Raw genomic sequence first — 67,705 nt, forward strand, 5'->3', positions numbered from 1 at the left:
CATGCGCGGACACGTCCACGGAGAGGAGGAGCTCCGACAGCTGGGAGGTGTGGGGCTCAGCCTCCACCAACAGGAACAGCAACAGCGACGGCGGGGAGGGCGGGGAGGGCGCCAAGAAGGCGGTGCCGCCGGCTGTGCCCGCTGACGACGGCTGGGACAACCAGAACTGGTAGGGCCGCCGCAGCCCCGTCCCCAGCGCCCGGGGTGACTTCGTGTTTGCACTCTGCCCTCGTTCTCCTTCCATTTGACCCAAGAATCAGCGACTGCAGTGTGAGGACAGCGTCTCGGGAGGCAGGACTCCAGGGAGACTCACCTGTCCACCTTGGGAGTCCCGGTGCGTGGGGCGGCTTGCTCTCCATCCCGTGCAGGGGCTGTCCCATCCCACACTCCCTGGGCATTCTTGGACTCCAGCAGGGGCCCGGCGTGGCTTACTGGGAGGTGGCTGCGGCACGGACCCTCGCAACTGCGTTCCGGTGGCTGGTTCGACACGTTATCTCCGGGGTCAGGGACCAACCACGTGCCGTGCTGTCGGCGATGAGGAGCCGCATCTCGTGGGATGTTTAACTCTGGGTTTGCTCTAGTTCTTTCTCTTTGAAGAAAGTGACTGGTAAAGATGGAAATGCTGAAGGCGACACTGGCGCTCACACTGCCACCGACCGCCCTCACCTCCAAGTCCACGCCTGCCTGGGCCCGTGCTGTCAAATCCATGTCATTACCCTCAGTGGCTTCCCTGCATCAGCCTTGTCCAGCCACCACACTCACCGGCCACACCTCCCAATGGCCATGCCTGAGCTGTTCTCGGTGCTGGAGCTTGACTATCCTGGAACGCCCTGTTAGACAAAGGAGTGCGGGGGGGTGACAGTAGGAGGGGCCTGGATTCAGGAGCTGAGCTGGGGTCGCCTGTGTGCAGTGCCTGGGCCTGGAGAAGGTCCAGCTCCTGGTCAGCCCGCAGCGTGCAGCTGTGCCCGCGTCCCTCCGGAGCATGGCTGGCTTGAAGATGGGGCTGCCCTGCAGACCAGTGCCCGCCCCATGCCGACCTTCCCCGAGGACTGGATGACGTGCCGCTGTGTGTGACTCAGTCTCCCTCATCTGCCCCGTGTGACCCTCCATCTCGGCCAGCCGTGCATGCGCCGGAAACTCGTGCAGTGTGTGAGGTGCTCTCCCCTGCCGCCGTGCTCCCTGATCACCCCGCTTTCCGGCCGCCGTCTGCAGCACTCCTGGAGCAGCAGGCTGGCCCTTCAGCCCCACGCACGTCCCACCTCAGGGACTCGGCCACCTGCGGCACAGGATGGGCCCTAGATTTCAGGGAGCCCTCCTGGCACCCACACCTCCCTGCGGGCACCAGCCCCCTTGGTAGCCAACGTGGAGGGCCTGTGCCCCTGGCTGCCACGGACGGACTTGGTCACAAAGCAGGCACCTGCTGTAGTTGGACCTGGGGTCAGAGGCTCGGGTGCTGAGAAGCCTCAGGGCAGTGTGGCCAACACAGAGGTCCCAGGAACTCAGCCCCGGAGAGCGGAACCTGAGGTCTCGGAATGTCTTTCCTGAGCTGAGGCTTGGGCAGCCTTGAATCCTGGTGGGCTGAGCGCTCTGAGGAGGGGTAGACTCCATCCTGGACAGTGGGGCGTGGTTTCCACGTGACCATTTCTACGCCAGCACCTTGACTTGGCAGCACGAACCCAAGCTCTTCCCCCTCCCCGAAGGTGCCTTCCTTGGGGGCAGGGTGATAGTCCCTTCTGATGGGAAGTACAGTCAGTGTTGGGAGGGAGGGGTTGGGGCCACCTTCGGAAGGGGATGTGGTGGCTGAGATCCCTCGAGGGTGAGGGCCTTTCCCTTCTGCAGGTGCGGGCAGGTGTCCCGGGACGGGCTCTGGGGCCTCTCCTGGCTGTGTGAGGGCCCACGTGGAAGGCACGGACCTGACAGCATTCCAATAAAGCACACGAGAGCACGCGGAACGTCTGGGTGCATCCCAAGGGGTCGCTTCCAGTGCCATGCTAGCAGGGTCATGGGAGCCCCCAGGAGCAGGGCTGGAGCACTGGGCTCCCTCGTTTCTCCTGGCCCCTCGCTGCGTGTTTCAGGACCCAAGGAGAGGCCTACTGCCTAACCAGCCCTCCTGGGGAGGCCCTGGCCTTACCCCATCTGAGCCAGACCTGGCGAGTAGGCAGCTGGGCGGCCCAGCCAGAGAAGAGGTTATGGGCCTTTGGCCGGCTAGCAAGACTCCAATGGGTCCAGTGACCCTTGGCCTGGGGAGGTGGGCTGTGGCTCCTGTGGTGGAGGATGGCACCTGGGCCTGGGTCTAGAAGGGCTCTTGCACCTCCCAGAGATCCAGCAGCCCCCACCCACGCTGTGGTGGATCTCAGCCCAGATCCAGGAAACTCAAGGTGCCATCTGATAGTGGGGTTCGGGGGCAGGAAGGGTGTCTGTAGACAGGAGAGGCCCGCAGAGGGTCGCCTTGCTCTGGGGCAGCGCTTTAGGGCAGGCGGGCTGAGGCCAGAGCGGCTGGATTTGGAAGACTAAAGTGGCAGGTCCCAGGCCAGCTGTGGGCCTGGAGTCCGTTCTTGGTTGAAGCCTGGTCTCAGCCTCTGGCCAGCTTTGGTGGGGGGGCATGGGCGGTGGCGCTGCATGGCCCCCAGCCTCTAGCATGCAGCTCCACCCCCACTGTGGCTCCAGGAATTCAGGTTGACCACCCTGGGTACCTGCCACTTGCCCCTCCTCTTGAGCCAGCCTCTGCTGCTTGTCCCGACACTGGCCTCGCCCCCGTGGACCCTCAAGGCCAGCTTCTGCCCTTCCCGAAACTCCTGTAAGTGTGTGGCTTCCCGTGGCCACCCGCTCATCACACCCACCAGCATTGCCGTCTCCCTCAAGCCTCCCAGGGGCCAAGCCCTGCCCTGTGTGCCTCCATCGCTGGTGGGCAGAGGGGGCTGGGTGAGGCTGGCGGCTGTGGGGCCTGGCCCTGCTCTGTTCTGGTCCAGCCAACACAGGCAGGTGGGGGTCTGGGGTCAGCCCCCAGAGCACTGAGGCTTCTGAGGGGGCTGGAGGCTACACAGGAAGCCCCTGGGGCCATGTCCCCACCTCTGGGACCTCTGGGCCTGGGGCCCCCACCTGGAGTGGGGTGTTGTGTTCCTGGCCACAAGCATGCGAGAGGGAGGTTCCTATGAGGGAGTTCCTGGGGGGTCGGGGTCTCAGGCCACAGCACCCTGGTGAGGAGAGGAAATGGCCGGCCCAGGGTCTGTCCTGCCCTTCTGTCATTCGTGATCCAGGCAGCTCCCCAGCCCTGCCCTGCCCAAGCCTGAGCGCTGCCTCATGGTCTGAGGGGCACTGTGAAGGCCTCGGGTGTCCAGGAGCAGGGGTGAGTGAAAAGGCAGACGGGTCTGCTCTTGCTGACGGAGCTCACACCCTGTGAGCCAGGAATGCTGAGTGCCTGACCGCCGGGCCTGTGATGAGCTTGTTGCTGGCTTGTGTGTACGGGATGGGGGTGCACATTTGTGTTCCCTGGAGCCTGTGAGCTGCACTGGCGCGCCCGTGCCTACCTGCCAGGCTGAGCGCCCTCTGCTGGCCGCCATCAGGACTGCAGGCACCGCCGGCTCCCTGGGAGTCCCCCCTCCCAGTCCCTACATCCAGGCTGAGTAGGGCCTCAGGGTGGTGGGTCTGAGGGCCTCTCTGCGCTCCCAGGCCCTGTGGGGAGAGTGCCACGTTGGGGGCATGGATGGGAGCAGGGGGCGACCTGGCACCATCTCCCAGGCTGCTGCCCGGGATATGCTGCTCCCAGTTGGTGGATGGGCTGTGCCATCCCAGCACTGTGGGAGGCTGAGGTGGACAGATCACCTGCGGTCAGGAGTTCGAGACCAGCCTGACCAATATGATGAAACCCCATCCCTACTAAAAATACAAAAATTAGCTGGGAGTGGTGGCATGCGCCTGTGGTCCCAGCTACTCGGGAGGCTGAGGCAGGAGAATCGCTTGAACCGGGGAGGTGGCGGTTGCAGTGAGCTGAGATTGTGCCATTGCACTCCAGCCTGGGCAACAGAATGAGACTCCATCTCAAAAAAAAAACAAAGGTAGCCTTGAAGAGGTGGGTCCTGAGTTCAAGTCTGGCCCAGGGATCCAGGGAGGTGGTGGAGAGGTTGGACCCTCTCCAGCCTGGGCCTTTGCCTTCAGCAGATGTCACCACTTCCTTGTGGCTGCTGTGCCAGGGCTGGCCTCCCTCAGAACACCTCCAGCTCACCTCCTGCCTCTGGAGGCTGGGCCCGGGCCAGGGCAAGTGGTTCCTCTTTTACCAGAGCAGCAGGCGGGGCCCAGAGAGGCAGGCTCGTCTCCCCCAGCCTCAGGCAACCCAGGGTCGGGAGGCCTAGAGGGGGCCGGCCCTCCCTCGCTGTCCTGAGTGCAGAGGAGGCAGAGGCTTGGGGACTGTGCCCCTGCGGGTCAGGAGATTCCCTGGTGGGGATACTTGGGTCACGTACTGTGAGGGGGTGTGCTGGGTGGGGGGCAGGAGGGCCTGGGTCACTCAGGACTGCCTCCGGTGGCCCTGAAGTGCCCATGTGAGGTGGGGGGGCAAGAGGGCCTGGGTCACTCAGGACTGCCTCCGGTGGCCCTGAAGTGCCCATGTAGGGGAGGCAGGAGGGCCTGGGTCACTCAGGACTGCCTCCGGTGACCCTGAAGTGCCCATGTGGCGGGGGCAGGAGGGCCTGGGTCACTCAGGACTGCCTCCGGTGGCCCTGAAGTGCGCATGTGGTGCTTGGTATTAGGCTGGGGTCCCTAAAACCGGAGGCAGGGACAGGCATTTGGGTGTGCCCGGGTGTATCGGGGAAGCAGATGCCTCAACCAGATCCGCTTTGAGCTGCGGACCGTGAGTTTTCCCGGAGGCTGTGCATCGAGGCCAGGCTTTCCACCTTGCATTCCCCAGTCATTGGCCAGGGGCCACTGGGGTCTGTCTGTAACCTCCCAGGCAGTCCTGGGGCAGGGACAGCCGTGAGCAGCTGGCAGTCATGCCCCAGCCCCAGGGGATGGGAGCTGAGCTCAGAGGAGAGGACTTGGGGGCCAAGCAGCAGCTGCTCCAGGGACATTAACATCCCTGGAGAGTGCCCAGCAGAGCATGGGCTGCCCACTGGCTCCAGGGGTGCAATGCTGGGGACGGGGGGGGGGGGGGCTGCGGGCCAGAGAGGCGGGCCCTTTACAGCCGCTGCCTGGGTGGGGCCTGTGGTGGGCGGGGCTTGCTGTGGTGCTGCGCTGGCCAGAGTTGGAGTCGCAGCAGGGGTGGGGCAGGGGCAGGTGCTGGGCTGGTTGGGTCAAGTCAGGGGCCTGTTTTCCAGGCCTGGGCACCTGCTGAAGCCCTGGTTACCGGGACCAGTCTGCAAAGTGTTCGGTGGTGGGAGCCTTCAGGGTGTCCTGGGAGGGCTTCACTGAGGGCAGGGCTTGCCTGGCCTGCGCAGAGGGGAGGCTGGTAGGGAAGTAGACCGCAGTGACGTCCTGGGTGGGGGTCCGGGCGCAGCTGCAGCCTGCTCCCCACAGTGTCCAGCACCCGCAGGCAGTGGCCCCGGTGTCTGCGTGGCTTTCCCTGTTGCAGGATGGGCCCCTGGGAGTGAGGAATGATTGGGCGGGTAAAGCCCTGCTCCATACTGATGGGAGCCCACCCCGCTGTGCAGTGGGGCCCTTCATGCTGGGATCTCTGTGGTCCCCATTCTTGGAGAGACGCCCAGGGCAGCACACAGGGAGGGTAGAGGGAAAGGGAGGGGGAGAGAGAAAGGCAGGCCGAGGGGGTGGGCCGCGGGGTGGGCTAGGGCAGTGACGTCGCGGAGGAGAGGCCTTTCATAAGCTCCAGCCTTGCTGTGGCCACAGCAGGACCAGAGGGGACCAGCACACCCCAGGAGAGAGGGCCGGGGTCCCAGGAGGAGGAGGTGCGTGACTTCCCTGCTGTCCTGAGGCTGGATAGATAAGGGGCCGGCAGGAGATCCACTCAGCCTGTGATCTGAGGATGGCTTTGACTTTCAGAAAAGTCAGGATAGAGGCCAAGCGCCCCTGTGGGCCACAGGACCCCTGTGCCCAGCACAGGGTGTGGCTGGGAGGGGCTGGGGCAGTGGGAGCCCAGGGTTGCCTGAGCTCTCACCAAGGGCCCTCTTCTGGGGGCTCAGAAACCTCCAGAGCATGGGGACGTGAGGAGGGTGGACACCGAGCAGAGAGCAGCTTCCCCTTAAGGCCGTATGTATGCCTGTGGCCGAGGCAGGGGTCCCACTGAGTCAAGCCAGGCTTTTGGGGTGGGAGGGTCCAGGGAGCTGGGGGCACTTGGGCTGCCCACGGGTACCCCTGATCGAATTGGAAGGCCAGCCCACAGGGGCCTCCTGCCCCAGCGCCTGGGGCATGTCTGACTGCTGCTGGCCGGGTGGGCACGAAGTCCCTGATTTCAGCCAGCAGTCTTCCCACTGCGGGAGGCTTTGCCCCTGTGGGGCAGGTGATTCCCTGGTGGGGATACTTGGGTCACACATTGTGAGGGCCGTGCTGGGTGGGGGGTTTCTGTTAGCTGTTGGCGGGGCAGGAGGGCCTGGGTCACTCAGGACCCTGGAACCCTGTGGTGTGGGAGGTCAGCGCTTACAGCCACAGAGCTGGGGCCTGCACTCGTCATACCCTCAGCTCCACACAGAGGGCAGGGTCCCAGCCTGGAGTGCTCTGCCTGCCTCCTGAAGGCCTATGGTGGTGCATGGGTCGAGGGCGTGGTGCACGCAGTGCCAGGAGTGGGAGTGCAAGGGAGCCCACAGCATTTCTCCTTCGGCCCTGGGCACGGTAGCAGGCGGAGGACTTGGGCCTGGCAGCTGACATGCCCCCACGTCTCCAATGCCACCTCTGGGCATCAGTTGCTGGGTCACCCTGGCCTCCAAGTCCCCCTCAGAGCATCCCAGATCCAACCTCCACTCCCAGCCCCTTGGAGCAGGCCCGGCCGGGTTTTCCCCGGCCCTCCTTGTGGCCCAGGCGGCCCTTCGTGGCCCTGGCCGCCTCCCCATCTCGGCCTCAGAGCCACGTGCGCATGGCACCCGGACCCTGCATCCCCGGCTGGCATCCCACAGGCCCACCTGCTCCCACCCCTCCTGGGCAGCTCTCACTTTCCACAGCTCTCTGATGCCCCTTCTTCCTTGAGGGCCAGGCTGGGCCCACAGGGACGCGCCACGTGTTCAGCGATCAGACAGTGCCTGGAAAGCTCACACATTGGCCTCAGCCCTCACAGCCCCAAGGAGCCCCACGAGCAGGAGACTGGCCACGCGCCCAGCCACCCCCTGCACTGGGTGTGGGGACAGCTGGGGCTGGAGATCCTGCTGTCTCTCAGAGTAGCCCCAGCTGTGTGCTTCCAGTGTGGATGCAAATGAGGGTGGCGGGGTCGGGAGGCAGCAGCCCCCAGCTCAGCCTTGGGTCCTTGAATTTCGGGCAGCTGGAGGTGTCCCCAAGACAACAGGCTGGAGGCCTCTAGTCCTTCCACATGTGAGGGGCAGAGCTCAGTGAGGGGACAGCCTGCTTGGCCCTTGAGGACATGGAGGAGCTCTGGCTTTGTGGTCAGGGAGGGGACAGATGGGGACAGCTGAAGGGCATGGCCTCTTTCCCTCCACAGGCCGAGCACCATGGGCTTCCGAGCCCCCACACGCCTCGGCCTCTGCCTCTGGCTGTGGCTGGGTGCCACCCTGGGACGAGAGCAAGGGCACGGTAAGGATGCTGGCAGTGGGCCCCCGCCCGCCCCCAGGCCCCCCCCCGCCCGCCCCCAGGCCCCACCAGTGCCCACTCGGGACAAGCCCTCCGCCCCTCCGCCCGGCCAGCCTCCTAAGTTGAATACGTGCTGAACTCAGAGCAGCTCCCACAGCAAAGGCAAGGGTCGGGACAGACCCTCGGCCTTGCCTCGGGAAGGCTTCTGCGCGCTTCCCTCCTCTGTTATGTTAGCGCTCAGCTGAGAGCTGTTCAGCAAACACCTTTTCCGAGCAGTCTCCGGGAAGCCGGCGCACAGACGGGGCCGCCGTCCGACCTGCCTCTCCCCCGGTGTGTCCGGGTAGCCCTCCTCTGGCTTCGCGTGTGGTGCCCGCGTTTCCACACGGCACCCCTGCCTCGGTGTGCACCCCTGGGCCGGCACGGCACGTCCGCAGAGGGCCCCGCACCAGGCTGGCCGCTCCTGGTGGGGTGTTTGGGGAGCGTGGGGTACCGCCCGTGGCAGCAAAGGGAAGTGGCAGAAGGTGCGCAAGGCGACCCGTCTGAGCAGCTGTCCCTCCCGTGAGGAACGTGGGTGAGAGGGATTCGAGGAAGGCAGACATCTGTGTCTGTGGAGCAGGCGCCAGGGCCTCGGCCACGCTGGACACTTGTTCCCAGCTGGGCCAAGGCGGCCGCTCCGGGGCCTGCGAGCTCCTGGGAGGTTTCAGGCTCCCCTCGAGCGATGCTTATTCCTCGGGGGTGAGAGGCAGGAGGTGGCAGCTCCTCCTCGTCATGTGCATTTAAGGGATGACCACTGGGGCCTGACAGGAGGGCTGGGAGCCTCCGCCAGCCGCTGTCGTTGCAGAGGGGCTGGTGGGACCAGGCGCCCAGGTCTAGTGTGGAGCCTGGGTCAGTCTGAAAGAAGCATCCGCTGTCAATTGAGCCAAATCAGTAACTGATTCTACAGAAACAACTTGGGTCAGGAAAGGCGAATACGCTGCCCTGACCAGTTCGGGATTCAGATGGCGGGGCGGCCCTCACAAGGGCCTTTCGGGCCATTGAGCCTGAGGGCAGCCAGGTGGGCTGGGGCACTGAGTCCGGCCCAGGACAGGTGGGAGCCCACACGTGGGGCAGCCCTTCCCAGCATGGCCCGGGCCAGGTGTGGCCACCGTCCGAGGAGGGGAGCGTGGTCCTGGCTGAGGCCCTTCCCGCCAGCCGCTGTCCCCCTGCAGGGAGCTGGGGAAGGGCTCCCCGACGTTGGCAGACGGAGTGGAGCAACAGAAGGCTGTTCACAAGCAGGGGCAGCGGCGGGAGGGGCCTGCTCACAGCTGGCCTTCAGAGCCCCTCCTCATCCCCCACGCATTCCTGACTTGCAGGCCCCATCCGGAGACCCGGCCCAGCTGCTGCCCACTCTCAATGGGTCATTGTGTCTGCCCCGGTGCCCCCCAGCCCCTGCCCTTCCCCCTGAGCCCCAGCTCACTGGAGGGCAGCCCAAAGAAGCCCATCTCTGTCCCCAGTTTCCAAAAATAGCTGCCCCTACTGCTGAGCCCCCGGAAGCTTTCAGGGGGCACCTACCCTCTCCAGAGCCCTGGGAGGCTGGCCAGGCCTCTGCCACCGCCTCCTCCCCTCAGATGGCCTGGACCCCCTTCCCCCGCCGCAGGAGGCAGCCCTGTAATGGGGGCACGGCCGCACACGTGCCGAGCTGCACATACCTCCAGCGTGGGGTCCTGCACCCACACTCCCCACCGAGGGGCCTGTGCACCTGAGGGGTCTGTGGCTACACGGCCCCTTCTCCCAGGGACCCAGCTCAGGTGCCGGCCAGGTTGGCAGTGCTGCATTGGCTCAGGACCTCTGGTCACCAGTGGGGCAGTTGCTGCTCTCCACACGTGGGCCTGAGCCTCCTCCTGGTGGGGAGAACCCCCCGGAGAGCCAGGGTGGGGCATCCCTGGGTGGGACCGGACTCCCTGTGACTGAAGTTACCAGGGTGGCCCTGTCAATGCAGACCCCTGGGAGGGCCAGTTCTTCTCACCCCCAGCCGGGGTCTCGTCTCCCCACATGGGGCTGAGTCCCTCAGACACCCAGGCTGGGTTGTGTCCCTTCAGGGTCCCCTGGGATAGGACTCTGTCCCTCCCAAGTGCTGAGGGCAGGACGTCTGAACCCCCCATGGCTGGTTAGATGGAGGGGAGGTGGGGCCAGTCCTGACCACCCTGTCCTGTTTCTATAGCAAGTGGCCGCCTGAGGCTGGCCGTGCTGCCCGAGGACCAGCTGCAGATGAAGTGGAGAGAGTCGGAGGGGAGTGGCCTTGGCTACCTGGTGCAGGTGAAGCCCATGGCAGGTGAGGACCTCCCAGGCCCCCTTCCCCCACCACGTGCTAAGGACGGTTGGCATGGCAGCCGTGGCCACCAAGCCCACTCAGGCCCACGGCGTCCCCGCTCCAGCCCGTGTGTCAGCACCTCTCTGGCCTCGGTCTCTGCTGTTCCCAAATTCCTTCCCCCGTCACATAGGACACGGAACAGGGAACGTGCCCCTATGTCCCTGGCACGCAGCCCCTGCAGAAGGCGTTCAGGACACACTTTTAATTTTTCTTTTTTTGAGATGGAGTCTCACATTGTCGCCCAGGCTGGAGTGCAGTGGCACGATCTCGGCTCACTACAACTTCCAGCTCCTGGGTTCAAGTGATTCTGCTGCCTCAGCCTCCCAAGTAGCTGGGATTACAGGTGTCCGCCACCACGCCTGGCTAATTTTTTTTTGTATTTTTAGTAGAGACAGAGTTTCACTATGTTGGCCAGGCTGGTCTCGAACTCCTGAACTCGTGATCCGCCTGCCTCAGCCTCCCACAGTGCTGGGATTACAGGCATGAGCCACCGTGCCTGGTAAATTTTTTGTTTTTTTAAGGCAAGGTCTCACTCTGTTGCCCAAGCTGGGGGGCCGTGGTGCGATCACAGCTCACTGCAGCCTCAGTCTCCGGAGCTCAGGAGATCCTCCCACCTCAGCCTCCCGAGTAGCTGGGACTACAGGTGTGAGTCGCCACTCCTGGCTAATTTCTGTATTTTTTGTAGTGAAGGGGTTTCACCACGTTGCCCAGACTGGTCTTGAACTGGGCCCAGGTGATCCACGCTCCTGGCCTCCCACAGGCTGGGATTACAGGTGTGAACTGCCACACCCAGCCCATATTCTTTAAAGAAACGACTCCCTCCTCAGAACGAGTCTCAGTGCCTCAGGGGCATTCAGAACAGCCTGGACTCTGCACAGCAAACCCCGGAAGCGCCTGCCCTTCCCCCCGACGCACTAATCCTTGTTTACAGGAGCAGGGCCTTGAGGACGCCTTCCCAGAGCACCCCGTTCCCAGAGCATGGAATGGCACTAACCTGAAAATGGGTGCTAATTTTAAAGCTTCTCAGAGCCCAGATGGAAGAGCCACAGGGTAAATGCTCAACCGTGTGAATCGGCACAGTGTGACGGCCATCACAGATGCCTCCTGGGGCAGAAACAGGCCTTTGCGGTGCCCCCGGTGCCCTGCTCAGCGTCTGCCCTGTCCCGCTCCAGGACGGCCTCTGCGTGACTTCCAGCAGCGTAGACTAGCCGGCCAGTTCAGAGCCTCCTCTGAGTGGAGTCGTACGTGGCCGTTCGTCCGTGTCCGTTTCTTTGGTGCGCATTTGTGAGGTTCGCCGTGCTGTCTCCGCGGTCCGTTTTCTTTGCTGTATAGTATTCCGTTGTGCGGTTTGTTCTGCCGTTGATGGGTGTCTGGCTTGCGTCCGGGTTCGCTGTGTTTCTGGTGTCCACATGGATGCCGTTATGTTGGGTGTAAACCCAGGAGTGGGAGCGTCAGAGCGTTACGTGTTTTCAACGCTAGCAGAAGACGTGAAACTCAGTGGCTGTGCCAGCGTGTCCCCCGCCAACAGTGTGTGACGGCCTCCAACACACGACACCCTTGGTACCCAACGCCTGCAGCGTGACCTGGGCTACTCCGGAGGGTGCTCAGCGCTGTCCCATGTTCTGAGACCTTCACCCTTTCGGGAATAGGTCTGTGAGTTTTATCAAATGAATCCAGTCTTGTAACCACGACCACAACTGATGTACAGAACACTTCTGTGACTCCAAGGTCAGCCCTGAGCCCCGTCCCCCAAAACGCTGGAATGGTTCTCTGTTTTGCCTTTTCCAGATAGATGTACCTGATCAGATTAGGTCCTGTTCAGTTCAATGTAGGCTGAGTTTTTATCGAGAGAGTGGATTATCTTTTCCAAATTCTTTCTTCAGTGAGGAGAAATTATTTTCTCCTTTATATGGTTAATGTTGTAATTTACATATAGTATATTTTAGTGTAGTGAATTACAGTGATTGATTTTTTAATATTAAAATTTATATATTAAATGTATTATATATATTTATATTATTAATATATTAAATAAATAAATAAATTTTTTTATTTTGAGATGGAGTCTTGCTCTGTCACCCAGGCTAAAGTGTGGTGGCGTGATCTTGGCTCACTGCAACCCTGCCTCCTGGGTTCAAACAATTCCTCTGCCTCAGCCTCCCGAGTAGCCGGGACTACAGGCTCACACCACTGCACCTGGCTAATTTTTGTATTTTTAGTAGAGACAGGGTTTCAACATGTTGGTCAGACTGGTCTTGAACTCCTGACCTCGTGATCTACCCGCCTCGGCCTCCCAAAGTGCTGGGATTACAGGTGTGCGCCACTGCACCTGGCTATATATATATGTTTAAGAGACGGGGTCTCCCTTTGTCACCCAGGCTGGACTTCAAAGTGCAGTAGCACAGTCATAGCTCACTGCAGCCTCAGTCTCCTGGCCTCAGACAATCTCCCCAGCTTGGCCTCCCAAAGCGCTGGGATTTCCGGGGTGAGCCACTGTACCTGGCCTATCCCCTTTTATATGTTATTAAATTGATTTGCAAGTATTTTGTCTAAGATTTTTATTCATGAAGGAATATTAGCCAATAACTACTCTTTCTTATAAACTCCTTTTTAAGTTTGATATCAGCTTTAAACCTCGTAAGATGAGGTGGGGAAGGGCTCCTCTTACTCCATTTTCTGGGAGAGTTTGTGTAACCGTGGTGGTGTTTTTTTCCTTAAATGTTTGCTGGAATTCACTGGCTCCGACTTCTGGGCTTTCAGCGTGTATGTGTGTGTGTGTGTGTGTGTGCGCGCGCGTGCGCGCGCGAATGTGAACACGTGAAATAATAGATTCAATTTTCTCAACAGAAATAGGACTACTCAGATTTCTAGTTTCTTTGTCAGTTGTTTTTGAATAGGAATTTGTGTTTTCTGTAAATGTCCTGATTAGTTGGTGTAACGCTCACATCGTCCCACAGACTCTCTAGTTACAGCCCTTTTCATTCCCGTTATTGACTGAATCTTCTTTCTGCTTCCAGAGGGCAATCTGGATTTTATCTGTCTTGTTAGTCTTTTAATAAAACACCTTTGGGCTTGGTCGGTCTGTTCTTGGTTTTACGTTTGCTTTTTATTTCATTAATTTCTTGTTTCTGTTTCTTTCTGCTCTCTCTGTGTTTAACGTTCTGCTCTAACTCCTTAAGATGGATGCTCAAGTTCATGGATTTTCTGCGCTTCGTTTCTAAGATCCAAAGTTAACGGTTAAATTTTCCTGTAAGCAGTGGCTCTAGCTGCATTTTGATACGCAGAGTTTTCATTATCGTTCAGTTAAAAATATCTTCTGATTTTTGTCATGACATTTTTATTTGACCCACAGGCTACTTGGAAGTAGATTTCTTAGTTTTAAAACGTGGGGAGTTTTCTACCTAGTTCTTGCTTGGGGTTTCTTCCTTAATTGCATCGTGACCAGAAATGTGCAATATGCTTCCAGTCCTTCGGAAAGTTCCTTGCTGGCCGGGTGTGGTGGCTCGTGCCTGTAACCCCAGCACTTTGGGAGGCCGAGGTGGGCGGATCACTTGAGGATGGGAGTTTGAGACCAGCCTGGCCAACACGGTGAAACCCTGTCTCTACTAAACATACAAAAATTAGCCAGGCGTGGTGGCCCGCGCCTGTAATCCCAGCTACTTGGGAGACTGAGGCAGGTGAAGCATGTGAACCTGGGAGGCGGAGGTTGCAGCGAGCTGACATCGTGCCACTGAACTCCAGCCTGGGTGACAGAGTGAGACTCCATCTCAAGGAAAAACTAAAAACGTACCTTGTTTTATGTCCAGCGTGTGATCAGTTTTTGTCCGTGTTCCACGTGACTTTGAAAATAGACGCAATTTTCGGTTGTTCAGTATAGTTTGCGACGTAAGTTATTTACCTTATCGTTCAGACCTTGATGTAGTTAGTGCGTTCTGGGTCTGCTCATCCTGTCCCTTACTGACAAAAGTATTTTAAACCTCCCTGTCCTCGCAGATATGCCTTTCCTGTGCTTGTCCCCCTGCTCTCTGCTTTACGTGCTGAGGCTCTGTCGCCGGGGCCGTGCACACTTAGAGTCACGGTGTCTTCCTGGTGGGGCGGGCCTTTTTCATGCTGAAATGCTCTTCGGCGTTCCTGTTTCTTGCATCTGAGCTGCTGATGCCAGGGGGTGTTTGTGTTGAATCTCTTTTTCCCTCCTTTTACCTTTCGTTTCAGATGTGTCCTCTAAGCCGCGTCTAATTGGGTATTGTTTTTGTCCAGTGTGACAGTCTTTTTATTAAAAGATTTATTCCATTTATATTTAATGAAATTAACGGTACATTTGCGTTTATGTTACACATTTTATTCTCTGCTTTCTTGTCTTCGTTTGAGCTGATTTTTTAATGGAGAAATTTAAACACACTCAAGAGAAGAGAGCATGTGTAAGGAAGCCCCGTGTTTTCACAGCGCAGCTTTCAGCGACTGTCGGCGTGTGGCCAGTATTGTTTCTGTCCCTCTCCCTGACCCCTCTATATTCTGTGTTATCTTAAAACAAATCCCAGACGTGATATGACACTGTCTGTAAATATTTCAGTATGTTTTTCTAAAAGAAAGGACTCAAAGGTAACCTGATGCCACGAGCAGCTCCCAAATTTAGAATGTTTCAGTACTATCATTGAATGTTTAGCTGTGTTCATCCTGGCATTTGAGACCCAGAGAAGCACCCCGTGCTCAAAGCGCCCCCTTAGGTCTGACTCCCACCTCCTGAGCTCTGCTTCGGGCCATTTCTTCTTGCTCTTTCGTCTGAGAATATGACAGCGTCCCCTTTAAAATCATTTGTTTGCTTTTCACACTTGAAAATCCAGCCCAAACTTTAGAATCGTGGAGTCACACAGCAGAATATATTTGCGGCCGGTGGGTCTGTGCGGCGCATGGGGCGGGGCCTGTGGGAGGGGGCGGGGCCCTGGCCCCGGACTCATCCTTCTTGGTCCTGGCCCCTGGAGTCACCATCCCCTCCCTGGCCAGCACCGTCTTCATACCTGGACAGTGTCTCTGAGGGTTTATGGGTTCTCACCTCACCACGTGACAGATTCCTCTAGGCAGGTTTAGTAAGTGAATCTTCCCACTGCCAGCAAGATCCATTCCCTCTCACTTTGTTACCAGGAGCCGGCGTCCCTTCCATCAGACCCTCCCCCTCTCTCTCTCTGGCCTCAAGGGGAGGAGCTGGGGTGAGGAGGAGCCAAGATGATTTCACTCCCCGCATGACAGACGCACACACCTGTGCCCACCTTGGCCTCTAAAGCTGTCCCCACCCCCACCCAGGCGACTCGGAACAGGAGGTGATACTGACCACCAAGGCCCCCAAGGCCACGGTGGGGGGCCTGAGCCCCTCCAAGGGCTACACCTTGCAGATCTTCGAGCTCACTGGCTCCGGGCGCATCCTGCTGGCTCGGAGGGAGTTTGTGAGTAAGTCTGTCGTCTGCCAGCCGGGTCCCCCCTCCTCCGGGCCGGGTCCCACTGTCTACTGGGCCAGTGTCCCACCGTCTACTGGGCCAGTGTCCCACCCTCCTCCAGGCTGCGTTCCAGCCCCAGGGGTGGGTGTGTGTGAAGCAGCTCTGGGCTGACTCACCAGCAAGGCTGCCTTGCCCCTGACACCTTTTCGTGCCTCCCAGGGTCTGGGCCCTCAGCACCCACAGATGGGGTGTGTCTGCAGCTCCCCGGCGCACCTGGCCCTCCACTCCCACCCTGACCGCCCCTTGCTTCTCCCTGCAGTTGAGGAACTGAAGAGTAGCTCCCTGGACAGGAGCAGCTGGAGGAGCCTCAGCTCTGGAGCCCCGGAGCCAACCCCCTCCCTCGTGGGGAGCCCAGACCCTGAGCAGGCTCCAGAGCCCCGAGTTGCCTTCGAGCCAAGCCGGGATCCGCCCACTCCTGGTGGGTCGGGGTGGAGGGACAGTAAGTCTCCGGGAGGAGTGAACTTTGGTTTCTCACATTTCTCACTGTGAGGTCGGGAAGTTCTTCCTTGCCCCTGACCACACATTCTCCAGCTTTCACCTAAGGCTGCCACGCTCCTGGCTTCACTCAAGCCAGGCCACTGGGAGCAGGTGGTCCCACGACCTCTGACCCCTCTGGGAGCCTCCAGCCTGGGTCTGGGGGGGTGAAAGGAGTGGGTTATGCTCCCCCGGGAATGGGATCAGGAGGAGCAGAGCTGGTCTGGGGGCCCTGGAGGGAGAGGCAGAAACACACCAGGACAGAAGAGAAGCCGGGTAAGGGGTGGGCACAGACGGGGCAGTGCACTGTGTCTGCTCATGAGGCCCCCCAGGCAGGGCTGCACTTCCCCACAGAGCTGGAAGGGCCTGTCTCCTCCATCAGATTAAGGTCCTCAGAGGCAGGATTCTGCCTCCCCCATCAGGCTTGGAACTGAAGGAAGTGTCCCCCTCTTTAGACTTGGGCACGTCCCCTCCAGAGGGGTCCTTCGGTCTGGTGCTGTGCTCCCCCCAAGGTGCTGGGCCCTGCTGTCTCCCCGGACTTGGGCTCCCCCAGGGAAGTGTCCCCACCCAGGCAGGCCTCAGACCAGCTGAGCCTCTTCTGTTGGCCCCGGAGGGGGGGTCACACCCTGATGGCTGCTGGCCTTGTTCAGCCATCTGCCGGGGGTCTGGTCCTGGCTCTGGGGCACGCCCTACCAGGCACTGTGTGTGCAAAACTCTGGGGAGCGCCAGACCGGGGGTGAGGGCTTTGTCTCCGCAGCGCCGCCAGGGCGGTGCACATGGTCTGGAGCTGTCTGCACCCCCTCTCCTCTGTGCCCGGTTTGCACCCGGTGGCAATCTGGCTTGGTGTCTGGGTGTGCAGCGAAGGCCGGCTCGTGTGCAGCGGCCGCCGGGGTCGTGGAGGATGGAGGCGCCCAAGCACCCGGGGGCCTCACGTTAGCCGTCGCGGACTCGCAGCGGGCTCTGCGCGGCGCTGTCTAGTCCGGTGGGGCCCGAGGGTCTTGCTGTCCTTTTCCCCAACACCTGGCCCAGCCCGACTCACTCCTGTGGCCGGAGCCCCAGGGAAGGTGATCTGGGGGGTTGGGACCAGGCCTGGAGCAGTCTAGGGGTCTTGGACCAGTGATGGGGCTCACCTAGCACCCTGCCCGCTCCCTGCCATCCCAGCTGTCCCCCAGTTTCGCTGCCTGCCCCCCACACCTGCTGACATGGTCTTCCTGGTGGACGGGTCCTGGAGCATCGGCCACAGTCACTTCCAGCAGGTCAAGGACTTCCTGGCCAGCATCATCGCTCCCTTTGAAATCGGGCCGGATAAGGTCCAAGTAGGTGGGTTCTGGCCGCCCACCTCCTACCCCTCCCTGGCGTGGTCCCCACAACTCTGACTGCCCGGGGTGGGCTGTGACCTGTGGGGGTCCCCACAGCAGCCAGGGCTCCCACCTTTCGGGGCAGGGCACCTGCTGCCTGTGAGGTGTTTGGGGACCGCTCCATGTGGAGGCCCTGGCTCTGGAGCGGCATCTCCCTGGGGACTGGCTGCTGGCAGCTCCCTGGACATTCAGCCCGAGCCACACCCTTGCCCCCTAGGCCTGACACAGTACAGTGGGGACGCCCAGACCGAGTGGGACCTGAACTCCCTCGGGACCAAGGAGCAGGTGCTGGCAGCCGTGCGCCACCTCCGCTACAAGGGGGGGAACACGTTCACAGGTACAGCCCAGCCCCCAGTCCTCAGGGGGAGCAGGTACGGCCATGCCCACCGCCCACCCCGTCCTGAGGGCAGACCTCCTTCTGCAGCCCCCCAGACCCCTTTGTAAAGGGCACGGTCACCCCGTTGTTTACCTTCAACGGAAGCGAGGGCCCATATCCAGCGCACAGCTCCTCTGTACCCACACTCTGGCTGGGTCCACACCGGCCCCATCTGGCTGCTCACCTGCAGATAGGGCCCGACTGGGGGATTGGGGCCCCTGTGGGGGCCTCTCCACAGGCAGGCTCTCCCTGCCCCCTCGAGCTGCCGCCCCGGTCTCCTGACAGCCTGCAAGGAAGGAGAGGAGCGTCTCTGCTGTGCAGTTGCTGCCAGCCGAGCACCCGGAGGGGACGCTGGCGGCCGCCTGTCACTTTATTCCCGCTGCTCCCAAGGCCTTGCCCTGACCCACGTGCTGGGACAGAACCTGCAGCCAGCGGCCGGCGTTCGTCCAGAGGCCGCCAAGGTAGTGATCCTGGTGACGGACGGCAAGTCGCAGGACGACGTGCACACCGCTGCCCGCGTCCTCAAGGACCTGGGTGTGATCGTCTTTGCTGTGGGTAAGCACCGTGCGGCCTCTGTTCCTGGGCTGGATCCTCACAGCCAGGTTGGGCTCAGGGTGGCAGCTGGGAGCTGTCATCAGACTCCTGGTCCTGAGCTCAGCTTCCGCGTCCCCGGCACAGGCTGCACGCAGAGCCAGGCACTGCCTGGCACTCAGTGGCAACGGTGCAGGTGGGCAGCACTGGCGCGGCTGCTCCTTTTCAATCTCCTGCTGTTTGCTGCCTTCTGTAGAACCCCCCGCCCCCGCCCTCGTGGCCTGAACCTCCCCGGTGCGATATTCACCGAGGAGCCCAGGCTGCTGGCCACCGTCCCTGTGCCTGGCAACTCCCACCTGCTGTCCCCTGGCGAGGAGCTTCCTGGCACCCTCCAGGGCCTGGGACTCGGGAGCATCAGCTCCGTCCTGTGGGGAGGAAAGTGCAGATGTTCAGGAGTCCTGGGGGCAGAAGCCCTTCCTTGATGCCCCCAACCCCTCAGGAGCACCCGGCCCAGCACTCGGGTGGCAGGGGGCAGAGGAGTGTAGCCCGAGGGCCTCTTCTCCTCTGGCCCAGTCTCCACGGAGACGCAACGCCCGCTGCGGTGGCCCCGTCCGGTGACCCCAGCGCAGGCTGACTCACCTCCATCCTCACGAGCAGGTGTGAAGAACGCGGATGAGGCTGAGCTGAGGCTCCTGGCGTCCCCGCCGCAGGACATCACCGTTCACAATGTGCTGGGCTTCCCGCAGCTTGGCGCGCTGGCCGGCCTGCTCAGCCGCCTCATCTGCCAGAGGCTCCAGCGTGGGGTCCCGTGGCGGAGTCCAGGTGAGAGGCGGGATCGCCCACACAGGCTGCAGCCCCACCTGGCCGCTTGGGCAGAGGGTGGGGGGGTGCTGTGGCTCCCGTGTGGTACTTGAGTCTGGTTCTTGTGGCTCTGAGGGGTCTGCAGCGCCCCCTTACATCTGCCCTCGGAGGGGCTGGGAACAGCTTTCCTGTCCCTCCTGTGAGTGGCCACCAGAGGGAGCATGGATGCAGCCGCCCACAGCGCTGACCACCCGCCCCCACCCCACCACCCCAGCAGCGGCGGCTCCGGCCCTGGACACCCTCCCTGCCCCCACCAGCCTGGTCCTGACCCAGGTGACCTCCTCCAGCGTCCGCCTGTCCTGGACTCCGGCCCCGCGGCTGCCGCTCAAGTATCTGATTGTGTGGCAGGCCTCCAGAGGTGGCACCCCCAGGGAGGTGAGACGGCTGGTCTGCGGGCTCCCCGAGCAGGTCTGATAAGCCGAGGGGAGGCCGGGAATAAAGGCCCACAAATAACTGGGTTCAGGCGTTAAGGGGGTGGCGAGGGGCTGGCGGCCGAGGGACTCAGGACAGAGCTGCGTCTGGAGGCGGCATGGGGTGAGTGCATCTGGAGGCCAAGGAAGGCAGAGCAGAGGATGTTCCAGGGCACTGGGGATGGGGTCAGACTCAGAGTGGCTTCTCCCTTTGATTGATTGATCGATTGTAGTGGGTTGCCCACGCCGTGCCTGGCGCCGCTCTCGTAGGTACCGGGAGTCCGGGCCTGTGGGAAGGGGGGCACCCTGAGGGCCCTGGCTGCACCCTCACCCCAGCTGACAGAGTTCCTGCCCTGCCCCCGTCCCCCAGCGTGCCCCCTTCCTGCCTCCCTCCTTGTCCACTCTGTTCCAGATGGTGGTGGAAGGGCCGGCCACCTCCGCGGAGCTGCACAACCTGACCTCACACACAGAGTACCTGATCTCCGTGCTCCCTCTCTATGAGGCCGGGGTCGGCGAGGGCCTGCGGGGCTTGGCGACCACAGGTAGGTGGGAGCTGGGGGGGCCAGGTTCTGGTGGGAGGCCCCACTCTCGGCCACCTCTTGGAGCCTGGCACCCAGGGCAGCGTAGCCAGCAGCCCTGGGTCTTACCTACCCACAGCTGGCACCATCCCCAGCTCGCTGTGTGACCAAGGCTGTCACTGGGCCCCTCTGACCCAGCTAGACCATTTGTGTCACCACCTCAACCATAACCACAGCCCAGTCTGCTTCCTGTCCACACTGTTTATGGAGTTCCCTGCTGCTTGGCCCCCAGCATGTGGCTTAGCTTGTGGTTCTTGGACCCCCAGGGACCGCCATGAGCTCTGCCTTGTTGAGATGTAATTTACGCATCGCACCGTCTACCCATTTCAAGTACACAGCTCCAGTGGCTTTGGTACATTCAGAGCTGTTGCCCACAGTCACAGGTCATCTTAGATCATTTTCACCCCCAGAGGAACCCCTGCACCCTAAGCTCCTTCCCCTCTGCCCCGCCCAGCTCTGGCAACCTCAAACCCGGCTTCTGTCTCTGGATGTGCCTGTCCCAGACGTTCCGTGCAGGCGAAGTCACACCGGGCGGCCTTTGGTGTCTGGCTGTTTCCCGAGGCCCTTCTTACCCCCGGAGGCCACGTTCCTGCCATGACCTCAAGGCAGATGGCTTTACACAAACCTGTGGGGTGGCCTTGTGTCCCCAGAGCCTGAGCCACAAACTCGGCCCAGGGTGGAGCCTGAGAGGCGCCACTTCGAATCCCACATACCTACTGCGTGGTGGCCGCCCCCACCACTCTGGTGTGAGGGTCTCCTGTGCGTGGTGTGATCTCCTTGTGGGCTCCCTTCCTAAAGCGCCCTCTCACGGCCCCCAGCACCTCTGCCTCCGCCCCGGGCGCTGACCCTGGCCACACTGACACCCAGAACCATCCACCTCACCTGGCAGCCCTCGGCGGGGGCCACCCACTACCTGGTACAACTGTTGCCGGCCTCCCCAAAGGGGGAGGAGGAGGAGAGAGAGGTGAGCTGGGCAGGGGGTGCGGAGGCAGGGGAGTGGGGCAGGGGGTGGGGGCCGGCCTGTATGGGAGTCTCCAGTCATGCCTCTGCAGGTGGAGGTGGGGCGGCCCGAGGTGCTGCTGGACGGCCTGGAGCCGGGCAGGGACTATGAGGTCTCGGTGCAGAGCCTGCGGGACCTGGAGGCCAGCGAGGCCCGGGGCATCCATGTCAGGACCCGTGAGTGCCCCGACCCCGGCTGCCTGCCCACGGGGCAGGTGCCTCATCGGTTCCTCAGCCTTCAGGGGGCCTCAGCCACTGCCCACCCCTGCCCCGTCTGGGGAGGCCACGTGCCGGCCTTGAGGCTCTGCTGTGCTCTGCAGCGCCCCCGGCCCCCCTGAGACACCTGGGCTTCTCGGATGTGAGCCATGACTCCGCGCGAGTGTTCTGGGAGCGCAGCCCCAGGCCCGTGCGCCTGGTGAGGGTCACCTACATCTCCAGCGAGGGCGGACACTCGGGGCAGGTGAGAGCAGAGCTCGCAGGGGCCCGAGTGCCTCGGGGGACCACAGGGCCCTGTCTGGCAGGCATGGGGTGGAGCCAGCCATCAAATAACACGCTTAAAACCACGGCCGCCACGAGGCACACCGCAGGCCCCTGCTGTGGGGCAGATGCAGGTGTGGGGGCTGTGGGGGGCCGGGCGGGGGAGGCCCCACCCAGCAGGCCGTCCTGCCGTTCTGTGCCGGGCCTGGGTCTCTACCCAGCAAGGGCTCCAGGCTGCACCCGCCACGTCTCCTGCGTAACTACTGCAGATGGAGGCTCCTGGGAACGCCACCTCAGCCGCGCTGGGGCCCCTCTCTTCCTCCACCACCTACACCGTCCGTGTCACCTGCCTCTACCCCGGGGGTGGCTCCTCCACGCTGACCGGCCGGGTCACCACCAGTGAGTGGGGAGAGGTCGGGCTGGGGTCCAGCGGGGATCCTGCATCCTTCTGCCCCGCTGGACAGTTCACATCAAGTGTTTTGGGTGCCTGCTCTGTGCCAGGGCTGAGCCAGGTGGGGACGGGCACCCGGACGGGTGTGAGGGGTGTGACGGGTGTGAGGGTGTGGGGGTGTGAGGGGTGTGACAGGTGTGAGGGGTGTGACGGGTGTGAGGGGTGTGAGGGTGTGGGGGTGTGACGGGTGTGAGGGGTGTGAGGGGTGTGACGGGTGTGAGGGGTGTGAGGGATGTGGGGGTGTGACGGGTGTGACGGGTGTGAGGGGTGTGAGGGTGTGACGGTGTGATGGGTGTGATGGGTGTGAGGGGTGTGAGGGGTGTGAAGGTGTGAGGGTGTGGGGGTGTGAGGGGTGTGACGGGTGTGAGGGGTGTGACGGGTGTGAGGGGTGTGACGGGTTTTCCTGGGTGTGGCTGCCCCTTCTCTGAGGTGCCCAGGCTCAGGGGCTGCACCCCAGCCTCGTCTCCACTTCCTTCAGAGAAAGCGCCCAGCCCCAGCCAGCTGTCCGTGACGGAGCTGCCAGGGGACGAGGTCCGGCTGTCGTGGGTGGCCGCAGCCCCGTCTGGCGTGCTCGTGTATCAGATCAAGTGGATGCCTCTGGGAGAGGGCAAGGCTCACGAGGTGGGTGGGGTGGGCTTCTCCCTCGGAGGCGCTCCCCACAGGCTGTCGCTCCCATGGCCCATGTCCAGGGCTCAGAGCCTTGTGTGTGCCCCTGCCTGTGCGCTGGATCCCCCAGCCTGAGGACCCCGCTGCACCCAGCGACCCTGGGCTCTTCTCTTCCTAGATCTCTGTCCCAGGGAACCTCCGCTCAGCTGTCCTGCCTGGCCTGGGGAGGCATGCAGAGTATGATGTCACCATCCTGGCCTACTACAGGGACGGGGCCCGCAGCGACCCTGTGTCCCTCCGCTATGCCCCCTGTAGGTGCCCCTCCGCTTCCCCTCTGCTGGGTGTGGGGTGGGGCAGGGATGGCCCAGGGGGACCCCGACTCACCCGCTCCACAGGTCTGGGACTCCCAGAACTGCTGGCAGGCAGGCTCCCAGAGCCCCCGACGACTGGGCCTGGTCACTGGAGTCCGCAGGGCTTCCTTGAGTCCACATGGGGACAGATGTTCCCCAGTGGCTGAGTGTACGAATCACGTAGTGTCTCGAAGGGCAGCCAGGCAGCAGCCCTGGTTGGGGGTGTGCTGGGGGCCCTGGCAGGGGCATGGTGTGGCAGGAGCGTGGTCTGGGCGTGGTGTGGTGTGGCGTGGTGGGGACAGGGCACACAGCAGGGTAGGGGCTGGGTGGCTGGTCCTCTGGCCGCCGGCGCCTCCTTTCTGGAGGGGTCTGAGCCCCACACAGCCCGTGTTCTCCGCCAGCCACGGTGAGCAGGAGCCCCCCCTCCAACCTGGCCCTGGCCTCGGAGACCCCCGACAGCCTGCAGGTCAGCTGGACACCCCCTCGTGGCCCCGTGCTCCGCTACCAGCTCACCTATGCGCCCACATCTGGCTCAGGACCTGAGAAATCTGTGAGTGTTGGTAGAGCCTGAAGCCGCCACCCCTCATGGAGCCTCCTGGAAGGGGCATGGTCATGCCATCTGCAGAGGGCAGCAGCTCTGCCATGGCGGGGCCTGCGGGAGGCAGCGGAGCCGCGTGGATGAGCAGAGTTGCCCAGGAGGCAGGGACCACGCATCCTCCTTCCCCTAGGTGTCCGTGCCAGGACCCAGGAACCACGTGACACTCTCCGACCTGCAGGCAGCCACCAAGTACAGGGTCCTGGTGTCAGCTGTCTACACAGCAGGCAAGAGTGAGGCTGTGTCTGCCACGGGCCAGACGGGTGAGTGGGCACCAAGACCCCAGACCCAGGTAGCCCCAGCCCCAGCCAGGGGAGAGGGGCTTCTCCCGTCAGGGTGCTCCTTCCTGCCTTCTCTGCCCGTGAAGGCTTCCGAGCACCTGCCATGGAACAAGCCCATGTCCCTGCCCCTAGGACACACGTGCCCCCGGGCCTGCCTACACACCAGGCATCTCCCTGGCCCCCAGGACACGTGTCCCCCAGGCCTGCCCACACACCAGGCATCTCCCTGCCCCCAAGACACACGTGCCCCCAGGCCCACCCATACACCAGGCCTCTCCCTGCCCCCAGACCACGTGTTCCCCAGGCCCGCCCACACACCAGGCATCTCCCTGCCCCCAGGACACACGTGCCCCCGGGCCTGTCCACACACCAGGCATCCCCCTGGCCCCCAGGACACGTGTGCCCCATCTCCCTGGCTCTGCCAGTTCAGGGCACCCCTGAGTGACCAGTACCCTCAAAGGCTGCCACACCCCGTGGGACACCCGCTGTGGCCCCGGGCCCTACCAGGCTGTCTTCTTGGGGACAGTGGGGCAGCTGCTCACTGAGTGAGATCCCAGAGGTGATAGGACCATCCCTGTTCCTTTCCTCATCTGGGAGGTGTTGGGACCACAGGCCTGAGGCCAGGGCGTGGGTGGCAGATGGGACATAGCACAGAGCCACCTGAGGACCACAGGCCGGGGCATTGTCCACGAAGTGGCCCCTCCCCAGAGGTCAGTCAGGCATGGGGGCCATGCTGCCCCCCTCACACCAACCCCATCTCCTCTCAGCAACCTGCCCGGCCCTCCACCCCGACGGCTCTCTCCAAGGTGGGTCCTGTGCTCCCTCACCCGCCTGCCCGCCTCGGTCTCTCAGGCTCTTCCTGGGCGTGCGGGCCAAGGGTGTCATGACCTGGGGCCCCACGGGGGTGTGGCTGGAGGATGTCCCTGTGGCTTGCTGGGCAGTGGTTATTCCTGCTTCTCACTGAGGGAACTGAAGCTTATCCAAGGTCACGGCCAGGACCCAGCAGAGCCAAGGCAATGCTGGGGCCCCTGGGTCCTTTCTGGCCCCATTCCAGGGTCTCTGTTTACTGGAGCCCGGGTCCTCATTTGAGTCGCCTGAGAGTGAGGCCCTCCCCAGAGAGGGGCTGAGAGGTGGATGGCTCGAGGCAGGGGACAGTGCAGAGGGTGGGGGCCTGCAGCGGGGACAAGCCAGGGCGGTGGGGACGGTGGGGACGGTAGGATGGTGGGGATGGCAGGGCCAGTGGGGATGACGGGGATGTTGGGGACAGCGGCTGCTAACTTGAAACAGGCCTTGGAAGGGGCTGCAACCCCTGCCGCCTCCTGCCCGGGCCTGCTGGCAGCGCTGATAAGCAGCTGTGTGAATGGGATTTCACCCTTCGCTTTGTACCAGTTAGTGCTGGAGACAGAGCGGGGGCTTCACAGGTGGTGGGTGGAGCCTTCGGCTCTGTGTGGTGGGCTCGCCAGGGAATGGGGCCGTCACGGGCCCCCAGGCAGTGTGGATGGAGTGAGCCGGGTGCGCTGTGTGCCCGCAAAGGGGAACTCCTGGGCAGAGTCTTTCTCGGAGGGAAGAGTGACCCTGGGAGGCCTGGGGACACCGTGCAGTATGCTTGTTGGGGAGCGGGGGTGGAGGTGGGAGGTGGGGCTCCTGGTCTGGGGCTGGGCTTCCATCCTGTCCATCTCTGGGTCTCCAAAGCTGGGCGTCTGGCCCAGTGATTTCCCAGGGCAGCCTGGGGGAGGCCCTCTCACGGTGTGGGATTCCCTTCAGGAGGGGGTGGGGGGCGGTGCCCAGCCCAGGGACTAAAGCAGACCCCCGTGCTGACTTCCCACCCACTCACCCCGCTCCGTCAGCCCCTCCCTCCCACCACGCTGCAGCCCCTGGGTCCCTCCTGAGCCCCCACTCCTGCCTCTCCCTCCCTCCCCTGCTGTCTCTGATGGTCCCTCAGTGCCCTCTCCCCCACCGTGTCCCCCAGGGTTTGACCTGATGGTGACCTTCGGCCTGGTGGAGAAGGCTTATGCTTCCATCCGAGGCGTGGCCATGGAGCCGTCTGCCTTCGGTGGGACTCCGACCTTCACGCTCTTCAAGGACGCCCAGCTGACAAGACGGGTCAGGTGCGAGGACGAGGGTTGGCGTGGAGCTGGAACCGCGTATGCCAGGGCCGCTGAAGATGAGCAGGGCCTGGGGTGCATGCAGGCAGGAGACCCCTGGAGGCTGTGGGACAGGACAGTGCCCCCGGCCTTTAAAAGCTACGTCAGCGACCAGCAGACTCACCTCAGAACTCGCACTTCAGAAATTCACGTTTTAAAATTAGTAAAATCTCCTCGGGCAGAGTGAGGCCAGCCCTTGGCATACTTTTCAGCCAAATGTGGATGGATTTCCTGCGTGGGCCGAGGACTGATCAAACGTGCCAGAGCCCCAGGCTGGTCTCCTGTGAGCAGCCCTTTCTCCCATCTGCAGCGATGAGACGGATCTGCCAGTAGCTGGATTTATGGGAGACTTGAGACGATTCCCGATTCCTCATGTCCACCCTGCCTTATTCACAGGGGGTTGTCAATCCTGACCCTGAACCATGACATCCGCTGCGTGATGTTTTAAGTTAAAATGCTTTAGATGCTAAAGGTGAAAGCCAGGTGTGGTGGCGCACATCTGTAGGCCCAGCTACTGGGGAGGCTGAGTCGGGAGAATCGCTGGAGTCCAGGAGGTTGGAACTTGCCTGGGCAATGAAGCAAGACCCCGTCTCTACAAATAAGCAAGCGAATAAACAAACAAACTTAGCCGGGCACAGGGGCGGGCACTGGGCACTGGTGAGGACCTGCTGGGCAGTGCCAATGAGCGTGAGTCTCGGGAGCCGCTCCCCAAAGCAGAGCTGCCTTTCCGTGACCCCGGGACCCTCCTGCGGGGTGTCCTGCGCCGGCACACCCTCACCCTCACGGGGGCCTCCAGGAGCACGGGTCTTGGCGAGCCCTCGCTGGGGTCGTCTAGGACGTGACCTGGGATGACCCTGGGCTGTGTGGCTGCCCCTGGCGCCTCCAAGTACTTCTGTTGAACCCTCTGCATTCAGTGGGAGGGGATTCGATCCTTCTGGTACCCCATGTTACTCATGGGGAAGCCGAGGCAGGAACCCCCAGTGTGGCCTCATATATCCTCAGATCTGTAGTCCCACCGGTACAGGCTCTCAGGCAGCCAATGGCCTCCATGCTCAGTCTGCAGCTGGGAAGGTGCAGGGGTCCACCATGACCCTCAGAGCAGCTTCAGGGACTGGGGCTGGGGCTGGGTGAGCGGCTGGTCCTGCCAGGCTTAGCCGCCCTGGGGTCTGCTCATGCGCCTCCCCCTCCCCCAACCCTCCCACAGTGACATCCACCCAGCCCCGCTCCCGGCAGAGCACACCATCGTCTTCCTCCTGCGCCTGCTTCCCGAGACACCCCGCGAGGCCTTCGCGCTGTGGCAGATGACGGCCGAGGACTTCCAGCCTGTTCTCGGGGTTCTGCTGGACGGTGACGTGGGCCCCGAGTCACCACCCCCTGCAGTCAGGAGGAGTGGGGGCAGGGAGGCCCCAGACCCTGGGAGGCCTTCGGAGGAAGTCCAGCCTCCAGGCCAGGCCCTTGGGCCCCCTGGCAGCAGGGGTGTTGGCGCCCACCCTGGGTGGAAGGCAGGTGTCCCGGGCAGGGGGCTGTGGGCTGCGTTGAGGGTCACCTCCAGCTTGGCGCGGAGCAGCCTGTCGTGGGGGCCGCCCGGCTCAAGGTCTAGGCCCAGCTGGCCGCTGCCCGCTCTCACCTGCTCCGCCCCGTCCCTGGCAGCCGGGAGGAAGTCCCTGACCTACTTCCACCGAGACCCCAGGGCCGCCTTGCAGGAGGCCACCTTCGACCCGCAGGAAGTGAGGAAGATTTTCTTCGGGAGCTTCCACAAGGTCCTGGAAAGCTGAACTCACAGCCCCTCCCCCCAATTCCCCTGCTCTGGGACAGCCCGCCCCCCACAGGGCCCTGCGGATGCCGACACCTCTCCCTAGAAGCAGGACTTTCCTCGGGAGTGACGTTGTCCTGAGGCTCGGTGCCTCTGATCCGGCTCTTCCGTCTTGAGTAGAAGAGCCGCCCGCCCTGTCTTTGGGTCCTGCAGACCCCTGGGAGGCCACTGCAGCAGGGGCTGTTCAGTCCATTTTACAGAGGGGAAGCCGAGGCCCGGCAGGGCGGGTTCTCCCAGGGTCCTCCCAGACCTGAGGTGACGTCAGGCCCTGACCCCAGGCCCTGGTGATGGGTGTTGCTCCCCGTCTCTGGCCTGGCTGGAGGGCTCAGGTGGGCGCTGGCCCTGCCTGGACTGTGGGGAATCCCCCTTGCTGTCTCACAGGTGCACGTGGCCGTGGGCCGCTCCAAGGTCAGGCTGTACGTGGACTGCCGGAAGGTGGCTGAGCGGCCCCTCGGGGAGGTGGGCAGCCCTCCCGCTGCCGGCTTCATCATGCTGGGGAGGCTGGCCAAGGCCAGGGGCCCCCGGAGCAGCTCCGCTGCGGTGAGTGGGGTCTTGCCCTGCTGGGCCTGGCTGGCGGCGCTGGCGGCCTCTCTGAGCCCCGGGGCTGAGCCAGCTCCCCTGCGCTGCAGTTTCAGCTTCAGATGCTGCAGATCGTTTGCAGTGACACCTGGGCCAATGAGGACCGGTGCTGTGAGCTCCCTGCCTCGGTAGGCCCATCCCTCTCCCCGGCGCTGTGGGCTCCCTGCCCCGGTGTGCCCGTCCCTTGCCCCTGTTCCAGGAAGGAAGGGCAAGTGCCCACTGAGGTCACAGTGCCTGGGGGTGCATCGGCCTGTCCAGATTGTCACTGTGCTGGGAGAAATCAAGGAAGGCTTTCAGAGGAGGTGGCCTCGGGGCCAGAGGGCGAGCCTGGGGGTGCGTGCTGGATGAAGAGTACTGGAGGCTCTGGGCAGGCTGGGAAGCTCCCAGCCGCACTCGGGGCCACGCCCACCTCTGTGGGCCCAGCCAGGTGCAGATGAGTCAGGAGGGGGCCCACGGCCAGGCCACAGAACCCCTCCCAGCGCCGCCGGGTCCTCGGTGACTCCTCCATGTAGCCGGTGCTTGCTTTGGCCATACTGGGGGCCCAGATGGGGGAGCGAAGGAGGGAGAAGGTGCCCTTCCGTCCTGGGGCTCATGCGGACAGCCTGGCAGGGTGGTTCCAGGGCTGGCTGCACACACAGGGGCTTGTGGCCTGAGCCCGGGACGTGCCCACTGTGCGCTTGTGCCCCAGACCTTCCCCTCGCCTCCAGGTGCAGGTCTGGAAGTTTCCCTGGAGCCCAGGTGTCCTTGGCTAAGCTCAGCCGTACGGTCAGGCAAGAGCCAGGGTCTCTCTAACAAGCAGTCTCTCTTCTTCCAGAGGGATGGAGAGACCTGCCCGGCCTTCGTGTCTGCCTGTACCTGTTCCTCAGAGACCCCTGGACCCCCAGGACCTGAAGGACCCCCAGTGAGTCCAGCAGTGTCTCCCTGGGGTGACCAGGGACCCCTGGCTGACGTAGTGCTGCCAATGGCGAATGTGGAACCCAGACCTTCCCGCCCCCGTCCATCCCCCGGTCTTGACGCAGAGTTGGGCTGTATTTCATGAGCCTCCTCCCTGCTGCGCCTGCCCTGGGCCGTGAGGCAGAGGCCTGGACCAGCCCCCTCCTCCCGCCGCTGGGCCTCCCCTCCCTGAGCCCTCCTCCCGCCGCTGGGCCTCCCCCCTCCAGCCCTCCTCCCCACCCTGAGCCCTCCTCCCCCAGGCCCTCCTCCCCCAGCCCTCCTCCCCCCACTAAGCCTTCCTCTGGCATGGAATCCAGTGTTTCCTAGTGTCAGGGTTGGGAAGGGGGCCCGGGTGCAGCGGGGCTCCAGGACTGTGCTGTGGCCCAGGGTTTGACGTGGGCCGCTGTGGGTCAAGCCACTTGGACGGCCACTGTCCTGGGTACTGGCAGCCCAGCTTACTGTAGCAGGAGCCACAGGGACCTCTACTCAGGCCTTGGGGAGGCGGTTCTCCAGGCCAGGAACCCGACCATGGGGTGGGTGCTCAGAGGCCCTCGGACCTGCTCACCCCAAGTTTCCAGGACCCCACAGGTGACAGCTGGGGCTTCCAGAGCTGGCTGCACAGGACTGGTCAGGCACACTCACTGGAGCTCAGTGTCCATAGGCCTGGCCACCCAGGGGGCTGGGGTTTGAACCCACAGCTGCCTGCCTGTGAGAAGGGTGGATGGGCTAGCTTGCCCTTGCCCTGGACGGTAGTGGACCGTCCAGCTGGGTGCGGCTAGGGGCCCAGGGTGGGCCCAGCATGGGGTGGTTCTGGGGGCTCAGCCCTCCTTGTGCCTCTGCAGGGCCTCCCAGGGAGGAATGGCACCCCAGGAGAGCAGGGCTTCCCAGGGCCCAGGGTAAGTTTTGGGGAGTCCTGGGAGGTGGGGGGCCTGGGTCCTAGCTGCCAGAAGAGGACGCCCCTCCCAGTGCATTCCTGAGAACGTGGGGAGCGGCACAGAGCCTCCCTAGGCAGGGTGGGGTCTCCCCAGGCTGCAGACAGGCAGGAACCCCAGCGCCCCAGGGGCCCAGGGGTCTGGAATGGCCTTCCCCACGTGCCTGCTGGGTGCCTGGCCCTGGGTCTAGGTACAGTGAAAGTGCCCTTTTCACCCAGATAGGGAGGATGAACCCCATGGCCCAGGTGGGGAAACTGAGGCTTGGGGAGGTGAGGCCACCTGTCCAGTCGGCAGCCTGGCTGGCCCTGTGTGATTTCTGCTGCGCAGGCGAGAGCCAGGTGCCGTCTGTGCCGGGCTGGACCCAGGAGCTGAGGTCTACGGAGTATTTTCCAATGTGTCTAGGCTCAGCAAATGCGCGGCGTGCAGGGAGGGGTTTCGAGGGTGGGTTCTGGTTCTGCAGAGAGGGATGTTGAAGACGGTGCACCCAGTGAGGACAGCAGCACCCACCCCAGGCGTGGGAGGGCCACTCTCCAGGCTCAGTTCTAGTCATTTCCTAACCCAGATATCACACAAGCATGGCGCAGGATGTTGGAGGCGTGGCAGACGTGCAGTGAGGCCGCCCTCCTCCCGACCCCGACACCTGCCTGTCCCCGGCATCCTTCCAAAGAGTGCCACATCCCCGTGAGCACAGACGCACGCCCCGCTGTGCCTGGGCTGCCATGCTCCCTCTGTCCGAGCGGTTGTGCTGGAGCCTGAGGGCGCATCTCAGGCTCAGATTCCCCAGGAGAGTGTCTGGGTGGGAGGGCACACGCCCCTGGGCTGTGGGGTGGATGCCCCAAAACGCCCCCGCAGAGCCATGCAGGGCGCTCCCGGGCAGGGAGCCAGTGGTGGCCTCCCACCCCCACCCTGCATAACTGGCTGCTTTGGGAGCCGTCTGATAGATGGAAATGCGTTTCTCTTCCAAGCACCCCGAACACCCTTTGAAAGTTGCCAGTATTTTCTTGCTGGAGACGTCCTCTGACTTCTTCTCCACTGTTATTTTTGCTTATTAATTTGTGGGCTCACCGTTTACTTGATGGAACCAGCCCTGTGTCTGTGATGTGAGTTTGACTGCGTTTGCCACGTTCCTGTCTTTTGACCTTGTTTGCCATCTGCATTTCCATACAGACATTATTTAAAATAACGTCACGCAGTCGATGTTACTGCGCTCTTCTGTGGCTTCCGAATTGCGTGTCCTGTTCTAAAAGGTCTTCCTGAGCCTCCGAGAGTAGAAAGTGCACTCCTCCCAGTTCCTCCTGGTACCTCCAGGGCCTTCCCAACAGTCCACGTTTGTTACCACGCTGGGGAGGACGGGGAGGACGGGGAGGACTCCAGCTTCGCCTCTTCACAGCCCGTTCTGGTCGCCTGAGCCTTTCGTGACACAGCCAGCCTCTCGCAGAAGTTTAGCACCGTAGCTGCGGTGATGTCCCAGGGCCCCTGCGGACTTTGGGGTTTTTCAGATGCTCTGGTCTGTCCCATTGATTTGTCTGCTGTTCACGTGCAAGGGTCATGCTCCTTTAAATTATTACTGATTTATTTAAAATTTTGATGCAGGTGGGCTGGTCCTCTTCTGTCTTCTTCCCCGGAATTTTCCTGGCTCTTTGCTTATTTATTGTTCAGTGAACTGTAGAATCAACTTAGCCGTTTAACCTGAACAATTCAGCTGGTGTTTCTATTGGAACCACGTTCACTTTGTAGATACACTTAGGGACAGATGATGTTTTTATGGTGTTGAATCTTCTCATCCAGAAACACGGCCACCTTCCCATTGGTTCCCAGGGCGTTTTGTGGCCCTCAGTACAGCGTGGGGACGGCCTCTCCACCAGACCTGCTCCGTTCTCCTTCGTCCAGAGGCATTCCCTCTTTTTTGTTGCTATTATAAGCGAGGTCTTTTCTCTCATTCCAGCTTCGGCCTCATCCTCTTCGCACAGGCCGCTATCCCTCTGTGTTATTTTTTGTACCCAGCTATCTTTCTCCGTTATCGTATTTGATTTCTTGGGTTTCCGGGTTGACAGTGGCATCCCCTGCAAATAAACACTTTGCCGTCGGTTTTCCGTCTTGGTTACTGCGGTTTCTTTCTCTTGTCTGATGGTGCCGGTGAGCACTCCGGGACTGTGTCAGAGCAGTGGTGGCAATTTCTTTCTCTTGTCTGATGGTGCCGGTGAGCACTCCGGGACAGTGTCAGAGCAGTGGTGGCGATTTCTTTCTCTTGTCTGATGGTGCCGGTGAGCACTCCGGGACTGTGTCAGAGCAGCGGCGACAGCACATTTTCTCATTTTCCTCTTGGCTTCACGGAAGGGCCTCCAGCACCGGACGCTGCAGGGCTGTCCTGGTAGCAGGGGCAGCTGTATTTCGTCATGTGGTAGCGAAGATTTAAAACTTCAAGATTAGATTTAAAGCTTATTAGATTTAAAACTTCAAGAATGGACATTAAATCAGCTCTGGTGCCATTGTGGATGTGGGGAAGTAACCGCCTCGTGGAGCTATCAGCTGTTGATTGTGGCATATCCCTAAATACCGGGCGATTCCTGCACCTGCCGAAAATCTGACGTGGTGGCTGAATTCTCGTTACCCACGTAACGTGCGACAGAATTCAGCTTGCTGACATTTTATTTTGGATTTTTCATTGATGCTTATAAATAAGACTGTGGCAGTTTTCTTTACAGTGTTTGGAACCTCGATTTGTTTAAAAGATCATTTGAGTTTAAATAGCAGCAGCGCCCTCTACCCCACAGGGCTGGATTTCCCGTAAAGCCTCAGACTAGTGTTTTGGGGTCCAGGGCTTAAGAAAGTCTTCTGTCTCCTCCATACAGTTGGCCTGTGGGGGGATCTCTGGCTTTTCCTGGCTCATTTCTGCCCCCTAGGCCCCCGCTGGAACCAAGAGTTGGGCAGGGGAGGGCTGGGAGGGCTGGGTGGGTCTGCTTCGCAGGCTCGGCTCTGTGGTTCTCCAGCTCTGCAGATGCCTGCTGTGGGACCAGCTTCTCTCAGACCCTCCCAGGGTGGGCAGTGAGGGTGCTGGGGCTGCCCCTGCTCCTTTAATGGAGCCGTCTCCACGGGCCTGGGTCTGAATGCCCAGAAGGCCGGTAAGGCTGCCTGTGACCCAGAGGGGCCACAGGAGGGGCCACAGGTGGGGCCACAGGAGGGGCCACAGGTGGGGCCACAGAGGTGCCACAGGCGGGGCCACAGAGGTGCTACAGGAGGGGCCACAGGAGGGGTCACAGGAGGGGCCACAGGAGGGGCCACAGAGGTGCTACAGGCGGGGCCACAGAGGGGCCACAGGAGGGGCAGCCAGCATGCCCTTCTCAGGCCCTCCCACTGCCTGTATCTCCAGGGAGAGCCGGGGCCACCTGGACAGATGGGACCGGAAGGCCCTGGAGGCCAGCAGGGGTCACCAGGGACCCAGGGCCGTGCAGTCCAGGGACCTGTGGTAGGTGTCACCCCCCCCCCGCCCTCCTGCCCTGTGCCCCCTCCGCTTTGCTGCCCAGCCTATCTTCCCCTCCAGGGTCCACCAGGGGTCAAAGGAGAAAAGGGGGACCATGGGCTCCCAGGCTTACAGGTAGCATGGCTGGGACCAGGGGACCACGGGTGGGGGAAAGGACAGGGATGGAGGTGGGGAAGAGAACAGAGGGGCCTCTGTGCGGCGGGGGGGGGGCACAGGTGTCAGGGTGACGTTCACAGGAAGGGCCATCTCTTCTGGATGTGACCTTGGCCCTGCCTGGCTGGCCCTTCTCTTCTCTCCCAGGGCCACCCTGGCCACCAAGGCATCCCCGGGAGAATTGGCCTCCAGGGACCAAAGGTGCTGGCTGTGGGCTTGGAGAGCTTTGTCGGGGTGGGAGAGCCTGGCCTGGTGGGTCTCGGAGATGGGGGCTGCGGGGTGGGGAGGGGGAAGTGCTTCCCCCGGGGTGCCTGCCTCACCCCATGCCTCACCCCCTTCAGCCTGTGATGTGGCCAGAAGGCAGGGGGCCTCCAGCCCACCCCAGGCAGGAGCCGTCACCATGGTGGGGGGGGCTACCTCACCTTTGCTGGCTGGGTCACAGGGTGTGTTGGGTGCTGCTGCGGGGCTGTCACCATGGGAGGGGTGGGTACAAACACAAAGCCCACCCAGCTCGCCCCTTCCTTTGCCATCAGGGAATGAGGGGCCTGGAGGGAACTGCTGGTCTGCCTGGACCCCCTGGCCCCAGGGTAAGCAGCGACCTCCCGTGAGCCCACCCCCACCCAGGGCTCCTGGGTTCCAGGGGCCAGGCAGAGGCCAGTCTGAACACCAGCTGCCACCCACCTCACGCCAGGAAGTGGCCAGGGAGGGACTCGGTTCTGCTGGAACTTTCTGCAGAGCCCTGTGGTCGGGTGGGTGTCTGCCCAGGAGCACTGCTTGTCCCCAAGCCAGGGTTTATCTGGCACCCACGGGGCAGATCTGCAGGCACATGAGGCTCCACAGTGCCGGGAGGGCCAGGGCTCCTGGGCATCCTGGGGAGGGCAGGTGGGCCAGGCTGGCTGTAGGGACGCGGCCCCGGTCCCTGCTGACGTCTCCTGTGGGACTTGCTTTTTCCTCTTGGTCTCTGGAGAGGATGTCAGAGCTCAGCAGCCCCAGCCCTCCACAGAGCTGGGGCCTCGCTCTGTGTCCCCTGGTCCTGGGATTGGGGTCTCTGCTGGAAGGCTAGGGGCGTGCTTCCCAGTGCTCTGTGCTGTGAACTCAGTTCCTGGGAAACCTTGGAGGGGGTCTCCTGGCATCAGCCTCGGGCTGAGTGCTGGGCAGGCCAAGTTGCCTCCCTGCAAGCACCTCTCTCGGGGGAAGCCCACCTTGCAGTCACACTGAGGCAGCTGGCACAGCTGGGGACATTTAGAGCAGCATGGGTGCCGACAGCACTGGAGGAGAGCTGCAGGGCAGGGGGAGGCACAGCCTGTCGGAGGAATGGTCTGAAGGAGGCTGGGTCCAGCCAGGGGTCCACCCTTAGTCAGGTCAGGGGGACCCTGGGATGTCAGGGAACCCAAGGCAAACCCTGACTTCTGTATCTCCATAGGGCTTCCAGGGCATGGCAGGAGCCAGGGGCACTATCGGAGACCGAGGACCCCCAGGGGCTGTGGGGCCCACAGTAAGTCCACTTCCAACACCCACCAGCCAGCCAATGGCAGGAGAGTGAAGGATACAAGCCCCACATTCAACACTTCCTGCTGACCACCCAGGGACACTTCCTGTTGACTGACCAGGAACTTCCTGTTGACCACCCAGGACTTCCTGTTGCCTGCCTGGGACCTCTCGTTTACCACTCACTCAGGGACTTCCTGTTGACCACCCAGGATTTCTGTTCACTGCCCAGGGACACTTCCTGTTGACCACCCAGAAACTTCCTGTTGACCACTCAGGGATTTCCTGTTGACCACCCAGGACTTCCTGTTGACTGCTCAGGGACTTCCTGTTGACCGCTCAGGGACTTCCTGTTAACCACCCTGGGACACTTCCTGTCAACTGCTCAGGGACTTCCCATTTGTTGATGGAGGCCTGTTCTGAGCTGGGAGCTTGGTGCTGGTGCTGGTGCTGGTGCAGAGTGGAGCTGGGGGCTGGTTCTGTACCTCCCCCAGCTCCACCCAGGACAGACCTGGTGGAGGGGAGGGGGTGGGGCTGCAGGTTCCATGGGGGTGGGGGACAGACTTGAGAGAGGCAGCTGTAGTATCCCCGGGGGACGCCTTGCCTGCAGCAGCTCCATGGCCTCCCCCTTAGCGGGGCTCCAGGTTCCCAGAGGAGCTGGGGAGGTGGAGGAAGACAGAAGATGGCAGGGAAGTGCCTGGCACAGGCCTGGCCTGGGCCCAGGGAGGGTCTGTTTTCCGCAGTGTCCTAGCTGTGAGGACCCCACACCCGCCATCTCCCCTAGGACAAAATCTACAGCCAGGGGCCAGTCCTTTGTGGCACAAGTTCCAGCCCCACTCGGGACTCCGAGGCAGAACCTCTCCCGTGCCCGCTCTGGGGTGCAGGCGAGGACCATGGGCTCCTAGGATCTGGGAATCTGGGATGGGGCTTTGGCTCTGCCTGCCCTGTGAGGTCACACCACCGCTGTGGCTGTCGGGCCGCCCCAGCCAGGATCCACCCCAGGGCCATCTCACTTCTCACCTGTGGTCTCAGGCCATCTCTGCTGACTTCTTTTCCCTTCTCATCAGGGGCTGCCAGGGCCCAGAGGGGAACGAGGCGAGAAGGTGAGTGAGGCTGAGTCTTTTGGCTCAGCTTGGGTCCTCCTGGGAAGGCACTGGCCACACAGGTCCCAAAGCTGCTCCGTCTTCCCTTGCAGGGGGAGCCCCAGTCCCTCGCCACCCTCTACCAGCTCGTGAGCCAGGCCTGTGAGTCCGCCATCCAGGGTGAGTGAGGTCAGCAGCCCTGCACCTGTGCCCAGCACACCTGTCTGTCCTCACACTGGCCAGGGGAGGCCACCTTCCCCCACCGTTAGCATGCCTGGGCCAGGTGTCCTGGCATGGACTGCACAGGCCTCGCACCCCCTGCCCCCCACTGCGTCTTGCTGATACCCCTCCTCCCCACAGCACACGTGTCAAAGTTCGACTCCTTCTTCCACGAGAACACCAGGCCCCCCATGCCCATCTTGGAGCAGAAGCTGGAGCCGGGTGCTGAGCCCCTGGGGTCCCCTGGCACCCGCAGTGAGTCCTTGCTTCCTGGAGAATGGGGCCGTGGTGGCCGCCACCTTGAAGGCAGAGGTACTGGGCTCCCAGCCTCCCCAGTACAGGGAGGGAGTGTGGGGAGGTGGGGCCCGGCTGTCCCTTGGTCCTGGGGCTGGGGCCTTGCTCTGTGTCACCACAGCAGCCCCTGCTGGAGACGCCACTGTCCAGCCTCTGGGGTGCTGGGGTGAGGACACGGGGCTTTCCTGAGCCCACACAAAGCCAGTCATGGCGCAGAGGTTGGCCTCGGCCTGGCCTCCCGGGAACCTCAAGGTGACCCCTTCCCAGTCTCCAGGAAACATGAGCTGCCCGCTTAGGGCCACCCACGAGTGCCCAGCCTCCCTCCCATCCTCCTCCCTCCCTCTCCCGTCCTCCCGTCCTCTCCCCACTCAGCGCAGAGCCGCAGGCTCCCGTGACTTTGTTGGCGCTCCTCCTCCTCTGAGGTGGCAGTGGTAGGTCACAGCCTGGACGCTGAGATGGAGGAGAGGCTGATTCTGGGAGTTGGAGCCAGAGAGGGGCGTCCGTGGGGAGGACGGACCAGGGGATGACCAAGCTGGAAAAGAACTGAGTTCTGCACCGGCCGGGGCAGCAGCGGGGGCATCTCTGCTCTGCTGGGGCATCAGCTGAATCCCACCCCTTACCCCACAGACATCTCAGGCAACGGGGCAACCTGGAGGGAGCCCTGTGGGTTGCGGGAGCCCCTGCCCTGGCCTTGGGAGCTGCCCACGGTGGCCTGGTTACAGCCTGGCGGATGCAAGGCGCATCACTGCTCAGAATAAACGGCCCCTTCTGTACCCACCTGTGTAGATAATGGTGACAGGCACCGTCACGGGGCCCGCACCTGACGCCTCCCTACCTGACCATCCGCCAACCTCCGTCATGGAGCCCAGGAGGCACCTGTGTGGGGCACAGGGACCTGGCACGCTGCTGCCCCCACCCCCAGCTCTCAGCCTCCATCTGAGGACTGCACCTGCTGCCTGTGCCCAGGGAGGGCCCTGACCCCCTCTGCCCCCGTCAAGACAGGGCCCAAGCCTCTGCGTTTCTCTGTCTTCATATGCTTCCCTTCCCTTGCAGGGGAGCCTAGAGCTGTTGGTCAGACGGGCAGCCCTGGGCGGCAGAGGGGCTAGGACCCAGGCCCTCTGGGAGCCGCAGGTGAGCCCCTGCTGCCTGTGCTTGCCAGGGCTGAGGGCATTCAGGAAGGAGGAGCTCCTGAAGGGCTGAGGGGTAGGGTCTCGTGCTGTCCAGGGTGGAGTGCTGAGAGCACGGGGCCCAGCACAGGCAGGCGGGTGGCCCCAGGAAAAGCAGGGTCAACTGTGGACCCCATGGGGGCAACAGGAATGTGGGGTCCCAGAGATGGACTGGCGTGCCAGGAGCCTGCGTGATCTCGTGGGCTGCAGCGTCGCAGGCCGGGGTGGAGGAGGCCCTGAGCAGGGAGGGTGGAGCTCAGGTGTTCGCACAGTGGACGCTCGGGCAAGCTGTGGGAGGGCTCACAGGAGTCCCAGGAGGGGCCTGTGTGGCCCCGGGTGTGTCAATGAGAGAGGCAGGGTGGGGGCGATGGCAGCACCAGGTAACCTCTGCCTTCCTCAGGAAGCCCGGGCAGGTGGCTCCTGTGTCCAAACTCAGCTGAGGGCTGGTCCGAGGAGCATGCGTGGGGATAGGGAGCAGGCGTGGGGACAGAGAGCAGGTGTGGGGACAGGGAGCAGGCGGGGAGACAGGGAGCAGGTGTGGGGACAGGGAGCAGGCGGGGAGACAGGGAGCACGCGTGGGGACAGGGCAGAGGTGTGGGGACAGGGAGCAGGTGTGGGGACAGAGAGCAGGCCTGGGGACAGGGAGCAGGCGGGGAGACAGGGCAGAGGTATGGGGACAGGGAGCAGGTGGGGGACAGGGAGTACGCGTGGGGACAGGGAGCAGGTGGGGGACAGGGAGCAGGTGGGAGACAGGGAGCATGCGTGGGGACAGGGAGCAGGTGGGGGACAGGGAGCAGGTAGGAGACAGGGAGCACGCATGGGGACAGGGCAGAGGTGTGGGGACAGAGAGCAGGTGGGGGACAGGGCGCAGGTGGGTGCGGCACAGCTCCAGCCTCAAGTAGCTTCAGGAGCCAGAGCGTGGTGCTGGGTGCGAGACCTGAGCCCATGGCAAGGCCAGTGCCTTTGAGCCAGGTGACTCTGCCGGGGCTAGGAGGGCCCAGGAGCACGGGCAGGAGACCCAGGGGCTCCTGGTCAGGATGGGGCAGGAGGGCAGCTGCCCCAGAGTCAGGTCAGACTCCAGAGCGAGAGACAAGCAGCCTTGCTTCTCCACAGACCCATCAGAGAACGGCCCACCCACAGTCCTGCCCACAGTCCTGGCCGCCCAGGGCCCTGCCCATGGCTCTGCCTGCCCACCACTCTGCCCACAATGCTGCCACCCCCGGCCCTGCTGGAGACGGTGTGTGGAGACCCAGGACGTGGGCTCTCGGGGTGGCCACAGTGCCGGACGCTGGCCCTGAGCCGGTGCCCAGCCGTCCTCAGCCTCTCAGATCAGTCCGCCCTTCTCTCCTGCCAGGATGTTTTCTGCACTGCCCCGCGGAACCCTGTGCCTTCCTCTCTGGGTTTATCTGGACGCCAAGGGCAACCACATCCTGGAGAAGCCAGGACGAAAACTCAGGGAGAGCCTGCAGGTGGAAGGAGAGGGAAGGAGTGGCCTCGGCCCACCCCACGCCCTTGGCTTTGTAGCATTTCCAGGTTCAGATAAACCACCGAGTGCTCGCCCATCCACGTGAGGCGGGAGTCATTTCCCGGGAGGGTGTCCCCCACCTTGGCTCTGTGCACCCCACCTTGAAGCCCTGTAGTCCCAGCCCCAGTGGGGAAGGGGAGGGGCCGGGCTGACTGCGAATCGAGGTCAGGAGGACAGCCATCTCAGCAGCTCTCACACAGGCCCACCCGCATGCCCTGCCCCTTTCTCTGGGCCTCATCGAAGCCCGGCGGGGCCCTGCGGGGCCTCCTCACTGTGCGCCTCATGCAGACAGCAGCTCAACTGCTGGCCCTCCGGTCACCTGCGTGCTGGCTCCTCCCTCAGAGCAGCACTCCCGCCCAGCCCCAACGCCTTCGCACCTGGGCGCAGCAGGACCCTGTCCACCTCCTCATCCCCTCCACCCCCCGCCCAAGAAGGAGTTCAGATTCTGTGTGTGAGCGGCCATCCCTCCCCTGCCCAGCCCTGTGTGGAGTTCCTCGTGTGGGGACGTTACTTTGATGAGACTTGGCACCGTCACCCCTGGTCCTCAGGGTCTCAGGGCAAGGGCGTCCCTTGGCAGGCTTCTGACCTGCATGCTCCTCGGCACCTCTGCCCAGGTCTCTCCCAACCATCACGGGCTCTCCGTGAGCCTGGACTTACTGCCTTATCCCTACTGTGTCCCAAACAGCATGGGGGCAAACTCAGAACACACACGCGGGCTCCTGGGCCTCGTAGCCCATGGGGGTGATACAGGAACACCTTCCTTTCCAAACCAATATTCAGGACCTAGTCCACTTCCCACCTAGACAGCTAAGCAAGAAAGGTGCCAGAAAGGAAGAGGGAGCACATATCATTGAGGAGAGAATGAAAGGTTTTAAAAAGGAGCAAAGAGAGGCCCTTGATGCTGACAGAAGGAAGAACCGAAAGTGTACCCCGAAGAGGTGAGCGCAGAACAGCCTCAGAGCAAACGCTGCATCCACAACTCACCTGCTCCAGGACGCAAGCAGACCTGGAGACCGAACAGTGACAGGCAGCGTCGGCCAGACGGGGGAGCACCTGCGGCCATGGGAGCCACAGCCCGGCCAAGGCCAGGAAGCAGCCCCAAATGCCAGCCCCCAGTGCAGCGTGAGAATACAAACAGGCCACTAGAAATTCCCAAGGTTTGTGGACGAGTCAGAGGTCACAGAATCAGGGGGCATCAAGACAGATTTTGCCCTGAGGGACAAAGACAGCATTTGGCCAAAGTAGGTGCAGGTAAAGCAGCATCTGGGGCTGAGTTCTAGCCTTCGCTGCAGGTATGAGACACAGTTGTTGGGAGCAACAGCCTAAGCCAGCCCCTGTGTCCTGCAGGGAGGGCACTAGGTCACTTGCTGTCTGTCCAGGAGCTAAGTTGGCTTCAGTTGTGTGAGCAGTGACACAGCTTGGTTGGGCTCACTTGGTTTCTCCAGGGCTGGGAATTCAATGTCCCCTGCTGAGCTGAGAAGGCTCTTTGAGCAGTGGAGTCAGCAGCCTTGGTGATGAGACGGGAGTGGGCTGGAATCAAGCCCAGAGCTCACAGGGCATCCAGAACCTTCCAAAGGACCCCCTCTCTTGAGGCTCCAATTTGATGAAGGGACTGGGTGGCTCATGGAGACCATGCTGGCAGCTGGGAGGAGGCAGCCTGGCAGGAGGGACCAGGGCCGCTCTAATCCCCACTAGCCCCTCAGCTGCCTGAACCCCCCTACCCTGCTGATGCTGAAGACGATTCTCAGCCTCAAAAGGGGAGTCTGGGGTTGTGAGGAGGTCATGGAGTCCCCGGGCTCGTGCTGGAGTCATAGGGTGGCATGGGCGAGTGGACTCTAAGGGGCTATGCAACTGTGCGTATGTGTGCAGGCAATGCCAGGTGGCTCTGCCTGAGTCCCCAAGAGCAACCCTGGAAGCTCCAGCCCTTCACAGCCCCCGCTGAGAGCCACCTGCAAGGTGGGGAACTGGGAAGAATGGCTCAGAGATGAGCTCAGAGGGAGGGGCGGGCACAGCCCCCAGGAAGGTGGCTGCTTGCAGGCCTGGGGGGAATGCACGGCTGGGGCAGGGGGCGCTGTGCCCGCAGCGCCACCAGGTGAGGCGTGTCCACCCTCAGAGGATGGCTGTGGCCCAGGCAGTGTCAGAAACGGGAGTGGAGGAAACCCCACTGTAGAGGAGCCTGCCTGTTGCCATCTGCACCTGGGGGTGAAGGGTGGCTGCCAGTCCCTTCATCTACCAGGGACCAGGGCAGTGGGGATGGCAGAGCCGGGACACGGGGACCCACGCGTGCGCACACACCAGGGCAGACGGTGGGGGAAGTGTGTCCTGCAGATTCAGTACATTTCTTGGGAAAGGGCATGGAGCATTTGAACTCGAGCCAGAGCACAGAAGTGATTTCATAATACAGCCCATCATCGTGAGTTGATGGTAAGTACGGAACTCCAAGCCCAATGGAGAAAAATTCTCCTCGCGTGTATGGAATATCCACACTAACCCTGAACTCAGCCACAAAGAAACCTCACATTCCAAAGGATCGTGCCGTTCAGAACTTACTCACCAGCTATGACGAAGTTAGAAAAACAAGCAACAGCAGCGAGCTAAATAACACAAGCTCTGTGCCGCCCGGGGCCCTGGCGGTCCTCCTGCCGCAGCTCTAAACTCAAGCTCTGCGCCGCCCGGGGCCCCAGTGGTCCTCCCGCCGCAGCTTTCCGAGTAGCTGCACCCACAGGTGCGTGCCACCAAGCCCAGCCAAGGTTTTGCATTTTTTAAAATAGAGACAGGGTTTTGCCACATTGCCCAGGCTGGTCTTGAACTCCTGAGCTCAAGCGATCTGCCCTCCTTGGACTCCCAAAGTGCTGGGATTACAGGAGTGAGCCACCGAACCCACTTTAAACACAGGTTTTAAGAAAGATTCCAACTCAAAGAATTTTAAATAGAAAAAGAACCCCTGCAGCAGCGTGCATTCATTAGTACCGTGTTGAGCTGAGTTGTCATCGGCTTCCCCACATCAGGCTTTGCCATCACATGTAAAGTCCTGTGGGCAGGAAACGACACGGCGGGAATCCCAGGCTGTGTGGCCGTCCTTGGGAAGTAGGTGCTCTTCGTCGCAAGATGGCTGCTGCTGCTCCAAGAGTCACGCCTCCCTCGGGGGAAGGGGCCGGGGTCATGCTGGGTGAAGAGCAGCAGTGTTAACAGGGGTCCCACTTGGAGACGTCTGCTTGTACCTAGTGACAAAGACTGCAACTGTCCTTGTCCGGGAAGCAGACGTTTAAGCTGAACACGTTGCCACCTCCCGTAAAGTAATTAAATGTATTGATTGTGTAGGGCTTGATGTGGCTTCGAGTAACAATAACAGGATGAGATGTCATGGGCTCTCGCGGTGTGGAAGTGACCCTCTTAGGGCCACGGGGAGGCCTCTTTCCCTCCGTGGCTCTGCATCCTCCACACAGGACACTGCCCTGGTTTTCCACTGTCACGTCACGTTCCGATCACAGGAAGAAGAGGAGGGAGAAGGGCTGGCCTGAACCTGGAAGGCCACGTCCCAGAAGTGTCCTTGCCACTGTCAGCTGCATCCCCGTGGCCAGGCGTCGGTCCCATGGCCAAGCAGAGCTGCAAGAGTAGAGCCTTTTCTGGCTCCTCCCCGAGGCAGGAGGGAAAAGGGAGGGTGGGGCCAGCCGTGGGCCAGACACAGAGAAGAAGGCGGCCACGACGCCCACCAGGGCACAGTGAAGGTCAGAACATCCCCAGCGCCTGGCCAGGGAACCGAGGGCCGCCACAGCACTGCGCAGAGAGGACAAAACCACAGACGAAGAAAAGGCTGAAAACCAGAGGCCCGTGACCCATTTTACGCCAACAGAGCTGCAGGCCCAGGTGAAACGGGTGTTCAAACATCTACATTTCCAGAAGAGTCTCCACAAAGACTCCTGAAAGCGAGATGGCCACTCACAGAGGCTCCTGCCCGGCGAGACGCCAGGATCTGAACGCAGAAACTGCGGACGCCTGGGAATGACACAGGCCACCGTGTGTGCACGTGTGCGTGCATGTGTCTGGATGCACGCATGTGTGACGGTAGCCCACAGGAAACGAGACTGTCCTCCCCAGATCCATGTACACACACACGCACACGAGGCATGCATTTGCAGACACATCCGTACACACACATACTCACGTTCACGCGCACACAGCGCATGGGGAGGTGTTCACAGGGGAAAGTGGGGTATCTGAGATCAGAAGCATTGGGAGAGACGAACCGGGGAATCCGCGCCAGGCAGAGAAGAATTCATGTTTGTTCGCTTTAGTCTATTAATCTTTAAAAATCTTAATCTCTTTAAAGCGGCAAGGAGGGATATCAGTAACATGAAGCCAGAATTGCAGCTATAAAGGAAAACCAACTGGAATATGTGTGTATAGAAATAAAAAGAGAAATTTCAAAAGCAGAGCCATAAGATCAGGCTTGGGACGTCTCCAGAGAGGCTTCGGGGAAAGATGAAAGGAGGAGAAATTCTAAGCGTTAGCACCCACACAATGGGCGCTTCCAGGAAAGAAACAGTCAGAGGAGGGGAAAGGTTGAGATATCTGACTTTCTGAAGATCTGTGCATTCGAGAAAGATTTAAGATCTCACATTAAAAGGGCCCAGAACGTCGAATAAATTTTTTAATGTACCCTGAGGTTCCTCAATGCAATACATAATAATGACGGTGAAAAAACCATTTAAAAAATCTTCAGTACATACACTAAAATAGACACAGAGAAGATAGCATGGCCCCTGTGCAAGGATGACATGCAGTAAAATAAGTAAATAGAAACCTTTCTGGGGCAAACCTGCAGCCCAAGCTACAGAAGAACCAGGGGCCAGCAGAGGAGAGGCTGGGACGATGACCTCGCGGCGCTGAAGGGAACACGCTCACGTCCCACATCCAGGAGACTCATCGCTTAAAGGAATAAGGCGAAAACACGTTCTGAATCCCAGACAGTGTCAGAAGGAGTAATACACAAGATCTTCTCTGAAAATAACACTGAAGTATTCTGCAAAAAAAGGGGGAATCATCAGAAATTGTACCTGGGAAAATCCCACCGTAAGTGTGACATTTAGCAAAGTTTACTATGGACCAAATAATCAAGCCCTTCACCCCAGACAAGTCATGTCTGTGGCAATCTAGAGCTGAAATTCTAGATCATTCCAGCGTGGCTGGCACGTGGGAGGGCAGAATTCCTGAAGGCAAGCTGGGGTACGTTTCTTCTTTGGAGGTGGGAGGCATTTTTCAGATCAATATACTAAGCTCTTGGAAAACATAAATGCTTGTTTTGAGTTAGGAGCCATCACCAGGGAACGTGGAGCTTCCAGAGCAGCTGACTGCACCAGCTTTCTCCCACAGAAGGGATGGAACACTTTTCCACCGTGTTGAAGAAAAGATTAGGGCTGCAGGTGCACTCCAGCCGGGGCAACAGAGAGAGACTCTGTCTCAAACAAAAAAAAAGGAAAAAGTGACACTGTCAAAATAAAGTGCTTTTCTTCAAAAGACAACGAAAAACAACAGAGATGGCCTAATCACATCCCGCTGTTGCAGAGATGGTAGCACCTTTCACTGACGAAGGATGAATTCTCCAAATGGCATTTAAAGACAACACGCAGCTTTCCGCTTCCAGCTGTGATGGGGCAATCCTGGGCCAGTGACGGACCAGAGCCGGGCAGCACGCTCACGACACTGTCTCCGAGCACCTCCACAGGAACGGCACCGAAACAGTGAGCCTGCACCCTCATCTCACGCCAAACACAACTGTTCATTCAAAGAATCCACCTAAACACCAAAGCCAGAGCTACACTTTCCAAAAGGAAAAAAACGGAAGATCACATTTGCAGCCTCGGAGTAGGCAAAAGCTTCTTCAACAGGACACACGAAGCAATAACCACTGAAAAAACAGAAGGGCCTGGGCCTGGGGGCTCACGCCTGTCATCCCAGCACTTTGGGAGGCCGAGGTGGGCGGATCACGAGGTCAAGAGATCGAGACCATCCTGGCCAACATAGAGAAACCCTGTCTCTACTAAAAATACAAAAATTAGCCGGGCCTGGTGGCGCGTGCCTGTAATCCCAGCTATTCTCAAGGCTGAGGCAGGAGAATCGCTCGAACCCAGGAGGCGGAGGTTGCAGTGAGCTGAGATTGTGCCATTGCACTCCAGCCTGGTGACAGAGCAAGACTCTGTCTCAAAAACAGGAAGAAGAGAAGTACAGCCCTCCTGTGTCCCAGCAATTCTACCAGGTATTTGCCCCAAAGAAATGAAAACTGGTGTCCGCAGGAAGCCTGTGCGTGACTGCTGACTCAGAGCGGGTCCAAACTGGAAGCAACCCGTGTGTCCATCGATTACTCAACACACAGCAGCGTATCCATAAAGCTGAGAGGATTACATACATTCAGCAGCACGGACAAATACCCCGACAACCAAGCTCTGATGTTTTGATCTTGCTCAAATTCCTATCTAAGGGGTGTAGGGAGTCATGCCCCACAAACCAGAAACTCTCACCACCTAGGTTTCATTTGACCCTGTGTATTGACTGACTTTCCAGCCTGACTCTGGCATAACATTATGAGGCAAGGAAAAAATCAAAATGTTTTACTCCAAAATGTATTTCCCTGACACACCTCAGAATTGCCAGAGTCTCTTGTGCGAAGAGTCTACATCCTGTAGCGACTCCCCTTCCCCGTTTCCTTCCTTCCCAGATCCAGGAGGTAATCAGCTAAGAGCCAGGCACCCTTTTACGTGCAATAAAAAATATCTTACAAGCTGCTCTCTCTGAAGCCTGCTGTCCGACAGCTTCCTCTGCACACTGAAGCTTGGTCTCCACAATCCTTTGCCTTCACCTGAACATTCCCTTCTATTGACCCCAGGTCTCCAGATAAACTCAACCACTGCCATTTAGATCCGTGCGCCAGAAAATGTCTAAATTCACCTGCAGCCTGGAAGCCCCCGCTCTGAGTTGTCCCGCCTCTCCGAACCAAACCAATGTGTTTCTTAAACGTGTTTGATTGACGTCTCATGCTTCCCTAAAATAAATAAAAGCAAGCTGCGCCCCAACCACCTTGGGCACCTGTTCTCAGGACCTCCCGAGCCTGCGTCATGGGTCATAGCCACTCATATTTGGCTCAAAATAAATCTCTAAAAATATTTTACAGAGTTTGACTCTTTGTCAACAACCCCAAACGCCACGCTGCATGACAGAGGCCATCCACAAAGGTGCGTGTTCCACCTTCATGAAAGTTCTAGAACGTAACAGACATGATCGACAGTGCTTGGAATCACGCCAGCGGCTTCCTGGGGCGCAGAGGGTTTTGGCTACACAGGGACATGAGGAGCTTTCTGCGTGACGAGGATGGTGGTTACATGTTGTCTGCAAGAGATGAAACAGTGCAGTGAGGTTAAAAGGAGAGATTGGCAAACGTCCTTTGAAACGTCTCAAAAGACGGCTGGAGCATCTACGTTATCTTGAGAAAAGTCGACTTGAGAGCGTGGAAGGAACAACCCCAGGGATAGAGGGGCCCTTACGTAGTGAGGGGCAGCCGCCGTGAGAACACAGCAGCCCTGAATGCCACGTAACAGAGCTTCCAAATACGCGAAGCAAATGCCAGCAGGCCTGCAAGGAGGGCAAAGCCGAGATGCTCCTTGGCGACCTCAGCTTCCCTCTCGAGCCTCCTACCCCACGTGGACAGAACACTGGCCCGGGTGTGGAAGGCCTGAAGGACACCCTCAGCAGGCAGGACCTGGCTGGCATTTCTAGAACGTTCCCTGAAACCGAGCAGAAGATGCATCTTCTCAAGGCCACGTGGAGCGCTGATGAGGACAGACCAGAAGCCGGACCCGGTAACAAGCCTGACAGATTTGCAAGCACTGAAATTCAGTGGAAAACTTCCCGACTGCGGCGGAATTACATCAGAAATAAAAAATAGAGATTCAAACCCCTGACGGAAGACAGCAGACCCGCCACAGAAGACACCTGGATGGCCGATAAGCTCCCGATTCGATGCCCCAACTCTACCTGGTACTTAGAGAAATGCAATTTAAAACACGGCAAGAGAGAGCCGACTGGAAAAAGTGAGGAGCCCCTGGCACGGTGGGAGAACTGGAACCCTGGGCGGAGGTAAGGTCCATGCGGCCGCGTTGGCAAAGCCTTTACCAGCAGCTCACTGAGCTGACCTCGCGCCCGCCCTTCCCACGGCTGAGCAGGGCCTCCCGGGTCGGCCTCCCAGGGAAACGCACAGGCGCGCACCAAAGTCTGTTCACAGCTGCCCCGAGCCGGCGACAGGTAAACCAGGCTGGGGAGCCCGCAGTGCAGCGGCCACACAGCAAGCGACAACCCGGGCTCGGGAGCCGACGGACGCGTACACCACGCACAGAAAGCAGGGCCGGGCAGTGCCAGGCAGAGCTGGTGGGTGACCTGGGCGGGTCGTGGCCGGCGCGCTGGGCAGGGATTCCTGGTGCTGGCTGTGCACGCATATTCCATCTGTGAAAGAAAATGCCTTGTCATGCCTCGGAGGATTCATACACACGCTGTACACGCTACCCCGCAAGGCAGGCAGGCAAATGCCGGGAAATGTCAGCCAGGATTAGCGCGGTGGAAGCGCCGGTCTGCAGACGGTGGGCGTGGAAACGGCACAGTCACGTGGAAAGTGTCGGCATTATCGCCTCAAGCCCACTGCAAACCCCCGACAATGCCACCGTCAGGTGTGTCGTCTGCACCCAGCATGGGGGCCGGGGGACACAGCCCTGGATGCAAATGCACAGCATGGCACACATCGGAAGCGGCATTTTATTCATCTAGGTCTGTGCACACACCGTGAGCGCCTTCCAGGCACTTCCTGCCGATGCCCGGGGCCAGCGTCCCCAGGTGCCCTGTGTGCTGCCCGACCCAGCATCTCCCAGGCAAAGGTGAAAGGGCACAGTCACGTTAGAAGCCTGGAACCGCCTCTGCCCCAGAGGTACCTGCTAACCCAGCAGCCCTGCAGCAGCTCCATGCCCTCGAGCGTCCCGGGCCCGGCCCTAACCTATCCGGGAGATGGAGTGGCAACTTGAGGCCGATGCTGTTGAGAGATTATCGCACCTCCCAAGAGGCAGGGCCACGTCACGCCAGGCAGGCCCACCCGGAAAGCAAGGCAGGAGGGGCTGGGGAGCCGTGGCCTGGGGCCTTGTTGGGGCTTCCCCAGGACAGACAGGGCAGGTGGCGTGAACAGCCCCGCAGGCTTTGAGCTGCAGCACTGTGCTCCCCTGCCTGGTCCTGGCTTGTGTAGGGCGGGGAAACAATGGCTTAGTGGGAGACTTTGACGGGGGCCGGGGGACACAGCCCTGGCAAAGGTGGGCTCCAGGCAAGCTTTCCCCCGCTGGGAGCTCACTGGCCCCAGGAGGAGCAGTCTTGGGTCTGAAAGAAGTCAAAACATTAACATATGCAGAAAACACAGACAGACACACACATAACGGACAGAGCGAGAGACCAGCCGCCCACCCGGATCTGCACCTGGGCACACGCGGGCACCTCCGCTCCTAATCCGACAGCTGGAACAGAGTCCACTGACAGGTGCTGGACACTGCCTCCGTTTATTCAGACAGAAGAACAGAGGAATGAAGAGCAATGAGCCACGACACACACGACACCACGGAGGAAGCTCCAAGTCACACAACGAAGAAGCCAGACGTCAAACGCTCGGAAGCAGGGTTCCGGCTCCTTGAAGGTCAGGAGCCAGAGGCCCATCCGCCGCGGTTAAGTCAGAGCCACAGACGGGGAGGGGACGCCGACAGGAAGGGCTGGAGTCTCCTTGGAAAAGCATGCATCTCGCCATACGTAAATTTTACCTTAATTTAAAAAAAAACCACTGGAAGCAAATACAGCAATGTCATCATCGAGGCTGGTTTGCCGTGGTGGGAATGTGGTGCTTTATTTCCATTTCTTTTCTTTCTTTCTTTTTTTTTTTTTTGAGCCTCAGAAAAAAAGAATAAAGGGAAAGGGGTCTTCCCCCAGGCAACTGCCGCCCCCGGCAGGAGAGTCGCAGCCACTCCGAAGTCACCCTGACCTAGAAAAGAGCATCTGCAGCTGGGCCCAGCACCCCGGGGCCGCCCCCCGCAGCTGCCCACACATCTGGCAGCTGGATCCACTTACGCAATGCGATTGGGCTTCTTACATCTGAATCTGCGCCCCCCTCCCTCCTCGGAGACCTGTGTCTCCTGCCAGCTTCCAAGGCCCCTGGATGACCTCCCTCTCCTGGGGTCTCCCTGCACCCTGGGAGCTCTGGCCTGATGGCGGAGTGGGGGCAAGTCAGAGCTCAGCAGATGGAGGCCCTGAATGCACGGGGGACCCGGGAGGGGCCGGGGGGCTGGGGATGCCCAGGACTCAGCATGAAGATCTCTGCGTCCCACTCCTGGCACAAGAGCCCCGGACTCAGGAGCCCGGTCACAGGCACCCGGGGATAGGGGTGACCAGCTGCAGTGCAGAGGCAGATGTGGGCAGTATGGGCCCCAGTCTCTTCCCCATTCACGTCACTGCCCGCGAGGATGTGGCGGCATTTCCTGGGCACTCGGCGTGCTGAGCTCCAAGCCTCACTGAATTATTTCTTCTGTTCTTAGGCGCCTCCTGACAAGGTCCTGCCCCAGGAGAGCTTGCCCCGACTGCAGCCCCACCTAGGGCTGGATGGGGTCTAGGGTGGCAGAATGTGGACCACTCAGTGGGAGGCTTCCTCTGACTGCCCTCCTCCCGAATCAATGCCACTCTCTGGCAGGGGACACGCTGTCCTGGCCCCACCCCTCTGAGTCCTTGGGATCATGGTGGGATGGGGCAACCTGTGCCCACCCTCAGGGGAAGTGCATTTTCCCAGGGCACCTGGGCACACAGGGGGCTGCTGGTGTGCCATCCTTAGGGGGTGCACTGCCAGGCTCCAGGGTCATGGCCAGAAGCACCTCAGGCCTCCCCCACCTCTGGGCATGGCCTTAGCTCTGCCCGCCCTGCCAGGACAGAGGGCATGGGCCTGTCTGGAAGCCTCACAAGGTTTCTCAGGGGCTTCCTGCTCCACGGGTCCTGGTACCTCCCGGGTGGAGGTCCTCAGAGATGCCTCCATCAGCTCCCCATAGCTACTGTGACAGGGAGTCCTTCCCGAACCTGGAGCCTAGGGCGGATCTCCCAGGCTGTGGACCCAGGCGGAAACCCTCAGGGTCCCCAGGGAACCAGAGCCCGAGTCTGGACTCCACTGGGGACCCTTTCAGCCCAGGGAAATCAGAGCACACAAGTTCCCACAGGGCTGGGAGCCACGAGGTCCCCGTGGAGCCCAGGATACCTGCCTCCGAGCCCGGCCTCACGCTGGAAGGCAGAGCCCAGGTCTCAGGACTCTCTGGGGTTGGGCGTTCCTGTCTCCTCAGAATCCTGCTGTCCAAATCCCCCGCAGCAGGACCAGCTCCACAAAACTCTGCTCTCCAAGGCTCCTCGGGCACAAGACTTGGGTTCTCACTAACTTACCCAAAACACAGCAGAACACAATCCCTGCCTGGACCCACTCCTAGCAAAAGAGACTGGAGCGCCGCTGGCTCACCCTTATGGGACCAGAGAGGCCCAAGGGCCCTGGGGGAGAGACTGAGGTCACACAGGCGCAGGATGTGGTGGGCGGGAGACGCCGTCGGGCCTCCGGAAGACGGGGCTGAAGAGGGTCGCTTGGGGCAGTCAGGACCATCGCTCGGTCTGCTGAGAGACCAGGGGTAGTGACTTCCATCTGCAGGGGAGCTCAGGAGACTCTTGAACTGGACTTGGCCTGAGTCCTGCAGGGAGAAGGTGCTGACCCCGCCACCACTTCAGGCTGCTGCCTCCTGGGGCCACAGCCAAACTTGAAGCAGCTCCACACTCGGTCTCCCCAGAGGCTGCGTCTTTGTCCAAGGCCTTCTTACAGCAGACATCACAGGAAGGACAATCCGGCGAACGTACGGCCCCGCAGAGTCCCGGAAGGAGCCAGCACGGCCCCGGGCCGGCCACATGGCCACCGACCCCGTGCGCCACAGGCCCAGGCCGCACAGGCTCCCGCCTGCCCTAGATCATGCCAGCCAGCCAGGGTGGCAGGAAGAGGCCCACAGTCCCCAGCAGGCAGACAATGATGAACATCCAAAGGAAAATGCGGTCGATGACCATGGCCACGTACTTCCAGTCCTCCTTCACCTGTAAGCACAGACCCGTCACTGCGGCAGGCCCGGCCACTACGGGGCAGCTCTCAGGACCCCGGCACCACCGGCGGCAGCTCCTCCCCTCCCACCTTCCACCCGAGGCAGCCGAGGCTGCCCGTGCACCCGCACACACCTGCACCACGGGGGGGAATCGGGGTGTGTGGAGAGGCTACCCGTGCACCCGCACACACCTGCACCACAGGGGAAATCGGGGTGCGTGGAGAGGCTGCCCGTGCACCCGCACACACCTGCACCACGGGGGGAAATTGGGGTGCGTGGAGAGGCTGCCAGTGCACCCCACACACACCTGCACCACGGGGGGGAATCGGGGTGCGTGGAGAGGCTGCCCATGCACCCACACACACCTGCACCACGGGGGGAAATCGGGGTGCGTGGAGAGGCTGCCCGTGCACCCGCACACACCTGCACCACGGGGGGAAATTGGGGTGCGTGGAGAGGCTGCCAGTGCACCCCACACACACCTGCACCACGGGGGGGAATCGGGGTGCGTGGAGAGGCTGCCCATGCACCCACACACACCTGCACCACAGGGGAAATCGGGGTGCGTGGAGAGGCTGCCCGTGCACCCGCACACACCTGCACCACGGGGGGAAATTGGGGTGCGTGGAGAGGCTGCCAGTGCACCCCACACACACCTGCACCACGGGGGGGAATCGGGGTGCGTGGAGAGGCTGCCCATGCACCCACACACACCTGCACCACGGGGGGAAATCGGGGTGCGTGGAGAGGCTGCCAGTGCGCCCCACACACACCTGCACCACGGGGGGAAATCGGGGTGCGTGGAGAGACTGCCAGTGCACCACACACACACCTGCACCACGGGGGGAAATCGGGGTGTGTGGAGAGGCTGCCCGTGCACCCGCACACACCTGCACCACAGGGGAAATCGGGGTGCGTGGAGAGGCTGCCCGTGCACCCGCACACACCTGCACCACGGGGGGAAATTGGGGTGCGTGGAGAGGCTGCCAGTGCACCCCACACACACCTGCACCACAGGGGGGAATCGGGGTGCGTGGAGAGGCTGCCCATGCACCCACACACACCTGCACCACGGGGGGAAATCGGGGTGCGTGGAGAGGCTGCCAGTGCGCCCCACACACACCTGCACCACGGGGGGGAATCGGGGTGTGTGGAGAGGCTGCCTGTGCACCCCACACACACCTGCACCACAAGGGGGAATCGGGGTGCATGGAGAGGCTGCCAGTGCACCCCACACACACCTGCACCACAGGGGGGAATCGGGGTGCGTGGAGAGGCTGCCCGTGCACCCGCACACACCTGCACCATGGGGGGGTATCAGGGTGCATGGAGAGGCTGCCAGTGCACCCCACACACACCTGCACCACAGGGGGAATCGGGGTGCGTGGAGAACCAGCCAGTGCTCTGCGGGGCAGCATCACTACAGCGCGGGGTCGGGCAGAAGGACCTAGGAACCCTGGGAACTCTGGCTGGGCAGACCCCTGTGCAGAGACCGCTCCCCACTGTGCCCTGCGTGCTCCCACCTCTCGGCAGGTGGCCTGGTTGGGGGAACACGGGGGAAGGGGGCTCAGACACCCTGTGAGGAGTCTGCTCTCAGCTCACCAGCACTGAGAGGGGCACCATGGAGGCCCAGTCCCCTCCCCGTTTTGCAGATGGGAAATGGGGCCCGGTGGGGGCACAGCCTGGCTGAGCAGGTGAGACCAGGAGCCTGTGGGTTCCGGGATAATTGGGCCTGACCATGCACACGGAGGCCCAGGCGGGGCAGCTTTGCAGCTGATGGCTCCACAGCGGTGGGGAGACCCAGGGCCAGAGGGCGGAGGGGGCAGCACACGGAGCCTGCAGAGCCGCCACCATCTGTGGCCTCTCACGCCAGCCTCCTGGCCTGTCCGGTTTTCACACTGAGGCTCACAGCGTCAGGGCTGGCTGCGGTCACACATCTGAAGAGGGACAGCAAGTCCCGGCACAGGCTGCCTGGCTCCAGGCCCGCGTCTAACCCACAGTCTCGGGGTTGATGCAGGGCGGGCCCCACCCTGGGTGACCCGCAGGGGCAGAGGCCTGGGGAAGGCAGAGGCTATGTCCTGGTCAGGCCTGGCGTCGGGAAGCCACTCTCGAGGCAGCCGCTGTGGGCAGCCCAAGGCACTCACGCCGCCGGCCACTGCCCTGTCCCTGGTGCCCTGTCCCTGGTACCCTGTCCCGTGTCCCCGGCTCCGCTGTGTGGAAGGACCTGAGCCGACCCCTGGCTGATGAGCTGCCTCTGGGTCAGGCCACGAGGGTGTCGTGGGTCCCAGGCCTGTGGATGATGAGATGTGGGAGGGGAAGTGCCCATGAGCGCCCGGGCCGCTGTGGGGAGAGTGCTGCCTCCTGCTTTGGGGGTGTCTGCTCTGATTTTTCACAGCAACCTCAGATGTCCTGATCATGTAAACTGAACCGAAATGGCCGTATTTATTTACAGGAAGCCTGAAGGCAAATGGGGTCACTTATAAATAAAATCCTGCCCCAGGCTTTGGCTCTGGGGAGTTGGGACGCGGTCACCCGCTCGCTCCTTCCCATGGGCCTTCCATCGGCCTGAGGATGAAACGCAGCCGCAGACCAAAGCCTTCCCTCTGTCCCCGAGGCCAGCTCCTGTGAAGTCAGCTCTGCTTCCCCAGAAGCCCAGAACCAGGTCAGGCAGCGGCAGCAATCGGCCCGAGAAGGCAACTGGAGGGGGCCCAGGCCCCGCCAACTGCCAGGCTCAGACCCACTGCCGGCTTCAGGGCGGTTTTGATCAACAGTGTAAAAGCATCCGACCCCACGGCGGCACGGCCAGGAGCAGCTGCCTCTCGCTTCAAGAGCTGGGAGCAAAGCACCATCCCTACGCTTCTCCAGGCTGCTCTCATGACCCAGAACATTCTGGAACCTGCGGTGGCTTCGCAGCTTCTTGGGATTCAGTGGGGTGGCTGCGTGGGACGAGAGACTCCCTCACTTCTCAGGGGTGTGGGGCGTGCTCCTCGCTTTGGGGCTTGCTCGGCTATGGGGGACAGGCACCAGACACGTCCAACTAAAATATCAAGGATGGCACCCCAGGGCCCTGGCAGAGGTGGCCCCTTCGGATGGAAGTGGCCACTGAGGATGCCAGGCCTGGTACCAGGTTGACAGCCGGGAGATGCCAGTGAGGGCAGGTGGATGGGCAGGACAGACACGGAGTGGCCACTGTGACCATCACAGGCTGGGCGGCCGAAGCTGAGACCCCGGCTGCTTCCGTGCGTCACCCATCCAGCTCCACTGTCCCGTCTGCGGACCCTGGCCCCCAAGCCTCCCCCTGCGCAGCAGGTGGCAAATGTCTGCAGAAGGGAACAGGGAGGCCGTCTGCTGCTGGGGTCAGGCAAAGCTGGCCCAGCCCAGCCTCTCCTGCTCAGCCCAGCCTCTCCTTCGTGGAATGGGTCGGAGGGTCTGGAGCCACAGGCAACATGGACACGGCTGCCACTTAGCAGAAACCGCGGCTCCTGGAGCCCTTGTGTGGGCGCTGCCTGGTGCATGAGGGCAAGGGTAGCTGGGCCGGCCCAGGGCCCCGGGGGGCCTTAGCAGCAGCCGGTACTCTGCCCGCAATCCATGGCTCCCCTACCCGTTCCCAGCTTGGCCTCTTGGGGCTGATGGGCTTGGGGCTGTGTCCCATCCTGGATCCTTCTCTCCTGCCCCCAGCCCATCCCATCCCGTCTTCTCTGAGCCCCCTGTGTCCAGATCCCAGGTACAGAGGGGCCCCAGGGAGGCCCACGGCGCAGGCACACGTGTGCCCTGGGGGAAGTGCCTAGGCAGCGCCTCACTGTGTTCTGAGGATGCGGGCGTTGCTGGGCAGGAGTTCCCAGTGTGCTCCTGTGCCGTGCTGGAAGGACGGTGCCTGCAGCCCCTCACCCTGCCGTCTGCAGAGGCCTCTGTGTCCCAAAGCCAGCGGGGGCCCCGGGATCCACCCTCTGCAGCCACTCGGGGCCATCTGCCCTGCTCAGCCTGGGACCTGTGGCCACGCCGTACACCCGAACGCGGAGCGGCCTGAGGCCTAGGCCCAGCTCCTGATGATTCGCCAGGAGCAGAGGGCGTCAGGGCCAGAGGCGCCCGGCACAGCCGCGGGCGGGACTTACCGAGAAGTCTCTGTCTTCGGCCCTCAGGTGGTCCGCGATGTACTGGACGCCCTCTACTGCCCGGGTCAGGGCTGGCGACAGGGGCAGATGCCGGGGCGGCGCTTTGGTGCTGCGGGCCTTGAGCATGGCGCTCGGGGACGTGGAAGGCGGCTCCTTCCTGCATGTGCATTTGCACGGAGAGGCCCGGTCTGGAGGCGGGAGCTCCGCCGAGTGCGCCTTGTGAGAGGCCAGGGCGCCAACAGCCTGGCCGTCCGCCTCGGGGGCGGCGTCGCCTCGGGGAGCACAGTACTGGATGCTCCGAGACCGGCACCGCAGGACACCGTCCGCCGCCTCGCCGGGGCCGGACATGTGCTGGACGCTGAGGGACCTGGCTTTGGCCAGCCCCGGGGCCTGGCTGTTGTGGGATGGGCGGCAGGGTCCGGGTGAGGGGTGGGGGCTGGCCTTCTCGGCCTCCGGGGGCAGCAGAGCGGGGAGGGCGTCGGAGGGCGACTTGCAGGCGTGCCCGGGATCAGCCGGCGCGTCCAGGGGCACGCAGAAGGACGGCGAGGGCGGGTGCCGGCCGCGGGTGCCGCTCGCGACGGGGGGCTCCCCCTCGGGCTCGGGCCAGAACCGCGGGGCGCTGGCCGTCTTGTGCATGGATTCGATGAGCCGCCGGCAATTGTCCTTGACCACGGACGGCCGCTTCATGAGCAGCAGGCGCGGCACGACATCCAGGAAGACCCTGCGCACCCAGGCGGGCATGGTGTGCGTGCGCGGCGAGCGGTGGTGCACGTTGAGCACGAACACGGTGATGACGATGGACAGGGTGACGAAGATCATGGTGAACAGCAGGTACTCGCCGATGAGCGGGATGACCAGCGAGGTGGACGGGATGATCTCGGTGATGAGCAGCAGGAACACGGTGAGCGACAGCAGCACGGAGATGCACAGCGTGACCTTCTCGCCGCACTCGGAGGGCAGGTAGAAGACCAGCACGGTGAGGCAGGAGATGAGCAGGCACGGGATGATGAGGTTGACGGTGTAGAAGAGCGGCAGCCGCCGGATGACAAAGGCATAGGTGATGTCGGGGTACACCTCCGCACAGCACTCGTACTTCCTGGTGTTGTAGGTACCCACGGCGTCCACGATCACCCACTCGCCGCTCTCCCAGAAGTCCAGCTGGTCCACGCGGCTGTGCATGCTCACCAGGTCGATCTTGGCCTTGTCGTAGGTCCAGGAGCCAAACTTCATGGTGCAGTTCTGCTGGTCGAAGGGGAAGAAGGTGACGTCGATGCTGCAGGAGCTCTTGTAGATGGCCGGCGGCGTCCACTGCACCCGCCCGTCGTGGAACAGGTGGGCCTTGGTCAGGTGCGTCACGGCAAAGTCCCCGTCGGCGCTGGGCAGGGGGAGAGCGAGGAGTGAGACCACGCCCGTGCCACGCCCACACCACGCCCACGCCCACGCCACGCCGCCTCCGTGCTGGGACCCTGCGCCTGCACACAGAGGCCTTCCCGCGTCACGGGAGCAGAGAAAGGCTGGCGGCCTTGCCCGGGTACACTGCCCGTCTCTTCACTTACTCACGCGCCTTGGCTTGGCATCCCTGAGCTGGGGGCAGCACGTGGTTTGAAGAACAGGAAGGGACCTACGAGCACCTGACACATGGCAGAGCATCACTGCTGCTGGTGACTCTTCTCCGCCAGCGGAGCGGGGACAGGGCTAGTCTGCCAGCACCTCCCCCTGGGACACATGGCGTCCCCACACCCCTGCGCCTCCAAGCAGCACCACGGGCCACCATGGGAATTCCTCACCCAGCTTCTGCCGTTAACCCAAGGACTTGGAGGCCACCTCCCATGTGTGAGCGTGAGGACACCAGGGCCGCCCGGGGCCGAGGGGCTGCATATGCACCACCCAGCTACAGGGCCACGTCTCAGCCACTGGCTCCAGACTCTCTTTTGTCTTGGGGGACGTGGGTGTCCTGGCCACAGGCCCGGGTGGACGACGGAGCCACAGAACCAGGGGCTGGTGCACCTGGCACTCCTCTCCCGGTAGGCAGACCTCCCAGCCCCAGCCCCGGTTTCACAGACAGCGCTGGCTGGGGGGGCGCGCTGCAGGAGTGCATTCGGGGCTGAGGTAGCCAGCCTTCAGAGGCAGCAGCCGACACCCCCGCCCCACAGAAGGCCCCGCCAATGAGGCCCCGTTAAATTCTCCATCCCCAGCGTTGGTGGGCATGGTGCAGGCTCAGTCCTACGGAGGGCAGCAGGGCAAGGTGTGTCCCGGGCAGCGGCCACCCAGCCAGGCACCTTCTGCTCCACCTCTGCTGAGCGCCTGGACCCCTGCCCATCCTTCCTCTGCCCCATTTTCTGAGAGCTTGCAAAGGCCAGGGCCTCCTCAGGTGCTCGGGCTGATCTGGCCACTGCTCCCCGAGCTTCCTCTGCCCGCACACGAGTCCTGGAGCTGGGCCTGCACCTTGACCCTTTCCCAACCACCAGGGACCCTCCCTTGGTGGAGCCGCCGCTGCTGGAGCTCTGCCCTCCAGGTCACAGAGGAGACCTGGCCCCCCACGGTCTCGGTGCCGAGCCTCCGCCCCCTGATCTGGTCACTGCTCGGCCACACTGAGGAGGGAAGGAGACCACAGGAGCCGCCGCCTGCATCTCAGTGCCGCACGGCCTGGTCTGAGCCCGGAGTCCCTCCGGCTGCGGCGGCGCCTTGCCACCTGTTCCAGTCTGGGTGGAGTCAGGCTCACGTTTCCTTCTTCTCCCCAGGCATCTCTCCAACAACCAACACCCCCCACCTTCTGAGGCACAAATTCTCATGTGGCAAGTGGGGACTACTCCATTGGGCACACACCCTGCAGGGGACGTCAGGGCCGAGCTCAGGAACGGGGCAGGCCACCCAGTCCTCTGCTCGCACCACTCTGGGCAGGCCCCCTCCCCCAGGGTCCTCGGCCGGTCCTGGACTCGCCGCTGGGCCCAGGCAGGGTCTGAGGAGCCGCCCAGTCTGGCGGGTCCAGGTTCCCGCTCCAGGGCGCACAGGGTGGTGTGAGACCTGCTGTCCTCCCACCACCACCCCAGTCCAGCTCAGGGAGTTCTGGGCTCCTGCCCCGAAGGACCAATCTTAGAGAAGCCCCAAGTGGACAGCAGGGCCCCAGCTGGGGTGGCCAAAGCCCAGAGAAGGGCCAAGGCCTCCTGCCCTGCAGCCTGGCCGGCCACCAGCCGCCGCCGCCTGCTGCTCCAGAAACAACCCCAGGTCCTGTCCAGAGAGAGCCTCAGTGACAAACCCCCACAGCCCCGAAGCGAAGCTGGGGTCACCCCGCTACCTCCTGCAGCCCATGGTGGGGAGGAGGCACAGGAGGACGTGGGTGGCAGCAGCCTCCGCTCTCCTGAGCCCCGGAAAGTGTGGTCCTTGGGGGCTGTGGTCCTGAGGGGCTGTGGTCTGGGGGTGCTGTGGTCCTGGCGGGGAATGCGGTCCTGAAGGAACTGGTCCTCAGGGAGCTGTGAACCTGGTGGGGGCTGCAGTCTTTGGGGAGCTGTGGTCCTGGGGGTTTGAGGTCACAGTGGGGGCCGTGGTCCTGAGAGGCTGCATTCCTGGGGGCTGCATTCCTGGGGACTGCATTCCTGGGGGCTGCATTCCTGGGGTGCCGCATACAGGCCCCCAGAGCTGCTTCTCTGCCTGGCCCAACCCTATCCGGGGCATTTCCACTTCTCCCTGAAATACGTTCTTGTGAGTCAGAGGTGGATTCGGTGCTAGGGCCTGGTGGTGCGGGAGCTGGGTGGCTTGCAGGGGCAGGGAGCCTGTCCTAAGGGAAGGCCGCCGCCCACTCACCACTGACCACCCCCGAACTGCGCCCGGGAAAAGCGCCGGAGCTCCTTTCATGTGTGGAGGCCATTCCCACAGCCATTACTGGGATCAATTGAGTTGGAAAAGGAGCCCAGTGGTTCTTAATCACACAGCAGCATTTATAGGTCAGGTGGGCGCCCTGGGGCCTGGAAGGGGCTGTGGGCAGATGGCTGCGATGGGAGAGGAGGAAGAGCTTCCATTTGCTTTGTTTGTGGGAGCTGTGGCCCCGCCACACCCAGACCCTGAGCCTGTGACCAGAGACCGTCCCCGGAGGACTCAGCTCAGAGAGCGCCGGCTGCCAGGCACGGGGCCCTTAGCACGGGTCCTCGGGAAGGACAAGCCGGAGGACAGCAGCCTCTGGAGGCCAGCGTCTGCCACAGCCAATCCCTGGCAATGCTGCCCTAGCTTCCAGGCACAGAAAATCCATTTCCGTGACCAGACTTAAGCTTGGGCTCCCAGGAGCCAGACACAGGCTTGGCCCAGCCAGAGGCTTTGTTTGCTGGGGACCTGGCGTGCCATCTGTCCTGGGCAGGGCTTGAGCGTGCAGGGGAAGCAGAGGTCCTGCTGGCGTGGGAGCCGTCGGGGCTTCCTTGCCCCTCTCCAGGGCACCCTGCGACCCACACTGCTCTCCCAGAAAGCCAGGGATGGGGTCTGATCGTGAAAAGCACTCCAGCCCAAAGCGTTCTCCTGCAGCCATCAAGGGTCCAGGCAAAGACGGCCAGGGTCAGGAGGCAGCCCCAGGCCAGGGACGTCGCTCACGGGTGCCACGGCCACACTCAGGCCCTCAGGCTCTGAAGCTCCAGTGCTGAGACCTGGGGATGCCCTCAGCCTCTTTGCCAGCCTGGGGGACCCTCCCCTCCTCAACCCTTCAACTTCTCCATTGTTCCTCCTTCTTCCTTTCTGGGCCCACCCGGGCTGGCATGGATGGGGCTGGCATAGGCCGCAAGGGGCTAGAATGGGCCTTGGTGGAGCAGGCCCTGGCCACCTCTGCCCACCAAGACCCCAAAGGGGACTCACTTGTTGTAGAGGACGATGTCCGGCCGCCAGATGAGCTCAGAGGGGATGCGGATGGAGGTGACGTTCTCGTAGTCAGCTGGGTCCCAGCGCAGCTTGTAGTCATGCCACTCCTGGACCAGACGGGGAGGCGGGGAGGCCGCAGGGTGAGGGGTGTGGGGGAGGGTGGGGGCAGGGGAGGGCCAGGGTGGGGCAGCAGGATGACCGGCAGGGCTGGAGCAGACAGCAGGGGGAGGGGTGTAGGGGAGGCAGAGGGGTGTGGGAGAGGGGGAGGGTCATGGGGGAGGGGGAGGGGGCAGGGGTGTGGGGCAGGGCCAGGATGGGGCAGCGCCCTCCCACTCACCTGCTTCACCCACACGTTTGTGGTCATCATCTGGTTCTTCTCGTCCTAGAGTAGAGAGGAAGGAAGCCATTGACCCCTCAGCGCTGGGGCACCCTAGGGCATCTTTCTCTAGCCCTGGGTTTCCTCATTCACAGGCACCAGCACAAGGACAGGGTCAGGGTGAGGACGAGGATGGTGGACGGGCGACCTCTGGAGGGGTGAGCGCCCTGGGCGAGGATGCACCGAGCCCAGGATGAGACCCTGAGGAGACCTAGGGCTGTGGGGACAAGGCTGTGAACATCTCCAGCAGAAAACTGGGGAGGAGGTTGGCGGCCTCACAGGCTCCCGTAGGTGTGGCGGGCACAGGGAGCCTCCTTCTGCCCACCTGCCTAGCTCCCTCCCAGCCCTCAGGGCAGCCCCTCTGCAGCAAGGCCCCCCACATGGGCACGCACAGCCAGCAAAGCTGCCCCGGCACATCAGTGGGTCCCACTGCTGTCCAGGGTGGCCCCTCCAGGACTGTGCCTCATGACCTGAGCAGGTGGGACTCCAGCTGGGTTACTCAAGGTCACTGTGCAGCTGGGCCACTCGCCCCAGCCCCTTCCAGCCCACCCTACTCGCCTCCTTCCACATCCCCACAGGACCACGTCCCCTCAGTACCGTGTCCCCATAGGGCACAGGGCCACGTCCTCATGGGAACACATCCCCCAGGACCACATCCCCACAGGACCACATCCCCACAGACCAGGTTCCCTCAGGACCACGTCCCCACAGGACCACGTCTTCACAGGGCCACATCCCACAGGGCCACAATCCCCTCAGGACCAGGTTCCCACAGACCACATCCCCACAGGACCACGTCCCCACAGGACCACATCCCTCAGGGCCATGCCCCCTCAGGACCGTGTTTGCATGGACCACGTCTCCTCAGTACCACATCTCCCCTCAGGACCTCATCTCAGGACCACATTCCCTCAGGACCGCATGCTGTGTGTATCGGGAAGCTCCAGGGTCCTCAGAACCCACTTCCTGGGGCCAGCCCTGGCTGCCTGCCCAGTGCCCAGTGCCCTGCCCCCTTGCAGCCATCACTCTTGGTGACCTTGAAGCTGGAGGACAGGTCAGCACCATATGCTTCACCACTACTCAGCCTCGGCCTAGGCTGATGGGAAGCGACGTGGCTTCCAGACCCTCCCCTGCAGCCAGTCCCAGGGCCTGAGCTCACACATGCAGCTCACGAGCCCTCCCCTCCGGGACGGACCCCAGCGATGGCATTCACAACAAGGATAGGAGCCTGCAAAGGGGCACAGGTGAGCCCCAGGCCCTGGTGGGATGGGCAGTGGGCCAGACAGGAGGCAGCCCCTTCTGCACACACGTGGCCCTCGACCCTGGGCCAGCACCCAGGAGCTGTGTGTGTTGGTGTATGTCCTTAGACAGCTGCAGGGTGGCGAGGGAGGCAGGAAGTTGTGGGAGACTTGGTGCTGGGTATGCTCTGGACCTCAGTGTCTCCTGGGCAAACTGGGGGCTCTGCGGTGGTTAGGGAGCCATGGACTGAGCCCTGAGCTCAGGTAGGCAGTCAGGTGGGGGGTGGCAGACCCAGAGCCTTGGGCAGCTGCCAGTGGCCGCCTCTGCCAGCCACCACTTTGCAGCCGTGTTTGCAAACCTCAGCAGGCTTGCCAAGCCTGTACAGCCCGCATTGTCTTCTGGCTGGGCCTCCGCCAGGGACACTCCACAGGAGCCACTCAGGGGCAGTTCCAGGACACTGAGGGCGGGGGTCTGGGTGGCCCACCCTGGACGGGGCTGGCTGACTGGAGTCACCACTCGAGGCCCTGCGCAGGCGGGCGCCACCACTGAGCAGCCTGTCCGCAGGAATGTGGCCCTGGTGTGGCCCAGTCAGCCTGGGATAGTGAAGCAGCTCTCACCCCGTTTCACAGGGCCACAGGCCACGGGTTACCCAACACGCACAGCAGCAGCCTGGGCGCCATGCCTCCCAAAGAGGAAATTCTCCCGAAACCCCGCGGCTCCTCCCTCGGCAGCAGACCCAAGCTTGGAGTCCTGGCAAGTGAGGCCTTTGCTGTTCTTTGCTTCGGAAGGTGCCTAGGCCCTGTACTGAGAACCTGGCCACGTGGAGTGCTTCTGCCGAGGGGGAGGAAAGGGCAGGGCCTGGCTGGGATGCTCAGAACCAACCCTCAGCTGGGGCTCTGGTGGGGTGGGGCGGAGCTGGTGGCTGCCATTCTGGTGCACCAGGCCAGGCCGGACACTCACAACCATGGGACGTGTTGATGGCCGTGTCCCCTCTGCCCACCCAGACCCCGGTGCTCTCTGCAGGGTGACCTCAGTCCCAGCGCACGACGGCTGAGCCCCCACCTACCACGTCGATGAGCTGAGCGATGGACAGGCCGAAGCGGACGAGGACCACGTCCGAGATGTTGGCCACGGGCCGGGACCACTTGTTGTAACCAGAGAAGAGTTTCTTCAGGAGCCGCTCCTCCGCGTGGGCACGGGTCTCCACATGGCCGCCGGCTGCAGGGAGAGGCAGGCCAGGGGCTCAGGTGCAGGCCGGAAGGAGCCGGGAGCTGTCCAGGAGCTGTCCAGGCGCGTGTGCCAGGCGTGACATGCGCTGCCCTCCCTCGGCCTCTCTCCCACCCCAGGTGTCACTGAGATTCTCTCGGAGAAGCCTCCCAGACCCCTCAGCCCACGGAGGCCTTCCCAGCACCTTGCCCGCACCACCAAACCAGACGGTGGATGGGCCAAGCATTGTGTGGGTCCCCTGCCACACTGACTTCCAGGGAGGGGCTGCGCCTCCAGCAGCCTGCGAGTCAGTGGGGTTGGGGGGGACGGTGGGGCACAGAGCATGGGGGCCAGCCAGGCAGGGAGAGGGAGGAAGGGGAAGGAGGATGCGGCCCCCAAAAGCCCGGCTTCCTGCGGCACCTCCTGTGGTTCCTCCAACCCCGGACGCCCAGGAGTGTTGTTCAGACGCAGCCCCCGCCACCCCGCGCGCCCCAGCCTGCCTGTGCTCTTGGTCGGACCCAGAACGCCCTTGATGGGCGGCTCTGGAGGAGCACAGCCCCATGGTCCATCTCTGTTCCAGGTCGCCGGCCGCAGGTCTGAGGCACTCCCCACCTGTCCTGGGCGCTGCCCCACGGGGCGGCTGGGGCGGAGGGGGAGACCTCCACCGCCCTGCTGGGTCCCGCTCGCGCGTGAAGACAGGACCGGGGGAGGGGTCAGTTCTACGTCCCCCGGGACCCCTGACTCCCAGCCCAGAGTCCCCACCCCTGACCTATTCTTCCTGCAGAAAAGGTGGATGGGGGCCGCCAAGGACAGAGGCCGCCCCTCTGATCTCCTAAACCGGAGGAGGCGCGCACCGGCGTCTTTGGGGAAATGTAGCCGTGGATGGGGGAAGGGCGAAGGGGGCTCCACCTCGGCTCAAGTTGGAGCTTGTGGGTCCAACCCCGAAACTGCGGTGGAAGCCCCCGCCCCGCCCCCACGGAAACCCCCTTTCCCGGCCCTCCGCGTTCGCGGGCGGTTAACACCTTCCTAGCCCGGCCCAGCCCGCGGGGAAGGGCAGCCGTGCGCTGGGGATGGGGGAGCCTCGCGGCCGCCCCGCTGCGCGCACCCGCGGCTGGGGACCGCAGTCAGGAGCCTCCTTCCCTCGGCTCCGAGGGTCCCGAGACACCCGAACGCGGACGAAAGGGGGCCCAAGCGGCGCCCCGAAACTTACCGCGCAGGAGGCCGGCCCCCAGGAGCAGCAGCAGCGGCGGCAGCAGCCGCGGCGCCCCGGGTCCCCCGAGCTCCATGGCGCTCGCACCTCGCGGCTCTAGATGCGGGCGGCTCCCGGCTCCCCCGTGCCCCGGCTCCAAGGCCCGCGGGCGCCCAACTTCATGCCCCCGGCTCCTCGCGGGCCGCTTCGGCCGCCGGGCCCGGTTCGCTCCCTTCTCCCTCGGGGCGCGGTGCGGCGGCGGGGCCGGGAGCGCAGGGCTGTGGGCTCCGTGGCGCGGCCCCGCCCGGCCCTGCCCGCCTCAGCCGGCTGGGAGGGGGAGCAGGGGATGGGGAGGAGGAGGGGGAGGAGGGAGGAGGGAGGAGGGAGGAGGGAGGAGGGAGCCGGGAGCCGGGGACGTGGAGATTGAGCGGGGACGGACCGCGCTCCCGGGGGACAGGGAGGCTGCGCTCGCCCCGGGCGGGGGTAAAGTTTCCTCCTCCTCCCGGGGTTCCGGACGTGCCTGAGCCGGGGATGGGAACCCCGTGGTCGCTGCGTGCGCCTGGGGGGTCCCGGAGCCGGCCTGGCCTCGCTCCCCACATCTCCAGCCTCGGCCCCGCTGCCTGACTCGAGGCGGGGCGCGCATCGGGGGGATCCGGGCGCCAGGAGGGGCTCCCCTCACGCATCTGGGCAACTCCATCGCCCCGGCCGCTGTCTGCAGTCTGAAAATCGCGTCTGGTCTTGTTCCCCGGCGACCCGCTCAGGAAGGCGCCCACTTTATCCGCCCGCAGCCCCCGCCTGCCCCGGTTCCTCCGCCGGGACCCAAGGAGTCCAGAGGAAGCCCAGGCCCGGCGCCCGCCTTCTGGGGAGGAAGACCCCGCCCCCTGCGAGGCCACCTCTCACTGCCTTGAGGTCCCGCCTGAGGTCAGAGTCTGTCGCCCCTCCCCTCCCGTTCGCGGCTTGCGAGTCCGTGGATTGTGTGGGCCATGAGGTCACGCCCCCATCCTCCGCTCTGGGGACAGTGGGTGACGGGCAGTAACCGGGTCTCCCGCCGGGTGCTTGGAGAGCCAACCCCAGGCGCCCCTGGACTGGCCTTGAACAATACGGGGCGCCCCAGAGGCAGCACACGGCCCCCAGGGAGGGGCCCCGCCCTCAGGTGGGTGCGGAGGTGGCCGCCCACAGAGCAGCAGGTGCTTTGGAGGAGGGGCGCCCTGCGCAGCTGAACCTTGGGTGCAGGAGGAGAGGGCGCAGCTCTGCAGAACCATCCCACGCGGCCATCCCCGCAGCTGCGCCCCTGGCCCAGCCTCAGGCTCTGCAGCTGGGACTCAGCCCCCGAGAAACAGAGACTTCTGTCGGTAATGGAAGGCAGAGCAGAAGGGGCTGGAGGGGCCCGTGACCCTTCCTCCGAGGCTGCAGGGCTGCTGGTTGGGGGACAGGGCTGTCTGTGAGGAGTTCCCCTGGAGCAACCCCCACCCCAGCGCAGGCCTGGGGCCGCCACAGCTCCTGCCCCCATCGCCCCTCCCATCTCCCCTGCCCCTACCCCCCGCCTTCTTCCCCCTCCATCTCCCAGCCTCTCCCAGAAGCCACTGCTCCTGCCCACCTCTCCCACGCTCCTGCACCTCACACACCTGCTCTGGGACGGGCAGAGCTGTCTGTCCACTCTGGGCAGTGCCTGCGATTAGCGCTTTCAGAACACACAGCCGCTGCGCACTGGCCGGTCCGACGGCACTACCCTGCTTCTGTGGCCTTCCCAGGCGCTGGCCCAGGCAAGCTGTATGCAGGGATCTCCTGCACGTCCACGGCGCCTTTGAGGCAGGCTCTTCAGTTATTCCTACTTTACCAAAGAGATAACAAAGGTGCAGAGAGGCTGAAGCTCACACAGTCAGTAGTGGGATTCCAACCCAGGCATCTGGCTGTAGGGTCTGCACCCTGCTTCCCGCTGGCCTCAGATGTAGTCTTGGGCTGAGTTGCCCTTACTGGGAAAGCCTCCTGGAAGATCCCGAGCCCACCTTCCTGCAGTCTTTCCTGGAGCCCCAGGTCTCCACCACCCGCCCTGCTGACGGCTCTCCCTCAGAGCACCCTCTGAGAGGTGATCCAGCTCTCCATGGTTTCCTGAGGTCCTATGTCCCTAGGCAGACTGAAGGCCCCCAAGGAAGGACCCCTCTCCTTGCTCTCCCCAAGCCCCTGGTTCTTCTGGTCTACACTAAGCCTCTCCATGGGCAGCTCTGTGCCAGGAACTAGAAGGTTCCAAGCTGGATGGAGATTTGGGCTGAGCAAGCAGCTGGCAACCAGGGAGGGGAGAAGAACGAAGCCCCCCTGAGGCCCCCAGGAGGCCAGCCTGCTGACCTCTCACTCACTCACAGAACCCCACCCCACCCCACCCCACCCCACCCCCTTTGGCACAGCCCACGAGGCTCCCTGCTCAGGAAGGGGATGGAGAGGTGGCCAGGCCGGCGGCTCCCGAAGAGGATAGAGCAGCCTCTGCCCTCTGGTTCAGGCCCCACCTTGGTGAAAAGTTCCTGCCTTCGGTCTCACGGAGCAAACGCCTTTGACAGCGATTCCTCATTCTTTTGTCAGTGCAGAGGCCGGCCATGTTGCCGTCCCTGCCGGAGTCCCAGGGACACGGGGTTATTGTTTCTCCGACCTGGCAGCCAGCTGAACGGGGCTCATCTTGGGCTGATAAAGGGATGCCCACCTCGTGTGTTCCACACCGAGGGGCGCTGTGCCCCGCCCTCCCATGGCAAACCAAAGACTCCTTTGGGAAGAGGACGACCCTGCTCCTGCGCTTGAGCTCCTGGTTTCTCCCTGGACTTGTGAAAATTGAGGCCTCCTCCGAAGGTTACCTGGGGTCAGAGAGGAGGGGGGAGGTGGTGAGCTGGGTGAATCCCTGAAGCCTCCC

The 67,705-nt window shown here is 62.4% G+C and overlaps 3 protein-coding genes and 1 non-coding gene across 13 annotated transcripts in view; 3 read left to right on the forward strand and 1 right to left on the reverse strand.

The window, feature by feature from the left end:
* The window catches only part of ARFGAP1 (ADP ribosylation factor GTPase activating protein 1), a 17,422-nt gene extending 15,475 nt beyond the window's left edge, over positions 1-1,947 (forward strand). For all 10 annotated transcript variants that reach the window (XM_021672463.2, XM_021672464.2, XM_064382589.1 and 7 more), the window contains one exon: positions 1-1,947. This exon is cut by the window's left edge and continues 137 nt beyond it. In XM_021672463.2, coding sequence (XP_021528138.1) covers positions 1-173 — 173 coding nt within the window. In that variant the 3' untranslated portion in view covers positions 174-1,947.
* A 5,651-nt stretch (positions 1,948-7,598) lies between these two features.
* COL20A1 (collagen type XX alpha 1 chain) lies at positions 7,599-43,507 on the forward strand. The gene is given in 44 exon segments (XM_012440432.3): positions 7,599-7,680; positions 9,878-9,988; positions 15,326-15,469; positions 15,776-15,934; positions 17,152-17,310; positions 17,566-17,685; positions 18,115-18,279; positions 18,913-19,077; positions 19,334-19,491; positions 19,939-20,068; positions 20,923-21,068; positions 21,157-21,280; positions 21,424-21,563; positions 21,850-21,979; positions 22,510-22,652; positions 22,816-22,948; positions 23,389-23,537; positions 23,716-23,845; positions 24,631-24,669; positions 25,833-25,971; positions 27,212-27,354; positions 27,658-27,767; positions 28,202-28,360; positions 28,450-28,527; positions 29,214-29,300; positions 30,175-30,228; positions 33,806-33,859; positions 34,046-34,099; positions 34,432-34,485; positions 35,322-35,393; positions 36,454-36,489; positions 36,582-36,630; positions 36,829-36,999; positions 38,035-38,078; positions 38,080-38,112; positions 38,296-38,437; positions 39,314-39,449; positions 39,502-39,714; positions 40,015-40,313; positions 40,666-40,794; positions 41,542-41,628; positions 41,710-41,764; positions 42,321-42,397; positions 43,164-43,507. Coding segments are annotated over 44 exon segments (5,346 nt in total).
* An 871-nt stretch (positions 43,508-44,378) lies between these two features.
* Positions 44,379-44,480, forward strand: LOC135277088 (U6 spliceosomal RNA). The gene has a single exon (XR_010344690.1). It is a non-coding gene; the product is annotated as a U6 spliceosomal RNA (small nuclear RNA).
* A 7,209-nt stretch (positions 44,481-51,689) lies between these two features.
* CHRNA4 (cholinergic receptor nicotinic alpha 4 subunit) lies at positions 51,690-64,906 on the reverse strand. Its single transcript, XM_021672471.2, has 6 exons — positions 64,831-64,906; positions 63,481-63,632; positions 61,137-61,181; positions 60,797-60,906; positions 55,964-57,338; positions 51,690-51,846 (listed from the first exon to the last, which is right to left on the reverse strand). Exons 1-6 carry the CDS (start codon positions 64,904-64,906, stop codon positions 51,721-51,723), a joined length of 1,884 nt encoding a protein of 627 aa, XP_021528146.2. The 3' UTR covers positions 51,690-51,720.
* Between the last annotated feature and the right edge of the window lie 2,799 nt (positions 64,907-67,705).

This window comes from Aotus nancymaae, unplaced genomic scaffold, assembly GCF_030222135.1.
Source record: "Aotus nancymaae isolate 86718 unplaced genomic scaffold, 86718_ANA_hifiasm-v0.15.2.pri h1tg000029l, whole genome shotgun sequence".
Lineage (NCBI taxonomy): Eukaryota > Metazoa > Chordata > Mammalia > Primates > Aotidae > Aotus > Aotus nancymaae.

What these genes read in the sequence shown, in the direction of transcription:
- CHRNA4 (XM_021672471.2), bottom strand. Translation starts at nt 64,906, where the DNA reads ATGGAGCTCGGGGGACCCGGGGCGCCGCGGCTGCTGCCGCCGCTGCTG. An exon ending in TCGCTCAGCTCATCGACGTG is followed by an intron (nt 61,182 to 63,480) that starts GTAGGTGGGGGC and finishes TCTCTACTCTAG; the next exon opens with GACGAGAAGAACCAGATGAT. An exon ending in GACATCGTCCTCTACAACAA is followed by an intron (nt 57,339 to 60,796) that starts GTGAGTCCCCTT and finishes CCCCCTGCCCAG; the next exon opens with CGCCGACGGGGACTTTGCCG.